Consider the following 70145-nt stretch of genomic DNA (forward strand, 5'->3'; position numbering starts at 1 on the left):
CAGATACGGGGGAGCGCTGCGGTGATGCAGCTTCCACATTCCCTTGTTTAAAGTCCTGGAACAACGAGGAGGGGAAGCGAGAGAGAGATCATAACCTGCAACAGGGGAACTGGCTTCCCAGCCGCGCTCTGAACCCACTGCAAGGACAGGAATCTCGCTCCCTTTCCAGTGCTACCCCTTTGGCGACCTGCACGGGCGCCGGAGGTTGAGATCTTTCAGTCGCCCCGGAGGAGCACGTGGCGCTGCCTGGAAATTTGAGACGTCCTGTTTTGCTCTCTTCCGCCCCCAGACTTCTTTCCTAGCCTCGGGCAGGAGCATCTATGCCTCTCTCCCCCCTTTACAGCTTTGTTTATTGAGTTCCTTTTTTTCAGCCAACACCAGATTCATGGGGTGCCGGAGTCTTTATTGCAGGGAGGGCGGGATTGTGGCCCGAAAAAGCGTTGCTAGACTACAATTCCCATCACCCCTGGTTATTGGCTTTGCTGGGTGGGGTTGCTGGGAGGAAGTTAGGGGCTCAGCAACAACGAGAGCGCAACAGGTTTCCCCAGCCCTGCTTTCCTGTTTTTAAAGCTGCCGCTAAATGCTGTACCTCGTTTATATTTAGTTATTTAGCAGACTCGTATCCCACACATTTGGGCTATATAACAGCAACCCGCATACACGGGCGTAGCCGGGGGGGGCAGAGAGGTACCTCCAATAATCAAGAAGAATACATAGCTAACTGAAGTTCTGCCCCCTCCAAACAAAAGGCCTGCCCCCTCCCACAAAATCCTGCCTGCGCCCATCACACGCACACACACTCTGCCAAGGCAGTTTGCAACATACTGTATATAGATGACACATAGATGCAAATAATTCCGGGGGCTATTTTGCCCACGAGATGGCGCCCTTTCCCATTCTGTGCTCAAAAGCCAACCCAGCTGACAATCGCAGTGGCAACAGGACAGCAGCCTCCACTGCTTCATTTTAACCCCATCTGCTCTTGATGGCGGCCTGGACCCTGCGATCAATCGCTGACCCTGTCACTCGCACACCCCTTGCTGTCGACCCCTTCCTCTCCCACCTGCTTGCTCCCCACTGCAACCTGCTCGCACGCCCCTCCCCCTTCCTACCTTGGTTGTCTTCCGTCTCCTGCTCCTTGGGAGATGCCGCACGGATTGCATGGACTGGAGCAGCCTGAGGGAGGTCACTGCGCGGTGTCGGATCAGGGCAGCCTACCAGAAGGTTGCCTGGGCCTGTGCTGTGTCAGCTAGCTGCCAAACTGTGGGCTGCCTCTGTCAAATACACCTGCAGCGAGATTTTGGGAAGTGAGCCACAGCAGAGACTGCAGTGTCTTTATGATATATGGTTTATTTACACATTTCTACAACCTGTAGAATTAACCTGTAGAGTTAAAGCTCTGGTTTTCCCAGTAGTGATGTATGGAAGTGAGAGCTGGACCATAAAGAAGGCTGATCACTGAAGAATTGATGCTTTTGAATTATGCTGCTGGAGAATCCCATGGACTGCAAGAAGATCAAACCTCTCCATTCTTAAGGAAATCAGCCCTGAGTGCTTACTGAAAGGACAGATCCTGAAGCTGAGGCTACAATAATTGGCCACCTCATGAGAAGAGAAGACTCCCTGGAAAAGACCCTGATGTTGGGAAAGATGGAGGGCACAAGGAGAAGGGGACGACAGAGGACGAGATGGTTGGACAGTGTTCTCAAAGCTACCAGCATGAGTCTAACCAAATTGCGGGAGGCAGTGGAAGACAGGAGTGCCTGGCATGCTCTGGTGCATGGGGTCACGAAGAGTCGGACACGACTAAACGACTAAACAACAACTTGAGCCGACGATGGCAGGGTTCACAGCATGAACAACTCAAGAGGTTCTGGCTTCTCCCATTGCCACAGCAGCCATGGTCTTAAGCAGACCTCGGCCGTTGCTCTCAACCATTGCTCTCTGCAACACACTGCTTATTAACTCTGTTGCAAACTCCTAACTGCAATCCTAAAACTCTAAACTAAAACACTTGCAATGTCTTTTAAGCCAACTCTCAGTTGAGGGAGCCCACTCCTTTGCAGATAAGATTTGCCCTTGATCCTTTGTGTTGTCCTAACGGCTCATCCCCAGGCAATCACATCAAAAGGGACGCGGGTGGTGCTGTGGGTTAAACCACAGAGCCTAGGACTTGCCAATAAGAAGGTCGGCGGTTTGAATCCCTGCGACGGGGTGAGCTCCCGTTGCTCAGTCCCTGCTCCTGCCAACCTAGCAGTTTGAAAGCACGTCAAAGTGCAAATAGATAAATAGGTACCGCTTCGGCAGAAAGATAAAGTGCGTTTCCGTGCACTGCTCTGGTTCGCCAGAAGCGGCTTAGTCATGCTGGCCACATGACCTGGAAGTTGTACACCGGCTCTCTTGGCCATAAAGCGAGATGAGCGCCGCAACCCCAGAGTCGGCCACGACTGGTCCTAATGGTCAGGGGTCCCTTTACCTTTACCTTTTTAATTAGCTATTAAAACGTGATGATTCCCTAGGATTAAAGAGGTGTCTGATGCGCAGCTTAATATACATGGGTCCATACCCTCCAACATTTCTCCAGTGAAAATAGGGATGTCCTATTTAATAATAATACGGATGTGGCTTAGGTATGCTGGGCACATGACCCAGAAGCTGCCTACAGATAAACACCAGCTCCCTCGGCCAGTAAAGCAAGATGAGCGCCGCAACCCCTGAATCGTCTGCGACTGGACGACGGTCAAGGGTTACTGTCAGGGGTTCAGGAGCAGAGGCACAGGAAAGGGAGGAAACAGAGAGCGAGGGGGAGGAATCCGAAGGAAATATGAGCGATGACAGCGGCCCGAGATCTCCGAGTCTTTCCAGTGAATCGGAAGATTCACAGAAAGGGGCGCCAGTGGTCAGAACAAGGGGGGCGCCTAGGGGGACACACCAGGAAGAAGGGACCAGAGGAGACTCAGAGAGCAGCAGTTGGAAATCGGGACCAGCTTCCCCACCAGAGCACAGTAGGGGGGAGGGGTCACAGGCATCGGGAGATGGCGGCTCGCCGCAAGCGGGAAGGCAGGAGTTAGGATTGGCCACACCTCCATCGGGGAGCGAGGAAACGGTCAAGAGGAAGGTCGAAGGCTGCGCGTGCGCGCCAAGTTCAAATGCACAGGAAGGCGGCACAGTAAGCAGTCCGGATAGGGAGCCAGGTCCTAAAGCCCGCCGCAAAGAGGGAGCAGAGTCCGGGGGGTCGGCGTCAGAAGAGTCCAGGAAGGAAGAGACCACAGGGGGTAGAGGGACCCAGAGGAGGAGGGAAAGACGGAAGAGGTGGAGTAAGGCTAGAGTATTAAGTTGGTGTACAGGAGGCGGAGACTCAGACGGAGCTTCGCCGGTCTAGCTTCTAAGACGTAGAGCTGCACGCTGCAGCTTGAAAATGGAACTTGTAACTCAATAAAGACTTTTGTACAGTAATACCGGCTAGCGTGGTCCTCTGTGAGCTGGGACCTGGAAGCAGCTCTGACAGTAAGCTCCGTCCCCAGTTGCACCAAAAGCCTCGCAGCGTGAGTGGACGCAGCGAGGGGTGAAGATTGGTGCTTTGCGAGCTCACGAAAGTCGGACGAGATGAATACTGAACAGCAGATAGCAGCCCTGCAAAATGCAGTGTCACATCTAAACACTGAGATACTCGCATCCAGGAAGAGGGAAGAAGAAGCGGCCGCCGCCTACAAGGATCTCCAAGTCAGGTTGGAAGTGCTTACAAAGCAGGGGCAACCGGGACCCAAATCGGAGGGAATTGGGCTGGGGAGAAGAGGAGGCAGCCTGGTATCTCATTTCGATGGGAATTTACAGCAGTACCCCAACTTCCGAGCAGATGTGCAGTTTGCGCTGCAACTGCTGGACAAAGACTTTAGAGATGAGCAAGAGAAGGTGGGGTTTATTCTATCCCATTTGCATGGAGACGCTAAAGCGTGGCTGCGCAATCTGTGGAGAGATAAGGATCCGGCACTCCGAAGTGCGGATGCCTTCATTAAAGCGATGGATTCGTGTTTTTTATCAAATATAGACGTTGATATCGCCAGAAAAGAGATACATGGGCTGAAACAAGGGAGGGCCAATGTAAGGCAGTATCATTCCCGCTTTTTTGCACTGGTCAGTGCACTGGAATGGGACAAAGATTCAGCTCCAGTCAGAGACCTTTTCTGGGAAGGTTTGAACAGTGCAGTAAAGGACGAAATTGCGAGGGGGGAGAGACCCCGGAGCACTCAGGAGATCGTTCAGAGGGTGCTGGCGATTGGGGTGCGGCTAGAAGACCGTCCATGGAGCAGGGACGAAGGGCGTGGAGGACGCGAGGCGGCAAGAGCACCTTCCTTCTTTCCCAGGGATGCAGCGCGTGCGCACTCCACGCCTCCGCCAGGAGGAGGAGGGGAACCTATGGAGGTTGGAGGTGCCAGGGCTCAATCAGCAACCAGAGCCCTAGCACCGGGAGCAGTCAAAGCGAAGCCTCCTAGAGGGAACAGGAAGTGCTACCTCTGTGACAGTCCTCAGCACATGGCGAAAGAGTGTCCCCAGAGGCTCCACAAGCACACTGCAGCCTCAGCGACGGTAACAGAAGCAACTCAGCAGAGAGAACCACAGCAGGGAAACGACGGAGTCTGGCTGGAAACAGAGGCACTGGGGCCCAGCCAGACGAGTCAGTGAAGCAGTCCCCAGAGATTTTGCAGCCCACAGACCCCCTCCCGCCCAAACCAGTAGTGCAGCTCACCGCATCGCTCCAGCTACCCAATGGACTTACAATGGAAGTGCCTATTACCATTGACTCTGGTAGCAACACGGACTTTATAGGACAGGATTTCATCGAGCAGCACAATATAACGTTACTGCCAGCCACGCTGCCCCTGAAGGTTGTCACGGTGGATGGCAGGGAATTGCTAGGGGGGCAGGTGGTGCAGCAAACGCCACCGATGGTGATGCAAATTGGCAATCACAGAGAAGTCATCAGCTTTAATGTCACCCAGCTGTCGGACACGCCTATAGTATTGGGCATGAGTTGGCTGGACAGGCACAGTCCAACGTTGGCTTGGTACCAGCGGCAACTAACCTTCGGCTCCTCTTACTGTGCAGAACACTGCATCCTGTCCAGACCGGAGGGGGAAGAAGAGGACGCACAGCTGCAATTGGGCACGCTGCAAGCAGTCCCCCACAAGTACGCAGAATTTTTGGAAGTTTTCTGCGAGAAGGAGGCGGACAAGCTGCCTCCCCACAGGCCCTATGACTGCAAGATTGACCTCCTGCCAGAGGCGACGCTGCCGACAGGGAAACTGTATTCCATGTCTGAAGATGAGATGCAGGAACTCAGGGAGTTCATAGATCATAATTTGGAGCGCGGATTCATCCGGGAGTCCAAGGCAGTGTTCTTTGTGAGGAAGAAGGACACACCCCAGAAAAGACTTGTGGTGGACTATCGGATTTTGAACTCAAAAACCAAGCCCACGGCTTTCCCCATGCCCAAAATCGATGACCTCCTCACGACGGTGCGCAAGGGACGCGTGTTCACCAAGTTGGATCTGCGAGGGGCGTACAACCTTATTCACATACGGGAGGGCGACGAGTGGAAGACGGCCATGTTCACACCCCTGGGCACCTACGAATACAGAGTTATGCCATTTGGATTACAAAATGGTTCCCACTGTTTTCAAGCTTTCATGCATCACGTGTTAGCGGGGCTCCTCTACAAGAAGTGTGTCTGCTTTCTGGACGACATCCTGATATTTTCAGAATCTCAGGAGGTTCACGACAGTGACGTCAAGGAAGTTCTGCAAAGGCTACGGGAGCATAGACTGTACGCCAAACTGGAGAAGTGCCAGTTCGACGTGACGGAGGTGGATTTCCTGGGCTACAAATTGTCGGACAAGGGGCTCGCCATGGACAGCGCCAAGGTTCGCGCAGTGTTGGACTGGAAGAGCCCGCGCAGCCGGAAGGAGGTCCAGCGGTTTATCGGTTTTGCCAACTTCTATCGCAAGTTCATCAAAGGGTTCGCGATGCAGACGGCGGCCATTACCGACACGCTCAGCTCCAAGAAGAAGAAATTCATCTGGACGGAGCAGGCAGAGCAGTCCTTTCGGAAACTCAAGCGTCTCTTCGCGTCCGAAGAGCAGCTACTGCATGTAAATCCCGGCAAACCGATGAGGGTTGAAACAGACGCCTCAGGCAGAGCCGTGGGAGCAGTCCTGTTGCAGCAAGACCCGCATGGGGATTGGAGGCCGTGCGCCTTCTACTCCAGGAAGCTCAGCAAGTCGGAGCAGAACTACGCCATCTGGGACAGGGAGTTGCTTGCCATTCATGCAGCATTCAAGGCGTGGAGGCACTTCCTGATCGGAGCCAAACACCCAGTGCAGGTCCGCACGGACCATAAGAATCTGGAGTACTGGCGCACGGCGAAGTTCCTGAACCAGAGGCACATACGTTGGGCGGAGTTCTTTGCGGATTTCGACTTCAGGATAGAGTACGTCCCTGGTGACAACAGCGTCATGGCGGATGCGCTGTCCAGGAAGCCGCAATACCTCGAGGAGGCGACGCCAGCGGCGGCCAAGCACATTTTCGCACCAGAAGCATGGGCGTGCGCTTCGGCAACCGTAGACCTGGATGCTGTACGTAGCGCGCTGCAGGAAGACTCCTTCGCACGAGCGAAGATGGAGGAGGTGCACAGAGGCACGGCGAAGGGCGACGAGTTCCAGATACGAGAGGGGTTACTCATCCGCAAAGGGGCCCTCTACGTGCGGGGAGACGACCTCCGCGCCAAGGTACTGCAGCAGTTGCACGACGCACCCACAGCCGGGCACTTTGGCACAGAAAAGACGATAGAATTAGTCGCCAGAGACTTCTGGTGGCCCAAGATGCGGGGGGAGGTAGTGGATTACGTCGCGAGGTGCGACACCTGCCAGAGGGCTAAGCCAGTGCATAAACCGCCGGCGGGACTGCTGGAACCGCTACAAACTCCGCTCGAACCGTGGGAGAGGGTGGCCCTGGATTTTGTCACGGATCTACCCAGCTCGAGGGGCAAGACAGCAGTGCTAGTGGTGGTGGACTTGTTAACCAAAATGGCACATTTCATTCCATGTGCGAAGGTGGCCACGGCGGAACAGACCGCCAAACTGTTCATTGATCACGTGTTCAAGGTTCACGGGTTGCCTCGGTCTATACTGTCCGACCGGGGGCGACAGTTCATCTCGAACTTCTGGCAGAAGCTGATGGGCATCCTGAACGTCAAGATCAACCTAGCGTCGGCGAGACACCCGCAGACCAACGGACAAGCGGAGCGGGTCAATGCCATCATGCAGCAGTACCTGAGATGTTACGCAAATCAACAGCCTGCAACGTGGGTGGACTACCTGCCACTCGCCGAGTTCGCTTACAACAACACGAAGCACGTGTCCACCGGGGTGACGCCGTTCTTCGCCAACAATGGGAGGCATCCCAGAACCTTCCCGGGACTAGAGAGAGTGGGGGAGGGGGAGCCACAGGCAGCGGACGCTTTCGCGTCAGAGTTGCAGGAGGTCCACGACCAGCTTCGAAGGCAGTTAGAACTAGCTAAGCACGCATACAAACTGCAGGCTGACAGACACAGGAGGGTTGGGGAAGAAATACAGGTGGGAGACTGGGTTTGGTTGGCAGCCCAGGCAGTGCCGGCCAGATCGTTAGCGAAAAAGAAGCTCCGACATAAGCAGCTGGGGCCCTACCAAGTCGAGGCACAGGTCAATCCGGTGGCTTTCCAGCTGACGCTTCCGGAGGGATCCAGGATGCATCCGGTATTCCATAGATCAGTGCTCACTCCCTACAAGGCACCTCACAGGTTTCAAGAGCCGGGGACGGCACCGAGCCCGCTCAGGGAAAGGACCACGCAGGGGGGGTCGCCAGAGGGGGAGCCCATCAACGAGGTCACAGAGATTTTAGACTCTAGATGGGGGGAAGAGGGAGTAGAATACCTTCTCGCCAGAGAGGGCGCCCCAGCCAGTGCCAACAGCTGGGTGCCGGGCTACGCTTTGGAAGAACCTCTGCTCAAAGACGAGTTTCATGCCCTTTTCCCACACAGACCCATGCCAGCCGAGTTTTTCGATGACTGGCTTTTCACACCCACGCTTTCCGCCAGCACGTTCCGGGGGTTTGACTCGGACGAGGAGCCGACACTGGGCACACGCTCCCCGGAGGGGTCACCCTCGGGATCTGCCTCAGAACCCTCGTATTGGTGGGATGATCGACCAGAGGAGCAGTGGCGCAGGAAGTGGCTGGAGGGTCCCGGGCGAGCAACGCCTCCAGGAGGGACCGATGACGAGACGGACATGGACGTATCGGGGAGGACCTTGGGTTCGAGCACAGAGGCACGGAGATGGAAGCAGAGGAGATCGACGTCGGCGAGTGCAGGGAAGAAGAGCCGGACTTGTCCAGTTGGATGGACGCCACGGGAAACGAACAGTATCCGGCACTTACCCCCGTAACAACGGAGCACCCAACACCCACGCCTGGAGGAGGGGAGGGGGGAAGGGGGGGCTTCGAGGGGGGGATGGATGTCAGGGGTTCAGGAGCAGAGGCATAGGAAAGGGAGGAAACAGAGAGTGAGGGGGAGGAATCCGAAGGAAATATGAGCGATGACAGCGGCCCGAGATCTCCGAGTCTTTCCAGTGAATCGGAAGATTCACAGAAAGGGGCGCCAGTGGTCAGAACAAGGGGGGCGCCTAGGGGGACACACCAGGAAGAAGGGACCAGAGGAGACTCAGAGAGCAGCAGTTGGAAATCGGGACCAGCTTCCCCACCAGAGCACAGTAGGGGGGAGGGGTCGCAGGCATCGGGAGATGGCGGCTCGCCGCAAGCGGGAAGGCAGGAGTTAGGATTGGCCACACCTCCATTGGGGAGCGAGGAAACGGTCAAGAGGAAGGTCGAAGGCTGCGCGCGCGCGCCAAGTTCAAATGCACAGAAAGGCGGCACAGTAAGCAGTCCGGATAGGGAGCCAGGTCCTAAAGCCCGCCGCAAAGAGGGAGCAGAGTCCGGGGGGTCGGCGTCAGAAGAGTCCAGGAAGGAAGAGACCACGGGGGGTAGAGGGACCCAGAGGAGGAGGGAAAGACGGAAGAGGTGGAGTAAGGCTAGAGTATTAAGTTGGTGTACAGGAGGCGGAGACTCAGACGGAGCTTCGCCGGTCTAGCTTCTAAGACGTAGAGCTGCACGCTGCGGCTTGAAAATGGAACTTGTAACTCAATAAAGACTTTTGTACAGTAATACCGGCTAGCGTGGTCCTCTGTGAGCTGGGACCTGGAAGCAGCTCTGACAGTTACTTTTATCTTTTATATAATGATGATGATGATGATGATGATGATGATAATAATAATAATAATAATAATAATAATAATAATAATAGCTCATCCATCTGACTGGGTTGCCCCAGCCAATATGGGCGGCTTCCAACATACTGTATTTTTCTGTGTATAAGACTATATTTTCCCCACATTTCTTAAGTTTAAAATTGGGGGTCGTATTATACACAGAATGTAGCAATTAATTATTTCTTAATTTTGGGCTCAAAAAATAGGGGTCATCTTATACATGGGGGCATCTTATACACAGAAAAATATAAAAAACATAATAAAACATTAAACATTTAAAATCTTCCCTATACAGATGTCTTCTAAATGTTGTACTGTATAGTAATTATCTCCTTGGTTCAGGGGTTGCATAACTGCTTACCCTCCAACATTTCTCCAATGAAAATAAGGGCCTCCTAAGTGGGGCATTCCAGGATAAAATCAGAAACCGGGACGGCTTCTGTAAGTCCAGGACTGTCCCTGGAAAACAGGGACACTTGGAGGGTCTGCGCATCTTGATTAGATTCTAACATGAGTCCGACACACAGTTTTAACAAACAGACCTTAGTTAAATTCTAACCCTAGCTTGATCAGGAATTCAGGGAGTCTTGCACCTACAAACTCATAGCAATACATAACTTGCTCGGTATTGCTTTCATTAACTGACAGAGCATTTCAGCCATGGGCCTCTCCTGTCCCAGCTCTGCCAGAGGTTGCCAGGGACCTAACCTGGGACTTTTGTTACCTTTTCTATACTTTTCCTGCCACAAGCGTCCAATGCCCATTTCAAAAAAGAGAACCTAAGAATTTCTCTGCCAGGCTAACTGTTCTCAGTGTTCTCAAGTTCCTTTTTGAAACGTTCTGCCCCTCCAAGTTGGCACAATATTCTGGGCAAATTATGTGAATTAATGTCCGTGAAGGAGCCATGGCCTTTGTCTCACCGCTCTCCTAGCCGTGCAGAACAAAAAAATAAAAATAAAAGTCTGGGTTGTGGTTTCTTTCGTTCCTCATTTGCTGCTCTGGGTTCGGTTACCATGTCGTCATTTTACAGAGGAGCCTGTTACTTCTAAGGGAGTGCGCCATCAAAGTTTGAAACACACACACACACACACACGGCAATGGACTCGACGTATATATACCCACACACTCAGAAATGTAGGAACACGTGCCCGTGACTCACACCGCTCCCCAGGGCCAGGAAGTGGCAAGAGGAGGAAATGACTATTGGGGCCTTTCGCTCGCTTGCAGATGCCCGGCAAACGGAACGCCTGGTGGACTGTAGCATCCGCCATGAAGGTGAGTGATTCCCCCCCTCCAACTCTCCAGCATAGACCACCCAGCTCTCCCTTTTTTTTTGTCATAAGAACCTTTTCTCCCCCTGCATCATGTCTCTGGAACAATTTGCCGGCCAGAAAAAAATTCCTACCAGGGATTAACCCTTTGGGGTGTTGGAGTTGCCAGAAGAACCAGACCCTCTGGCTCAGGGGAAATGAAAGCCACATGGCAAAAAAAAACAAAACCCCAGAGTCGGGAGGAAGGGAGATGGTCTCAGCGGTCAGCGAAAGTCTTGGGATTTATAGTCCAGAATCCGGACAGGCAAGCAGACACTTTTTCCTAGTTTTCACCAGCTTGCCTTTTTCACTCCATCCTTGTTTGGAAGGGTTTATTTTTTACAGAAAACTTCTTTGCTGTACGGACTTTGCCTTATATAGTTAGCAAGCTGCCTGCCTGTGTGGCCAGGGATGCCCGGCTTTCAAAGCCGTGGTTCTCAGAAGCAGAAGTCTGAGACCGACCGGAAAGCACCAGACTTTTGGAGTTTTGGCATGTGTGTGTGCGTGACTGTGGGAGAGAAACAAAAAAAGAACAAAAATAATTAGGCTTCCCCGAGACAAAGCCGAAAGCGTGGGGAAGGTTGTCCCTTTTGGTGATGTTGGGACTACAGTGGATTGGAAAGGATCCAGGAGGAGAGGCTTCAAAAATAAACACCCCAAGCCAGGCTTGGGAGGCAGATGGCGTGAGAGCCCCCCCCCCCGCTAGGTTTTTAGTAAACTCCCAATAGGCTCCTCTGTAGGACGTTGGCGGGCTGACAGCTCAGAGCTGCCTCCTCAGAAGGCTGCATCATGGCTCTCACATCCTTTGAAGCAGTGTGAGCACAAGCCACAAATTCTTCGGCAGTTGGAGTGAAAAAACTGCCTTCCACTGAGGGGAAATGCCTGTATATTTCCAGCTCCACAGACGGGATGTTGAGAGGCCTCAAAACCTCAGCAGAGCTTCTGAATCTAAAACAGTGGCGGACAACATGTAGGGTTCTTTCTCTCTCTGGGTATGGTGTTTATATTGTTGTTTTATTTCCTGAGGCCTTTTTATCAATTATTTTCAAAATAATGGACATGTGCCCGTGGGGCAGGACATTTCATTTGTATTTGGTGCTGCTGCAGTGAAATCTTAAAAACTGGGCAGGAGGGAGAGATAATTGAATTTCTTTATGCTGTTACAGGAGAATACATTTCCCCTATACTCTGTGGCTGTTTTACCGGGAGATCTAAATTGTTGTTATCATGGTCTCATATGTTAAAGTTTATATTGCTAAAGTTGCTAAAGTTTATATTGATGTATCTAATTGTTATCAGTGCTGGTCTAAAATATGTTTTATTTTTTTAAAAAATAAATGGACTTTTATATTTGTGGGCAGTTGTGAACTACTTAGCGATTACCTTTGAAATATGAAGTGCTGTATAAATTAGCAGAGGAAAGAAATAACAAAAAATCAGTTATAAACACGCACAAGATGGCATTTACAGTATTTGTTTAAAGAAACATATATTCTACTTTTCACTTCATCTGGGGCTCAAAGCAGGTTATACAGAATAAAAATGTAAGATCTACAAACTTCGAAACGTAGTTTAGAAACGTTGGAGGAGAAAGCATCAGAACAGCACTCATAGTGCAAAAACCTCCTGAAATGAAACAGTTCTAACTTGCTGCCTGAAAGTTAGTGGGGACAATCCAAAGTGAAATTATGAATGTGTATACACTCTCCCTTTAAAGCCTGTTTGAAGCACCTTCTTTCCCTCAAAGATTTCTGGCCACTGTAGTTTGCTAAGGGGTGCTGGGAGTTGCAACTCTGTGACTACAGTAAACTACAGTGCCCAGAACTCTGTAAGAAAAGTACGTCTTCCGAAGGCATTTTATAGGAATAGAGAGTACACAGCATAAGTTGCCTGTTAAGCCACTGCAACGCTCAGGGTTGTATCATTTCCCCCCCGGTTGGTGGCTATATTTATCTCTGTTGTATGAAAAATAACATGGGAGTTGATCAGAAGCTGGGGAAACGACACAGAACCCTGAGTCTGATTCTATGGCTTAAAGATGCTATGGCCAACAGTGAAAATAATGAAAATAAATGGCAATAGATCTAGAGAAGGCTGTGTGCTTTTTCTAGAATTAGATCCTGGTTAACTGGAATGCTAAATGCATAGTAGTAGTAGTAGTAGCATTGAATCTTCTACAGTCCATCAATCAAGCCTCACCACAAGAGCAACGAACGCACGTGCCCAGACACATGCCTCTCAAACACTGGTATGGTTTCCTTGGCTTCTGTAAGGGTAATTGATTCAGCGTTTTGTTGGCTGAGAGATCTGTGCATCAGTTCCAGCTGTGACTTTGTCCTGTTTTGGTTCACACAGTGGAGAAGTTGTTGCTACTCAGAGCATTCAGTGTTGGCGCTATGGGGCACAATCTGAACTAGGGTCATGATGGCTGAATTTGTGTCTTTTCCAGCTCTTTGTCTTTCTGCTGCTTGTCTGTGTGAGCCTCAGTGGTCCTGTAGATGCTCAAGGTAAGATTCTCCCTCTTCAGTGTGTTAGTCCAGGTGTGCATTCAAACTCCTGCCTCCATGACATTAACCAGTTGTGAGTTCACACCCCCAAAGTACTCTATGAGCTGCAGCCTTTCCACCTTAGCACCTAGTGTCCTCTAGGCATTTTGAACTACAGTTCCCACCATCCCCAACTAGTATGGCCAGAGAAGAAGGGAGCTGTAGTCCAACATTATATGGAGGGCATCAGATTGGGGAAGGCTGCCCTAGCAGAAGTGCACAAGTCATCTGGAGTTATGGTTTAGCAAATCCATCATTTCTGCCCATTGCCTACATTGGTTGGGGCTTATGGGAGCTGAGGTTCAACAGCACCTACAGAGCACCCCGTTGCCTAACCCTGGTCTGGAGACACAAGTGGCCTCCTAGAATATGGAAGCCATCCTTTCCCACTTTGCCCATCAGCCAGCAGATTTCAACATTAGTGCCACCCCTATCTTTTGGAGACAAATGACTGGGACATTTGGGCAAACGTGGCGAAGAAATACTGTTGTGAAATATTTTCCCCTGCCAATTAAAAATAATTATCCTCAAATAAGGCAAAACATATGCTGGCATTTACGAGAATCCAGAAATGCCATGGCGACTGTTTCTCAGCCCAGTCATCCCTTCCTGCATGTGCTGCGGAGGCAGAGCAACAGACCCTCCAGCTGCTTGGGCGCTTTCAGTCGCTGCAAATTGCAACAAGCTGCTTAAGGGAACTGCCAAGAGCGGTGACTTCCTCTAAGCTTAGCTTCCATTATCTGAATGTGTCAATAAAGGTGCTCCAAGCTAGGTTTTGGCCTTGAGGTAGGCACTGATCCTTCTGGAAGGACCTCCTCAGACGGTGCTCCTGGTGGTTTTTGAGTTCTGTAATCCAGGGTGAAGGAGAACAAAAGCTAATCTCCCCCCCCCTTTTTATGAAGATTACCCACTCTGGATCCCACAGCTAATTCTCCCCTGGTCTCCTCGCTGGCCCAAATAGGACTCATTTAGCCAGCTAGCCCTGGTGATCATCTAATGTTTATTGGATGGATTATTCCCCTAAATTGATTTTTGAATTCTGAATTTATTGTTATTCGCGTTTTATACTATATTTTATGCTGTTTTTTGTTGCATCAATTAAGTGTTTTAAATTTGTTGTTAGTCGCCCTGAGCCCGGTTTTCTGAACTGGGAAGGGCAGGGTATATATATAAAAAATATTTATTATTATTATTAAATAAATGACGTGGGAGAACAAATAATTAAAGTTCAGGGAATGCCAATTGTGGGGTGTAACATCACTGAAGCAGTCAAATACAACAGTTCCTGTTTGCCCAGAGTGGACATGCAGGAGAATGTTGCTCCAGACAGGAGGACTTCCTGTCATAACTTTGTGACCAGGTAGATGGGTGTGACCCTATAAAGGTAAAGGTAAAGGGACCCCTGACCATTAGGTGCAGTCGTGGCCAACTCTGGGGTTGCGGCGCTCATCTCGCTTTATTGGCCGAGGGAGCCGGCGTACAGCTTCCGGGTCATGTGGCCAGCATGACTAAGCCGCTTCTGGCAAACCAGAGCAGCACACGGAAATGCCATTTACCTTACCGCCGGAGCGGTAGCTATTTATCTACTTGCACTTTGACGTGCTTTCGAACTGCTAGGTTGGCAGGAGCTGGGACCAAGCAACGGGAGCTCACCCCATCACAGGGATTCGAACCACCGACCTTCTGATCGGAAAGTCCTAGGCTCTGTGGTTTAACCCACAGCGCCACCCGCGTCCCACAGGTGTGACCCTAGCAGACCCTATAAAAGGGCTAGTCATGCAGCCATTTCCTCTTTTGGCCATTTTGCTCTTTTGCTGCTTTTTTACCATCATCCGCTGGCTCTTAGCCAGAAGCAAGTGGCTCACCCTTTCAGAGGATGTAAGCCACAAGGTGGAAAGTCTGAGGCCAACTCAGACTTCTTTTCTCTACAACTGTAAATGTAACTACAAGATAAAACCTGCCTTCAGGACAATACTGTGAACTGAATGTAAGCAAACTTTACTGTTACTTTTAATGAAGACTGTTGTATTATTATTTTCAGAGGGAAGCATAAGGGGAAACTGACCAGGAACAATCCAGACTGGACAAGCCAGACTGGATTGCTTAACTCAAATGATTCTCACAAATTCATCAGCTAGCTTCCAGAAATGTGCAAGGGAATGTGCTCTGCTACTTACTCATAAGCGTGAACGAGGAGAGATAATATTTAAACAATATATCCTCTCCTAGCTTTCTTCAACATTCCCACACCAATATGGTGCCCGGCTGAAGTTTGGGATTACATCTCCCATCAGTGCCCACCACTGGCCATGTTGGCCGATGGGGATTGTAGTCCAAAAATGTTGGATACCCCTGTTTTAGTTCTTAAGTTTTATCTTGTAGCTGTTACTTTATGTTACTTTATGCTATTTTGAAACCAATCAAGTGCCTTTATTTACCGTATTATCGTTGCAAAGTGTTTGCGGTGAGGAAAGCAAAGAGATGTAGTAATGCCTTGCCATGTTCAGTTGCATGGGCTGACTTGAAAACATTGCTGAAAAACACCTGGAGGATGCAGACCGTGCCTGGCTTCTGCCCAAGGAGCAGGGAGAAGCTGGATTCAGTTTGCAATTAAAGGCAAACTTAACTGATTCATATTTTCTGAAACAATATGGGAACCTAAACACAGCCATCTTTCAAAATTCACATTTCTCTTGATTTTGCAATGCAGTTCTCCAGCCAAGTATAATGTACAAAAATCTCAGCATAGAAGCCTGTTGGATGATATTGGGCCAGTCAGGGGGGCCACTAGGGGGCGTATTGGAAGATGGCTGACAATAACATCTCTCTGACCCACACGAGGTAATTTGGAGGCTATGATGGGGGTAATTAGCCTCCTTACCCCCCCCCAGGATGGTGGGGGGGACTGCCCTTGCCTGCTGTGCCCTACACCACCCCCGAATTTGTGGGGGTGGGGGCACTAGGCACAAAGCCCTCCTGTGGGATTCCGGCACTCCTGGATGCCGTCCCTGATCCGCGCCACTAGCTGCAAGAACTTCAAAAGAAACAATTTGGATGAAGCTAATTGCACATATTTCAACGAAGAAGGGGGAGTAAAAGGCTGCTAACAGAAGAGATCTCTGACAAAACAAGACAAGAATAAATCATGAGAAGATACGCTAAGATACGGTATGGCAAATGACTGATGGGGGAGGGGGAAAAAAATCTCCTTTCTTTCCTTATGTGATTAAACAAGAATCCCCTCCCCTCACGAGTCATAAATGTCATTTTAAGGACTTAAGCTGTGGATTTAAGACTGTGTGGAGATAAACTTTCGAACCAAAGCATGTTTTAAGAAGAGCGTGGAATGTACAAGAGCTCTGGAATGACGCAGTTAAAATTGCCGTCGCCATATTGGGAAGTTCTGTCAGAGGTTTTGAGTCTGGGAGGAGAAATAGAGAAATAGAGCTGCTTTTATACTGTGGGTGAAACTCCTCAGAGGGACTCAAGAGCGACAGTTTTGTGAGATAATGATGGAAAGAGCGATGTTATCTATGAAGGTGATGATATATGAAAACCATCTCGATTTGAGGATTGGAAGAACGGAAAAATTCACACAGGATTAATATTGGTGTTTATCGGCTTAAGGAGACTATCAGAAGAGATCATAAAGAAAAAAGAGAAAATATATGAACAAGATGTGATGTGGAAACAGCAAGATAAGACTGGATAGAATTATGAACTCTGTTTGGACTGATTTGGTCTGATTTGGACATTAATGCAGTAGCAAGAAGATGATCAGAATCCCCCTTCGGATCTTGAAATATGGGTCCCCCCAACAAAATTTAAGATTCGGCTTTGTAATTTGGAACTTATGTGATGTGATTTAATTTGATTTGATTGGCCAGTTAATAAAAAATATTTATATATATATAAAAGATATTGGGCCAGTCACTTAGTCTACCTCACAGGGCTGTTGCAAGGATAAAATGGAGTGCGGGGGGGGGGACACTTCTGCAAGCTTCTTGCAGAAAGCCTGGAATAAACATGTACAAAAGAAAGATTTTGCTGTTCATTCACGGAAAGGACTTCAACCCACTGCATTCTTGCTTTCATTCCTGCAAATGAAATGGATCTTGGGTTTGGATTTTGCTGAGAAGCATGCACTTTAAAACAAAAATTGGTGCATTTCCCTTTTGATCAGTCACCAACAACTTTAAGTCTGAAAACCAGTCTCTGTTTTTTTTGAACGCAGCCCTTGGCCCTTAAGACTTTAGATTTTGCTTAAACTGATGTCAGCCAGTTGGTTGGACTCCAACTCCCATCATCCCTGACCTTTGGCCATGCTGACTGTGGATGATGGGAATTGGAATTGAACAACATCTGGAGGGGCCCCAGATTCCCTAGCTATGCTGACACATCATCAGGCTATCTCTGCATGCTCAGAAGGATATTTATGTGAGCTTGTGGCTTTGGTTTCAGGTACCTCATCCCCACTTGTGGGGCCAGAGGCAGATGGCGATAGAGCCACAACTGAGTCCTTTTTGCCGTCCACAGGTAAGTTTTGTTTGTTTAGTCATTTAGTCATGTCTGACTCTTCGTGACCCCATGGACCAGAGCACGCTGGGGACTCCTGTCTTCCACTGCCTCCTGTAGTTTGGTCAAACTCATGTTCATAGCTTCAAGAACACTGTCCAACCATCTCGTCCTCTGTCGTCCCCTTCTCTTTGTGCCCTCCATCTTTCCCAACATCAGGGTCTTTTCCAGGGAGTCTTCTCATGAGGTGGCCAAAGTACTGGAGCCTCACCTTCAGGATCTGTCCTTCCAGTGAGCACTCAGGGCTGATTTCCTTAAGAATGGAGAGGTTTGATAGGATAGGACAAGTAAGTTTTACAGTTCTGCAAATGACTAGCCATACCTGGACCTTCCCAAAAGGCGTGGTGATGCATTCATAATGCAGCCAAACAAACAAACAAACAAACAAACAAACAAACAAACAAACACCAAATCACTTTGCTGCCAACATCTGCCTGCCCCTTCAAAAGCACTCACGTTCTTTCTTAGTTAAAGGTCAGCAGTATCAGTTTTGAACCCCATGCCCCTGGGAGGGAAATAAAGCTAATGTAGTATGTGTGACTTTGAACAGAGAAAAATAGCAGGCAGGGCAAGGGTTAAAGGCTCCCTCCCGATGATCCTTCTCCATTCTAAATTCCCCTCTCCCAAAGCTGCTTTTCATTTTATTAAAAATAAAAATAAGTGCAACCAACAATGGTGCAGTGTTGTAATTTTAGACTCTTAACTAAATAGTCTTCTGAGGAGGACCGTGATCATCTTCTTCTTCTTCTTCTTCTTCTTCTTCTTCTTCTTCTTCTTCTTCTTCTTCTTCTTCTTCTTCTTCTTCTATTACATTTATTACCAGCCATTACAGTACCATCATATAAAAGAATAGATAAATAGATAAGGAGGAAGTGTAGGTGTTCGTTTCAAGGGTTAAGCTAATACTTTATTGAAATATACTTGGAGTTGAGTGTGGATTTCATGCTCTTTATTCAGTTCATAGTAGTGAGGAATGGGGTTGTTTCCCCGAACTGTCTGTGTTATATACCGTATTTTTTGCACCATAACACTCACTTTTTTCCTCCTAGAAAGTAAGGGGAAATGTCTGTGCGTGTTATGGAGGGAATGCCTACAGGTGGCATGCCTACGGATTTTCCTCCTCTAAAAACTATGTACGTGTTATGGTCGGGTGCGTGTTATAGAGTGAAAAATACGGTACATTATTTACATAAAGGGCCCCACGTGATTGGCTAATTCCGGGATTCTCCTGTAGGCCAATCAGGTTGCGGATTCACTTCCACCTGGAGTTGGATTGGGTGGCTCCTGCGGACCAATCAGACTGCTGCATTCTGGATCCTATTCTTCTAGGACCAATCAGACTGCTGCAATTTGGATCCTATTCAACTCAGTACATAACATTTATATTAGAGCCAAAGGCAGGAGGGGTGGGGAGATGGCAAGTATGGTAATAAGAAACTTGACCTCCTTTACTGAGCACAGTAAGAAAAACTTTCTGTTCCCAAATACATACCATGGCTTTACAAAGTATTGAAATGATTGAATATTTGGATTTTTCTGATTATCTATGGCTAGAGTTAATTTTATTACTTATACTTGCTTCTATCATTTCATTACCTTGCATATATACCAAATGCAATTTACAATGCTTCCCCATCCTCCTAAAGCTTTGTGGGTTTTGTTTACATGTAAAGAAAGTGAAATTTGGAATGTTACAAGTCTTGGTTGCACAACTGATTTGCACTTCAAGGGGAAAATACCTTGGTACATTTTTGTTTCAGTTGCTTGTCAACTTTGTTACGGCTGCTTGTTGATTCTTACTGTGGACTCGCAACTTGCAAAACATACCTAATTTATAACAACATATATATTGTTGCACGCAACCCCAACTGGTTTCCTTGAAATGAGGGACAGTCTTTAGAAGACATGGTTTATTTACACATATCGACAACCTGACCCTATGATGGAGGGGCTCATGGCATTAACACCCCAAGAAGATATTGCTTCTCCCATAGCCGAAGCCTGGGATTCATGCAGAAAACAAATTGCAAGGTATTGTGGAAATGTGGGAGAACTGAACTTAAGATTTGGAAAAGAAGACACCAGGAGAACCTGAAAAATGCCATATTCGCCCATACCATTGTCGCCGTGGGCCTGGTGGTTTTTGGAAGGTTCATGAAACACTATGAAAGTCTGCAGAACTTTTTTGGCTAGAGGCATAAATGGGATGTGTGTACAAACCACCAGCTTCAATCAGTTTTTATAACGACACAGGAGTTCTGCCCTCCATGTTGACATCTGGCCAGCTGCAATCGGTAGTAGCAGTGTAGCACTCGAGGAAGAGGACTTGCAGATCTTTCTAACCCAACATTTCTTCTCTATATCCTGGTCTTCTATAGCAGAGGAGCCAGAGGCTGAAAGTATGACGGCAAGCCCTCTGAATTTCCAGCAACGGGAGAATGCATCACTAAGGGGTATGTGGCTGAGAACATCCTTGGGATGGAATCCTTCCATAATTCCATGGATATTTGTGCAAGATATATAAGACAAGACCAGAACTTCTACCTGCAAATATTGTCAAATGTAAAAGGATGTTTAATTCCCCCCTATTGGCATGAAGGATGACTGCATACACACACACACACACACACACACACACACACACGGCTCCTTCAGACTGGAGCGGGTTTTTCCTTTTTGTGGTTGTGTTCTGCAGCATATCACTGTTGCAAAAAAATAGTGCAATAGTGGTAGATTTATACTGGACCATCCACACACCATTCCAATTTATTAGTTGTGCTGTGGTGCTCACAAAACCTCCCTGCAAACAAATCAGAATAAATGTTCACTAAATAGCCAACACCATCTAATCTCCCGGTAGCAAAATCAGGATGAATGCTCAATAAACCACTTGCCTGGAAGCATTCCAGGAAGGGAAAATCCTTAGACAACATTTATGCTTGTGTGTTGCAACCGGGGTGGAGGACTTGTGGCCCTCCTACAGATGTTGCAAGACTTCAACTCTCACCAGCTCCAGCCAGCATGGCCTGTGTTTGGGGATCATGGGAGTTGTAGTCCAACAACTGGTCAGGGTGGGTTCAGGCTCACCATTCCCACAGCCTGTGTGTGAGTTGTAAATCATGACGTGATAGTGAAAATGGCCTACCCAAATTCTCCACCCTTGTCCTGAGCAGAGGGGGGGATATTTCAGTCAGTAGAGCACCAGACTCTTTTAATCTCAGGGTCATGGGTTTGAGCATGTTGGGCAAAAAGATTCCTGCATTGCAAGGGGTTGAGCTAGATGGCCCTTTGGGTCCCTTCCAACTTGACATTTCTCCATGGATGGGGCAGAATTCTCCCAACAGTTCAAACAACATTCCCAACCTGCCCCTGGCAACCTCAGTTCCTCAAGCCCATCGAATAAGGCATAAGACATTCTTCCCAATAGCTTTTGGGGTAGGGTGACCATTTACCCCAAAAAGCTGCTGGGCAAAGGGTCTTATGTTTTGCCAATGTCTCACCATTATCAAACAAACCAGGCCATTATCAGCCTTTTGGTTCTTCATGACCCACCCCCAGCGAGCCATTGCCAGACTGGTCTCATGAGGAAGCTAGCAACATCAGAACTGGCAGGAAAGTTGTAGGGCCAGGAGACTGAAATTATCTACAAGGGGATTTCATCCTAGCTCCAGTGTAACACTCTTTTCTTAATATGCAGTAGAAGAGACATCTGTAGCTGAAGTGGAGACAACTAAAGGCATCACCCCTAGCAGTTTGAGCTTCACCAGTGCTGCAGGTGAGCATAAGAACCATGGACCACCCATGAGGGGAGGTGGGCAGAGAGAGGGAACAATCAGAAAGAGTTTGCTTTGCCACATCCAAAAGAATGGAACCAGCTCACCTGTCTCCTTCTGCGTTTTCTTTTCCAGAAGTTACCCAAGCTCAACAGCCATCTGTAGACCAGAGGAGGAGAGCAGGTATGTAGAAGACCCAGGCTGTAGAAGGCAAAAGACAAATCCATGTTCTGTGTACAGAAGTTAAGGGACTGAAAGATGAACCTTAATTCAACACCGGCAATCGGATAGTGTCCTTTAAGTGAGGGCAGCAGAATAATTATGAGGGCGCAGGACAGGCTATGTGGCACACACAGTTCTGTCTCCCAACCAAAGGCTATGGCCAGTGGTTCAGGAAGGTGCCCTTTGCCAGTATTTGCTGCCTGAGCAGTCACCTCATTCTACCCAATGGTAGGGCCAGCCTCTCTTGCTCTCCTGCCATTAATCCCCATATTAAAGGAATATAATTTTTAAGTACACAAACTTCTGCAAACATCATGGATTTTGGCAAGACAAACTGCAGGCCAATGGTGGGCAGGGCTGGAGTTAAAAGTGTGTGGGGCCAGAAGCAAAAGTGGGCAGTCACGGGTGTGACTCTCACTTCCGTACAGAAGGCTATAGTCCAGCCACACAAAAGCTAGAGATTTCCTCATGCACTGCAAACACTTTTCCTCCATCCTTCCATCAGGCAAGCAAGAGGCATTATCACATTTCAAGGACACATCTGAAGCAGACAAAAGTACTTATGCAGGGTGCAGAGCAGGGGCAGGGTGTGGCCTAGGAGAGGACCTTTCTCCTGGGCCGTGTCCAGAAAGTGGTGTTGGGGGATTAGTGTTCAGACCCCTGGGCTCTCACTTGTAGGGTGCCTCAGGGTTCTGTCCTCTCCCCCATGCTTTTTAATATCTACATGAAGATGATGGGAAAGATCATCAGGGGGTTTGTGCTAGGTTTTCATCAGTATGCAGATGACACCCAGCTCTACCTCTCCTTTAAACCAGTGTAGGCAGTGAAGGTCCTGTTTGAGTGCCTGGAGGTGGTTGGAGGATGGATGGCGGCTAACAGATTGAGGTTGAATCCTGACAAGACAGAAGTACTGTTTTTGGGGGACAGGGGGCGGGCGGGTGTAGGGAATTCCCTGGTCCTGAATGGGGTAACTAAAGGACCAGGTGTGCAGCCTGGGAGTCATTTGGACTCACAGCTGTCCATGGAGGCGCAGGTTAATTCTGTGTCTAGGGCAGCTGTCTACCAGCTCCATCTAGTACGCAGGCTGAGACCCTACTTGCCCGCGGACTGTCTCGCCAGAGTGGTGCATACTCTAGTTATCTCCCGCTTGCACTACTGCAACGCGCTCTACGTGGGGCTACCTTTGAAGGTGACCCAGAAACTGCAATTAATCCAGAATGTGGCAGCTAGACTGGTGACTGGGAGTGGCCCCCGGGACCACATAACACCGGTTCTGAGAGATCTGCATTGGCTCACAGTACATTTCTGAACATAATTCAAAGTGTTGGTGCTGACCTGAAAAGCCCTAAACGGCCTCGGTCCTGCATACCTGAAGGAGCGTCTCCACCCCCATCGTTCAGCTCAGACACTGAGATCCAGCTCGAGGGCCTTCTGGCAGTTCCCTCATTGTGAGAAGTGAGGTTACAGGGAACCAGACAGAAGGCCTTCTTGGTAGTGGCGCCCACCCTGTGGAATGCCCTCCCTTCAGATGTGAAGGAAATAAGCAGCTATCCTATCTTTAAAAGACATCTGAAGGTAGCCCTGTTCAGGGAAGTTTTTAATATTTAACGCTGTACTGTTTTTAACATTTGATTGGGAGCTGCCCAGAGTGGCTGGGGAAACTCAGCCAGATGGGCGGGGTATAAATAATAAATTATTATAATATTATTATTATTGAGGGGCTTGGAGGGGCACATTTAGCCTGTAGGTCTTAGTTTCCCCACCTCTGCTGTAGCAGAAGGATCAAACATGACCTCCCCTTCCCCATAATGGCAAGCTGGGCATATTTCTCAACTACCTCACATTCCTTCTTTTTTAACAGATGTTTGGAAGGTAGATTACCAAGAGAATGTTTTCCATTATGGTGAGTCTCAACAAGCTGGAAACAGACCATTGTGTTGCATGCCACCCCCATCTCCGAGCGGTGGGGATTCTAGGGGTTCCCGGTGCTAATCCAGGACTTGTGTTTCCTTTTGGGAATGATGCACAGCAGAAACTGTGGTGTCTTTATCATATATGGTTTGCTTACACATGTATACAACCTGAGCCTACACTGGAAGGCTTCACAGCATTAACAGCCCGGAAGGGTCTTGTTTCTCCTATGGCCACAGCCTTCGATTTAAACAGAAATGAAACATTTCCCTCTGATCCTCCCTCCAGTTTGTTGCTTTACAAACTGGAGGGAGGTTACATCACTGCAAACTCAACTCCAGACTCAGGCTTTGTCTTTCTAACTATCTAACTATCTAACTTTCTAACTAACTATCTCCGATATCACCCATTTGTCTTCTCGCAAAGAGCCCCCTTCTTTTGTTCTCTTAATGGCCCATCACCCAGGTGATCACCCCAACACAGGAAGCCAGCCTGGCTTATATATTAACACTTGCTGAATCCAGGGGTTAGAAGGATCTTGCAGACAGCCTACTTCCTCCCCCTCAAACTCATAACAATAGATACTTTTTCAGATACTTAAAAGGGGCTTTCAATGAAAGTTGGTTTCTCCTGAGATGTTTACTCATCCCACTATTGCCATCCATTAAGAGGTAATGCAGACTTTCGCACCTTTGGAAAACTTGCACAACTCATCTGAACAGAGGAGACAGTGGGACAAAAGAAATAGGGGTGTACACCATAGGAAGAAGTCCTCTCTCCTTTGAGATCTCTTAAAAGCCATTATCTGGTTGTGTACACAGTACACCTTTGCAACACATTCAAGTACATTTCCGCGCCTCAGATAATTCTGGGTACCAGTTTGTCAAGGGTTGCTGGGAGCTGCAACTCTGTGAGAGGTAAATTATGGTGCCCAGAATTCTTTGAGGGAAAGAATGTGCTTTGAAATTTCCTTATAAGAATAGTTTGCACACAGCTGTAGCCAACCTTCCATGGTCGCTGAGCATGCTCAGTTTTCATTGGCCTGTTTAGGGTTTACTCACCCCTACATTCTTTTTGTAAAGGGATGCGGGTGGCGCTGTGGGTTAAACCACAGAACCTAGGACTTGCCGATCAGAAGGTCGGCGGTTCGAATCTCTGCAACGGGGTGAACTCCCGTTGTTCGGTCCCAGCTCCTGCCAACCTAGCAGTTCGAAAGCACGTCAAAGTGCAAGTAGATAAATAGGTACTGCTCTGGTGGGAAGGTAAATGGTGTTTCTGTGCGCTGCTCTGGTTAGCCAGAAGTGGCTTAGTCATGCTGGCCACACGACCTGGAAGCTGTACGGAAGCTCCCTTGGCCAATAAAGTGAGATGAGCGCTGCAACCCCAGAGTCGGCCACGACTGGACCTAACAGTCAGGGGTCCCTTTACCTTTTACATTCTTTTTGTATTTATGGAAACCTTGGGGGTTCTCCCAAACCTCCTTGATCCTCTTGTTTGTGGCTAGTGCAGTTTTGGCTACTTAAAGGAACAACACTCATCTCTCAACTCTGGAAACAGAGTGAAGGAATGGCGATGTACCCATTCCTGTTTACACCCAGTGCACTCCCATTGCTACTTTGGCTTACATTGTTTGTACACCATTTCCCAAAAGAATTGGAAATGTGCTGGCTGCAGATTAAACAGGAGTGTGTACACTGTTGCACGTGGCTTTTTCAGGGGGAACTCACAGGAACTCAGGAGAACTAGGGAGGATTTCATGGTGAGTTCCAGCACTTCTTTTTCTAGGGCAAAAAAAGCACTGCTGTTGTACTATATTTTGGTTCCTCCCTGCCCCCACCAGCTTTGATCCTAATTGAGAAAAAGAACAACCTTGCTGTATTTTGAGCTGCTAATTTGTACACAGCTTTAGTGTGTACTTCAGGCTTGCATTAAATGGCTGCTTTTCTCCATACCCTTGCAGATTACTATTCCCTGCGCAAAGGGGGCTTGATAGCTGCTGCCATCCTCTTCATCCTTGGCATTCTCATTCTCACCTGTAAGTATGAGCAACTGGGATGAGTGGGGCTGCTTTGAGTTCTCTCCCTAAATATGGGTGGCAAAAGAGTGGAGAAGTAGAAGAATAATTGTGCCTGGATATTCACATAATCGCCCCTCTCCTCTCCTCATCTGAGACTTTATTAAGGGCTCATCCACACTTTGCTTGTCCCAAGCCTAGAAAGCACAGCCTAGAGAGCCAGTGTGGTGTAGTGGTTAAGAGCGGTAGTCACGTAATCGTGTCTCCGCTCCTCCACATGCAGCTGCTGGGTGACCTTGGGCCAGTCACACTTCTTTGAAGTCTCTTAGCCCCACTCACCTCACAGAGTGTTTGTTGTGGGGGGAGGAAGGGAAAGGAGATTGTTAGCCGCTTTGAGACTCCTGAAGGGGAGTGAAAGGCGGGATATCAAATCCAAACTCTTCTTCTTCTTCACAAGACCATGCAGTTTTCTGCATGTCCCATTCTTTCTAGACACAGGTCCAAGTGGTTTTCTGTTCGCCCTGCTGCCTTCCCAGGGAAAACCTGCTCTTTACCACTGAATCAGAGCAAATATCAATCCACGGAAAACCTGGCTGACATTTGCCTCGATTCAGCAGTAAAGAGCAGGTTTCCCAAGGAGAAAGTGGCAGGGGAAGTCGAAGTGTGGACAAGCCCTAGGTAGTAAGTGCACGACTGATAATTGGGATCTGCAAAACTCAAAGCAAATCCTGCACTCAACAGCTGCTTAGAGGCACTGTGCTTCCTCCAGCCCTGCCCGCCCCCATTCTAATAGTATGCCTTTTGTATCTGGCAACGGGATCTGGTAGATCTTAGGAGGGGGCTAGAGAGGGGAGGCTGAAGGGCTGGGTTCAGAAAATGGGCCTTTACTCTAGGAGGAAGAGTTCAGAAAACAATTTGTTCTCTTTCCACTTCCAGGTGGGAAACATGGAAAATCTCGATGCAGAGGGAAGAAGCGGACAAGGTGAGCAACGCCTTCCCACCCACCCATTCCTGTTTCCTTATCTCTAATTAATTCTATCTTGCGGAAGTCCAAATGCTGGAATATGAATGCAGACTACGTATATGTAATTAAGGTGTCACTATTTGTGGGAGGGATCAAAATGCATACTGGAACTTTGGGGCTGCCTACACACTCATCTTATATTTATCTAGATTGATTCTAGATCTACAAGGGTGGTTGTGGCTATTTGATATGCATTTGAAAACTCTCCCCTTCATTAGGTTACCCAAGCCTTTTCTCCCTGCCCATACCCCAGGTGAAAAAAGAAGAAACTGGTGATTGTCATCATGTTCACTCTGGTCCACCAACACTTTCATTGGTCGGGGGGGGGGGAGAGACACCCATCTCCCCATTGCTGGAACCATCTGCAACTGTTTTTTTAAATGATCAGGAAGTGAAAAATCAGTCTGCAACAAGCTTTTATTTTCAGAATGAAAGCAGTTTCTCAAGAGGCGAAAAGAAATCCGCAATCGATCTAGATTGTGCGTGGATTTTGCAGAAAAGGCAAGCCCTTGGTCTCCATGAATTCCAGAATGAGTTGGCGTGGCCTGTCATTAGCTGTGGGGCAACTGAAAGTTGGGCTCCCTGCTTTCTGCTCCCCCACTCCCAATGGACACCCATAACCACTGGGCGCAACATTATCTAACATTGCTGCACACAGATCAGAACAAAAGCTCGTTAAATAGCCAATGCCATCTCATCTCCCTGTAAACAAATCAGGAGGCATGTTCAATGAAATGGCTGCTTGAAAGTGCCTGAACCTCTGCGTATGCTTTGTGCAAGAGAATCAGGACGAATACTCAGTAAATAGATCACCCCAAGGAGCTTAACGTGTATTCTCATATTCCTTGCCCTGATCCCCGTTTCCTTCCTTTACAGGAACTATGACGTGACTCCAGCCTGAAGCCATCTCCTGTCCTCTGGAGGACTGCACTGATTGGGAGGAGCAGGGCGGGGTGGGTGGGGCTGCTTTGATTGACAGATCTGCTTTGACAGATCGTAATGTAACCTGTTATCCCCCAATAGGGGAGCACTTCCTTAGCTCCCCCACCCCAAACCCATCCATCCTCTGCCTGACACATCCTGGTTTGTCCTCCATTTGCCCCCACAACCTCCGTCCATTTTTCTTGGCCTACAAGAAGTGTTGCCTTTTCTCGTGTTACAACTGCAACAAAAGTTGTGTTTTCATTACATTAAACCAGCCTCGCTGTAGAACAAGAACATTTGTGAATTCTTTGTTCTTTCCCTTGTGCATCCTGAGGCTGGGGAGGGAGATGCTGCCTGGATCTGAGGGCCTGGCTGTCGACACTCCAGGCCAAGAAAAACCCTATGGTCCTCCATCTGCGCCAAGAAGGCTCAAATTCTGTACACGCAATAATTTTTTGGTGTGGCTTGTTTTTTCTACATTTGCTGGCTATATTTCATTTCATGCTTTTGCTGGTGTCTTATATGCAGACATGTTCTAAGAGAAGTCATCGTGCTAGAGGGATATTGCTGCTCCCAGTGCCATGAACTGTCAGCAAAATATTCATGGTGTTGCAACTGGCTCCATTTACTTGTGAGGACCCAATTTCCTGGCTTTGTAAAGACCAACATTACATTGCTGCTGCTTTTTTTTGTTTTTTTGTTCTTTGGGGAGAGAGAGAGAGAGAGAGAGAGATCGTTTATTTTAAATAGATTTTATTTGATTTTACAAAATGATTCACACAATAATATCATTACAAGTATTAAAATTTGCATATGATTCTTCTGAATCTCAAGACTTCCCTCCTTCGCTCCGTGGGTTCTTTAAATAACTTTTTTAAAAAACAACAACACCACCCCTGTATATTATAAGTCCATCTAATTTACCATCCTCAATTATATCCAAAATCTCTGTATCATTGTCAAGAGTTATTTAAAGCCTGCCAAAGAGTTCAAGTGTTTACAGTGGTCTTTCAAATGCAATATAAATTTGTTCCATTCCTTGCTGAAATTTTGATTCTCCTGATTTCTGATTTTCCCGGTTAATCTTGCCATCTCTGCATAGTCCAATAATTTCATCTGCCAGTCCGCCCTAGTAGGTAACTTGTCGTCTTTCCAACTATGGGCAAGAATCATCCTTGTGGTTGTTGTAGCGTACAAAAACAGTCTTTTTAGTTCCTTCGGTATCTCTGCACCTATAATTCCTAACAAAAAGGCTTCTGGCTTTTTAACATAAGTTATTTTAAACATTTGTTTTTCAGTTCATTATATATAATTTCCCAGAATTCCTTTATCACTTTACAGTTCCACCACATATGATAAAATATACTGCTGCTGATGCTTATGTTTGTTTTCTTAATCACTTTTATTATTTATTCGCTTCCATTATTACTGCATTTCTATCCTCCCCAGAGCTCAAGGTGGCATCTAAATCATAACAACTATGTAAATCTCTGAGTGGGTCCCCTCCTTCTTCATCCAGCGCTCTAAACATTCAAGGCTGTGAACAAAGGAGCTGTAGAAAGAAGGCAACTGACTGGGGGGGGGGGGGGTTGATGCAGCAAAATGCATCCATCATGACTGGAGCACTCCCTCTTGAGGCTGCTTGAGAAAGCACAACTTGAAAAATAGTGATACAGTAATTCCTTGCGAGAAGATGGGATATTTTGGTTACTTGACACCTTATTGTCTCCCCCTGGTGGGAGCAAGAAAAGGAGAAAGGATTGGGGAGTTCTCAAGAAATATCTTGAGAACATTTGTTGTGATTTAACTTCTGGAATGTCCTTTGAATAATCTCTGTAAACAATTCGTACAAAAAGAGAATGATATAATTATTTGTACTTTATTATTAAACAAATGGACAAATTTATGCAAAAGGTTTCAATAGAACAAAATATGGAAAAGACAGGAATGTCTGACACTATGGAAGAAAATTTATTGTTAAAATGTTAGGGTTTTTTGTATCAGTTTATTGGTGACAATGAACTCAACTTTATGTTGTACAGTTGTAAGTAAGTATAATAAAGCAAAATGAAATTGGAAAAGAAAAGAAAAGGAAAAAAGAAAAGAAAAGGAAAGGAAAAAAGAAAAGAAAAGAAAAGAGGAAAGGAAAGGAAAAAGGTAGGATTTTAGCATACCCTTCAAAGTTAGTAGCAAAGGTGGGACTTTGTGCAGAAAATTTGCTCGCCTTACTGCCTGTGAAAAGGGTATGGTTTATTTTATTTTATTTTAAGAATAATCTGACCAAGTAAATCCATTGTTGACTCCCAAACTGGGAGGGGTAGCTAATGCCACAGAAGACAGAATTGGGATTCAAGATGGCCTTAACAGATTGAAGAACTGGGCCAAACTAACTAAATGAATTTCAATTGGAACCAATGTTAAGTTTCTACAATTAGGCAGGAAAAACTAGCTACACAAATATAACATGGGGATACCTGGAATGCCAGTAATGAAAAGTACCGAGGGGTCTTAATAGACCACAAGCTTAACATGAATCAACACAGCAGCAAAAAAAGCTAATGCTATTCTAGGCTGCATCAACAAAAATATAGTGACCAGATTCCGTTGCTCGGTCCTAGCTCCTGCCAACCTAGCAGTTCGAAAGCACGTCAAAGTGCAAGTAGATAAATAGGTACCGCTCTGGCGGGAAGGTAAATGGCGTTTCCATGTGCTGCTCTGGTTTGCCAGAAGTGGCTTAGTCATGCTGGCCATATGACCCGGAAGCTGTACACCGGCTCCTTCGGCCAGTAAAGCGACATGAGCGCCACAACCCCAGAGTCGGTCATGACTGGACCTAATGGTCAGGGGTCCCTTTACCTTTAATCTGCCTTGGTCAGACCACACCTGGAATACTATGTCCAATTCTGGGCACCACAATTTAAGAAGGATGTTGACAAACTGGAACGTGTGCAGAGAAGGGTGACGAAGACGATCAAGGGTCTGGAAACCAAGCCTTATGAGGAACAGTTGAGGAAGTTGGGTATGTTTAGCCTGGAAAGAAGGAAAGTGAGAGGAGATATGACAGCTATCTTCAAATATCTCAAAGACTGTCACATGGAAGAGGGGAAAAGCTTGTTTTCTTCTGTTCCAGAGGGCAGGATCTGAACCAATGGCTTCAAGTTACCAGAAGGGAGATTCTGACTAAACATCAGGAGAAACTTCTGACAGCAAGAGTTGTTTGACAGTGGAACAGACTCCCTCGGGAAGTGGTGGACTCTCCTTCATCGAAGGTTTTTAAGCAGAGTTTGGATGGCCATATGTCATGGATGCTTTAGCTGAGATTCCGGCGTTGCAGGGGTTGGACTAGATGACCCTTGTGCCCTTTCCAACTCTACAATTCTATGCTTCTAATGATAATAATCACATTTATAAATTGCTACGCTGTGGTGTATTCGGTAAAAATGGAACATAATATAGAAACGCAGGCTCTAAATACAATAAAATCAAGTTAACAAACTTTTTTAAAAAAATCCCTACAAATGCCAGAAACAAGGAAAGATCAGATATAAAACTGATTTTGCACAAATCACTAGCTTGCATTTCCGGGAAAGCTTTCCTAAACCAAATATGTCTTCAGTAGGTGCCGAAGCACCATTATGCTCTGCCGCTGCCTGATTTTGGCTGGCAATTCATTCCAGACAGCTGGAGCAGTAACACTAAAAGCCTCGATTCTCACACAGGCTAAGCGCGCCCCTGGGGCCATCCCTGTATCATCTACAAAGCCATTAAAGGCAGACGCTTAAATTCCCCAACTGCATGCTTTCAAGGGAGGTGGGTAAGATGTTGATCCTGTCTTTCTGTCTCTGCTGTTGCAACGCTCAGCCAGCAGCAGCCTATTTGGCCGAGGCAGCTCTTCAGCTCGCTCCCTTCGTGCAACCTCTCCAAGATCCGCGTCTGCTGACACGACCCTGAGGTGGTAAGGGAAGGGAACCGGGTGCCCAACGCTCAGGGCATGCCGGGGTGCAATTTGTAGGGGTTTCGTCCCTGGCTTTTGCAAGATGCGGGAACTGTCTCCCGGATTCTTGCTTCTCAGCCCCATCTTCTGGCAAAAGGAGTAACGCACAGTTAAGGGAGGCGCTACAGAAGCCTTGGGGCTTATTAGGGGGAAAGTGGAAAGTGCCGGAGGCTGGGATGATTTGTGCCGGCTTTGAGGCGGGGGAGACGAAAGCCACGCCCTCCCTGTTTCTACGAAACGCTCAAACATCCTGGGTTGCCAAGCAGACGACTCACCCTTTGCGCAGCGTGTAGATTATTTGAGGCGCACTTTTTATAATGATGGAAATGATGGACTTCCGCTTGTCCTGTGACTAGAAAGAATGGTTTCCCCCTTGCACTGCTCCTTTCCCAGGGAAAACCGGCTCTTTAGCTCTAAATCGGAACAAATTCATTGCTGGGGTTGGACTAGATGACCCTCGGGGTCCCTTCCAACTCAACAAATCTATGATTCTTTGAAAATGCAAATCCGTGGAAAACAAGGCGGGTGGGTGGGGTATAGTAGTAGTAGTAGTAATTCATGTGGGCCAAGGAGGAAAGCTGGGACCTAGGTACAAATTGTTCTGGAAACATTTCCAGAAGCCCTTATGATGCACTTTGCATCTCCATCTGGAGAAAAGCTGAACCACTGCTTTTCTAGATCCAGGCTCTAAATACTCTGCCGCTTCCAAAATGTGACTCTTCACCATTTATTTCTGTGTGCCTTGCTCTCCTTTCCCACTCTATCCTCGTGTCTCTTTATCATCTCTGTTTCCCAGAGAGGCAGTTAAGACTAGAAATTGGCCTCCATGGATCCAGGGGGCTCCAGAACTATTATTTCAACTCAGATCGTGCCCCACAAGCTTTCTGAGACACCCATAGGTCCAGAGGGCTCTGGAGCAGGGCCTCCGATTCAGATTGTGACCCAACAACCTCAGATTTTCTCCAGCGTTGGGGCCAGTCCTTCTCTGCAGGGGCCACTGAAGAAATTTTATGCCGGGGAGCCGCTGGCACTGGGGGTGAGTGCAAACAAACAGGAGCAGCAGTGTTTGAGTCCACCATGTCCGCCCTGCACCAATAACTGTCTCTTTTGGGGGCTTTCTTCTCCAATCAGCTTGAGAGTGATGCTTCTCAGACAGTATCCAGGGCACCTTTGGGTTCCTCTGGAGTAAGATCAGAATGGTGAATTAGCTTGCAGCACTGCTGAGAATGTGTAAAACTGGATTGTGGACCATCCAGATTTTGCTGGACCGGAACTTCCATTATTCTGGCCATTGGTCATGCTGACGGGCTGATGGGTGTCAGAGTCCAGCAATGTCAGGAGGGCTGCAGGTTTCAAAGCCTTGACTTAATGGAAGGGAAGCATGTGCATCCCAACATGCAATGAGGTCTTCTAAGAGGTGGGCCTGCCCATTCATGAAAAGGAACATTTTGGCATCAGCAGGGGGAATAGACCTCTGGCTTAGGGAATGGAGCCAATTATTCCCACTCCTTATAAGTTTTAGGGTTCCGTAAAGGGGTGGGGTGAGAGTTGTGGGAACAGGGCTTGCAGAGTTATCTGTCTGTGGGGCAATATCCAGACTGTCAAATGCACAATCCTTGATTTGGTTTTCAATGTGTGCATTTTATTTATTTGGTTTTGTCCGTGGTGGCTGTGCCCAGAGTGGCTGGGGCAACCCAGTCTGATGGGCAGGGTACAAGTAATAAATCAGGCATAGGCAAACTCGGCCCTCCAGATGTTTTGGGACTACAACTCCCATCATCCCTCGCTAGCAGGACCAGTGGTCAGGGATGATGGGAATTGTAGTCTCAAAACGTCTGAAGGGCTGAGTTTGCCTATGCCTGTCATAAGTCATCATCATGAAACATCCCAAAGTGATGGATAATAAAATCATCAGGAAAACAGCAGCAGCAGCAGCAACAACATGTTTTAAAGCAATTCCAAATCCAATACAGATAAAGGGTGTGGTAAGAATCTCAACCTAAAAGGTTTGTTGGGAAATGAAATTAAAAATTAAAAAAGGGAAATGAAGGTCCTCAGAAGCTCCTGAAAAGGCACTAGGGATGGTGCCCGCCTGATATTTAATGGGAGGAAGTTCAAAAGGGAAGTGCTGACACACTAAAGCTTTGATCTGTACATGATTTGGAAGATCTCCAGGTGTGATGGTACTTGCAGGAGTAGAATGCAGAATGCAGTGATTGGTTTGGTATATAATGGGCAGGGCAATCCTTTAGGTCTCCTGGTATCAGTACCTTGACCGTAGCCAAGCAGCTAATATGCCACTGGGACAATTGGTGAGCAATTGTTGTGTGAGCAAAGGCTGAGAGGAACACCCACATATCCACTGTGATAGGTAACAAAACGCATGAAACAGACCTCATTTAAGGTGACCTGCTGCTAACATCCTGCTAAACCTGTGCAGGATCTGAATCTGTTTTCTTGCAGCAAATCAGATCATTTTCAGAGGGCAGTTGCATTAAAATTATTGCAGCAAAAACAAGTCTTGCGGCATTTGTAAGACACATTTATTACAGCACAAGACTTCCGTGGATTAAACCCTATGCCATAATAAAAAGTGTTGAGCCTTTAAGGTTCCATTAGTCAAAAATGTTTCCATATTTCAAAAGGGAAAATGTCACCCACCTTCTGAAGTTTATTATCATTTAGGGAACTTGTCATGGGCAAATTATACTTATATCGTCAAGGATGAACAAGATCAGGGTAACATCATGTTTAATTCTCTCTTTGCAGATCACTCAGATACTCATAGGCATCACGGGAATGGCTTTTGGGCTTGTGATGAATGTGGCATCTAATGACTTCTTGCTTTATGCAGTCATAATGACCCCGTATTGGACAGGAATCCCGGTAATTCTTCATATTTGAGCCTAAAAGAAGTTTGGCATGATTAAACCTTTGCTCTGTCAAATAATTCCTGTGCTAGTGCTGTGTTTTGAAACCTGCCCCCTGCTCCACGTTTGCTGAATGCCTGCCCAAAGCAGGCAGGTCTAAGGACATAGGAAGAGTGTGCTGGATCAGATCAAAAGCCTATCCAGTCCAGTGTCCTGTTTGCCACACTGGCCAATGAGATGCCCCTGGGAAGCTGCAAGGAGGTCATGGAAGCAATAGCTATTGGATACTTGAGTCCCAAACCATTAGGGTCCTAAGAACCAATGCTTTGAACTGTGCTTGGTCATTGAACTCAGCTACATTAGTAAAGAAACAATGATTTGAATGTGCTGTAAACATGCAACACCAGATGGTGCCAGAGAGCAGGAGATATTTAAATGCGATTTTCCATGGTTCTACCCCCCCTAGTTATACAGTGGTATCTTGGGTAACATACACTTCAGGTTACAGACTCCGCTAACCCAGAAATAGTACCTCGGGTTAAGAACTTTTCTTCAGGATGAGAACAAAAATCGTGCTCCGGTGGTGCGGCAGCAGCAGGAGGCCCCATTAGCTAAAGTGGTCTTCAGGTTAAGAGCAGTTTCAGGTTAAGAACGGACCTCCAGAACGAATTAAGTACTTAACCCGAGGTACCACTGTAATGATCTAATTTCTGACTTATTTATAGCATCCCCCTCCCCCCCCCCGTGTGTAGATCCACCACAATATCCACCAATAATGCAGCATCAGAACATTCTCTCAGAACAGCTGAAGTTTCTGCCAGGCTTTCATAAGCAGCCCAGTGTACATTGCATTGCAGTAGTTTCCAGAGAGCATGCAAGCAGTTGTTTTGCTGAACACAGACCCCTGATCTGAATGGGAAAATCTCCTGATTTACCGTATTTTTCGCTCTATAAGGCGCACCAGACCATAAGACGCACCTAGTTTTTGGAGGAGGAAAACAAGAAAAATATTTCTGAATCTGAGAAGCCAGAACAACAAGAGGGATCGTTGTGCAGCGACAGCAGCAATTCCTCTTGCTGTCCTGGCTTCTGTGATAGCTGTGCAGCCTGCATTTGCTCCATAAGACACACACACACACTTGTCCTTACTTTTTAGGAGGGAAAAAGTGAGTCTTATAGAGCAAAAAATACGGTAAGTGGATCTGTTCACCCAAATAGGTATCCTGGATTGAATGGCCTTTGTACGAGGGATGTCAGGTCGAGTATTAGTGGTTTTCATTTGAATAAAGTCAGATGATGCCCAATCTAACAGTTCTCTCTTTTTTTTATAAGATATTTATTAAGATTTTCAAAGTATTACAAAAGAAAAAAGAAAAAAAAGAAAAAAATACAAAATAAAAAAATGGTTAAAATCAACTCCATCTTTCCATTACTTATTTTTCATTAGCATATTTCCCGGACCTCCTCACACCTCCCTTTTTTCTATTCCAATTCGGTTTGTTGGTTCAGCAAATCCCTACCCTCTTTGTTTATCCTAGTCTTTAATTTTAAAATATTATGACATTACGTTTTTACCTAAATAATCCATTTTTCATATTCCCTTATAATATTACAGCTGAAAACCACTTAATTTCTATCCAACATCATTCTAACATTCATCAATTTTACAATATTTCTGTAGATAGTCTTTAAATTTCTTCCAATCTTCTTCCACCGACTCTTCTCCCTGGTCTCGGATTCTGCCAGTCATTTCCGCCACTTCCATATAGTCCATCACCTTCATCTGCCATTCTTCCAGAGTGGGTAGCTCTTGTGTCTTCCAGTACTTTGCAATAAGTATTCTTGCTGCTGTTGTGGCATACATAAAAAAAGTTCTGTCCTTCTTTGGCACCAATTGGCCGACTATGCCCAGGAGAAAGGCCTCTGGTTTCTTCTAGAAGGTATATTTAAATACCTTTTTCATTTCATTATATATCATCTCCCAGAAAGCCTTAATCCTTGGGCACGTCCACCAAAGGTGAAAGAATGTACCTTCAGTTTCTTTACATTTCCAAGGTATCTGAAGAAGTGTGCATGCACACGAAAGCTCATACCAGGAACTAACTTAGTTGGTCTTTAAGGTGCTACTGGAAGGAATTTTTTATTTTTACATTTCCAACATTTATTATCGGGCAAGTGATAGATTTTTGCAAGCTTGACTGGGGTCATGTACCACCTGTATACCATTTTCATAATATTCTCTCTTAAGGCATTGCATGCCGTAAACTTCATACCTGTGGTCCATAACTGTTCCCAGTCAGCCATCATTATGTTATGTCCAACATCCTGTGCCCATTTAATCATAGCAGATTTCACCGTTTCATCCTGAGTATTCCATTTCAACAGCAAGTTATACATTCTTGACAAATTCTTAGTTTTGGGTTCTAACAGTTCTGTTTCCAATTTTGATTTTTCCACCTGAAAGCCAATTTTCTTGTCCAAATTGTATGCCCAATCTAACAGTTCTCTGAACAGAGGCGGAGCTAGCAGCTCTGGTACCCGGGAGCAGGGCGAGCATCCCAGGGGGGTGGCATGGCGATGTAACCCCCCCAAGGATGACACCCAGGGCGGTCTGCACCCACCGCACCCCCTTCCTCCGCCAGTGCCTTTGATTATGATCTAGTGGACAGAACCAGACAGTTAGTCCATTTGAGATTCGTTCATTGCCCCTTATCTCTCTCTGTCTCTCCGTCTGTTTCTTGCAGTACCTCATTTCAGGATCCCTGTCTGTGGCAGCTGCTAGCAACCCCAAGAAGCCGCTGGTGACTAACCTCTTATGGGATTGTGTGATGTGAAGAGTCTGATGAAAAAGAAAGAGAGAATTTGTGACTTGTGTTGCTTGCTGTTTAAGGACACTTCCTAGACTTCTGAGTTCTGAGGCTGCCTTGTAAAATGTAGTTCATTGCTTAGAGGTTGCTATCTTAATGGGGCATGGCAACTGGGGTGGGCCAAAGAGACATGTTGGAGTGACACAGGTCAAGGATGGGGAATCTGTGCCTCCACCCCCAATGTTGCTGGACTTCAACTGCCATCAGCCCCAGCCACTCATCAGGAGTGATGAGTGTTGCGTTGAGTGCCAACATATTATCCTCCCCCACAGTGACATACATAACATCCAGGGAAAGGACAGGGGGCCTTGGCAGGCATCTTGAGGGCACGGTGGGGACCTCATCTTGAAGGCTGTTCTTAAAGGTGCTCACTCTCATCAGGGTCTTTGGCCAGAGACACAATGGCTTTTCTTCTCCATCTGTAGGTGAAGAGCATGCTGGGATTGAATGTGGTGAGTGCCATAGCTGCTGGCCTTGGGATTATCATCCTTTCTTCATCTTTGGCTATTTCAGGCCTGGGGTCACATGCCAGGTATTGGTGCAGGAACCTTGATACAAAACTGGCTCGTAGGTGTTATGAAACCAAAGTCATCCCTGAGGTGAGGACACGTTCTAGCAAGATGATGATGATGATGAAAATAAATAAAATAATAATAATAATAATAATAATAATAATAATAATAATAATAATAATAATAATATATTGATACCGTGCCCATCTGTCTGGGTTTCCCCAGTCACTCTGGGAGGCTCCCAACAGAATGTTAAAAATGAGATAAAAAGATAAAACATCAAATATTAAAAACTTCAGAACCACTTGCAGGCCATTTGCGCCCTGAAAGAAAGGTGCAAGGGGCCGAGGTGGAACAGCAAGCATTCAATATGGTGTTTCTAGTTCAAAAACTCACAGGAACATGGCTGAGGAGCAAGTGGGGGATCAATGGAAGCTGGTCCATTAAGTGAAACAAAGCCCTGGCCCACCAGCCTGACTTTGCCCTCAGCCAGCCTCCACCTGCCTGCCTCCTTATTTACATAGATATATGTGGTAAAGAAGAGCAATTCCTTACGATCAGGACATATCTTTCATTCACAGAATATACTGTCTGGAATGATGGCTGTTCACCTGGTATTCACTATCCTCGAATTCTGCATCTCCATCTCCACTGCTGCCTTTGGGTGCAAGACGGTGTGCTTGAAAACCCACACAGAAACGGTAACATTCGAAAGGGAGTGGAGTTTGGCAATCCAAGCAAACGAGTGGGGATTCTGGAGGTGGGATTGCTTGCTCTCCTGTCTCATAAGGGGTAGGGGTTCTTGTCCAAATAGTATTCCACATCAGGGTTGCAATTCTTCATCTGGGATGCTCATAGAATTTATCCTTAGCTTCGCACTGCCAGCTTGCCACTGTGGAGAAGCTAGCATTTAACCAGAAATTACTTTCTTCTCAGAACTGTGGAACTTAAATCCTCCCACCTGTACTCTGGGACGTGTGTCTATTTGCACACATTTTGGAAACAACAAGCACTCAGTTAAAATGAAGGCATTTCAGATTGCACTTCCCAGTTCCTCATTGTAGGGGAAATAATATTTGAGCCAAACCTCTGAGTGAATGACTCCTCTGCAGGCAGCTTTCTAGGCTGTTGCCATTCTGGGCAATCAGTTGATTGTCGGGCTTGAACAGCTCCACGTGCAGAGCTTTTCAAATCTTCATGATCAGCTGATCATCCAAGCAGGCAAAAATGGGTCACCTGACATTTTGACATCATGCCATTGACAGGTGGGTTACCTCGCTCACCAGTCAAACTTTGCCCAATGGGGTGGGAGAGATGAGGATGCAGTTTGTCACCCCTTTTTTTAGCTCATAAAGCTGCTTAGATCAGTGTTTCCCAACCACTGTTCCGCGGCACACTAGTGTGCCGCGAGATGTTGCCTGGTGTGCCGCGAGATGTTGCCTGGAGGGAGGCGGGCAAGTCGGGCGGCGAGAGGCGGGACGGCGGCGAGGAGAGGCCGCCCAGCGCGGGGCTCTCGCCGTCTGGCTGCCTGGCTGCCTGCGAGCTCGGCGGGCAGCGCCTCCGTCCGCAGCGCCCGCCTCGCGGCTCTCATTCCCTGCCAAAGCTCACCCAGCCAAGCTCTCCTTCCTGCCTCGCTTTGCTGCCTCCTCCCCCCCCCCACCCCCAAAGCTTGGAGGTTCCCCGGCAAGGGGGAGGGAAAAAAATTGAAACTTACACTTTCGTGCGTCGCTCCCGGCGTGACGCTGCGCACTGATGTCACGGGGCTGTAATGGTGGTGTGCCTCGAGATTTTTTTCATCAAACAAGTGTGCCTTTGCCCAAAAAAGGTTGGGAAACACTGGCTTAGATAAGACTGATGGTGTGTGAGTAATGCTCTAAAAAAATTTGAGGCCAGAAATGAGGTTAAACAACATTTCTGGTGTTCAGAGGTGGGATGCCCTCCCTAGTCCCTTGCCTCTCCCCATGAATAGCAAAAATTATGGAAAACTGCACAATACTATGCAAAACCTAAGAAATTGTGCAACATTGTCATTCAGAATTTAGACCTTTTAGGGGGCAAAATGGCAGAGTCCATAGTCTGGATACCAGTTTTGAGATTTTCACATGATGTCAAATGTGATATTCAGAGCTGGCAGGTGACGGTGAGGTATTGGAGGACATAGCTATTTGTCATGCTTCAAGGAATCAGCTTCCTCTCCACCTTGGCAGTAGATAAGGAGTCTTATTACCAGTTAGAAACTTTAATAATCACAGCAAGAGAACAAAAATCCCATCTCCTAGAAATGGCGGTGCTCCCAATTAAGAATTCCACCCCCTTTCATCCCACGTCACGTCTACTTCTTGTAATCTGATCTTGCACCCTCTGTGCTTTGTGTGCTTTCTGCTCTGCCACTCTCTTCTTGACCTTGGGCTGAGCAGAGGAATGCTTTCCAGAGACAGTGAATCTGTTAACTCTATCTCTCCCTCAGTGTTTCTTCTCCTAGCTCTTCCCCATCCAGTATTTCCCAGCTTCTGCCTTCTGAACTATGTCCCTCTGCAAACCACTGTTCCAAATCTATACTGTCCTCCTGCTCTTGGGAAAATTCAGGATCCGGATCAGGAGCAGGGGGATGCTTCCACCATTCCTCCCTCAGTGCAGCCCCCTCAGCACGGTCCCTGACACTATTTGGGCTACGTAGCCTGCCCCTGCCCCTATTAAGCAGCCCTGTTATCCTCATATAGTTTGCTAAACTCTGCCCCTTTATTCACAAGCTGAGCAGCAGACCAACACTCTCCCAGGCTGATTTTCTTCCTTTCTTCAGGTTGTGGTGGTTTACCAGAACACGATTCTGGACAGTGCTAATGCCAATCTCCCGGCTTCTAGCAAGGATGCAGAGAACACCTGAACTGTCGCTTCTTCCATGCAATGGTCCTGGAGTCCTGCCTCAAAATCAAGAGCAGAAAGATTCAGACTTTTTCATCCGTATGTACATATATTCCAAACAGGCTTCTTAACAGATCTCCAATGAAAAGGATAACCTGCCCAAGACAACATATACCATGAACTATAAAAAACAGGATAAATAGGCATGGAGAACCCTGATGACAATGAAGAATGGCCTTGAGCCATCAGAACTTTAAAATTTTGGATCAAAATCTAAACTTGGTGTGATATATGACATGCCTAAAGCCCAACTAGGGATGAATGGGAATCTTTAAAATCAATTCATATCTACCAAAGGGATCTAGGCAAAAGTGGTTTTCTGTTTTGCAAGCTGTCTGGAACCCTTAGCAATTGACTTTTGATAGATTCTCAGTAGTGCTAATTACTGACATTACTAATCTGAAAATGGTAATTAAGAAGAATATACATAGTGTTACCTTGGCACCACTGCTATATTTTATAAAGTCTCAATCACAATTTCAGTGGGACACTTGGGCATGTTTCTTCTTCCAAATTCCATTGCAGGGAGGTGTTTTTTGAGGGTCACTATTGTTGAGAAGCCTTGCTCACAAACTGTTAACAAACCTATGACCCCAGTAAATTTGCTAATATGTCATTGCTGTCATTTCTTCTTTCTCTATGTTTGATACTAAAAAAACCCCTGTAGATTTGACGGAGAGGATTTATTTCTGTATATGATTTTATTTATCCACTCAAATATTGCGAAGAAGTTGCATATCATATCTTACTATATAATAAAATTGGAAGGTGTCACCACTCTGTTTTCATTGGCTGTTTTTCAAGGTTCTAAAGGCAAGGGCAGCATGAGGTTGCTTTGAGAAAACATTGTGATGATGCAGGGTGGGGAGAGAATTGAGTCAAAGCAAATGAAAAAAGTACTATATCCCTTAATTCTCGGGGTGTATTTATTCATTTCATAAAATCTATATATACTGCTTGACGGGTTTTTTTGTTTTTTTTTAAAAAAGTGGTATATGAAAGTGTGTTCACATTACCACTTATTCCGCATCCAATGCTCTCCTGCTGTTGATTTTTGAAATCACATTCCCATCATGCTAGTTACAGTCATCATAGTGATCCTGTAGTTTCTTCACAAAGACTTCTGTCTGATCCTGTCTCTCTCTCTCTCCCCCCTCCCTCCGCCTCAAAACATCAGTCTGACTAGGAAACTGGATACGGAGTAAACTGTGATGTGAACACTTTCTAAGAATGACATTTGAGTCAGGGGCAGACAGCTTCATGAAAAGGAGTTTTTGGGGGGTGGGGTGGGCATTGCAGGGCCCAGAATCCAAAAAGGTCACACGGGTCGGGTGAAGCCATCCCCACTCCCCTTCTGTGATGTGAATAACACCGTGCAAATGCAGTTTTTTAAACAGAAGCAGGGGGTCCACGACCTTTTAAGCTGCTAATGTAAACGGTACCCTTAGAACCGGTTCGTTTGCAAAACTCCGTTCAGAGTTCTCCCACGCAGAAAGCCAGTTTCGTCCCACCACCCATCTCCTCTTTTGAGCTGCTTAGTTTTCAGTGGGGCGGTGGGGCCGTTGCTGCTGCTGCTGCTGTCGTTGGTCATGTGGGAGCCGGCAACTTTTGCTGCGACCTGCCTCAAATTGCGCAGGGGTCGTCCTAATCCTTGCATCGGGATTTCCCTCCCACCCTCCACCTCCTGACCAGCTCCTGATTTACGATGCCGCCTACGATTTCTTCCGGCAACGAATCGGTTAATAATAATGCCCACTTGCCAGGAGGAATGTGCTGGCAGAAGAGTAGCAGCTGCAGCTCTTGCGCTGTTGCGCTCTGGGACCTCCGCCCGCGTGACGTGTGCTTGACCATGGGCGTCGCGGGCGGGGAAACAGATCAGACCTCTCTTCTGTCAATCGCCCTCGTTCTCCGGTGGGGTCCGGCTCAGAAGAGAGCTGGGAGGTGCGTGCAAAGGGGGTGGGGGCTTGCGGAGCGGTGAGTCGGCTTTGCAGCTGGCGGCAGGGCTGAGGGTGGGTAAACCCATCCCCGATTTCCCTTCTCCCGTCTGAATCCTCCCACCAGCCGGAGGAAAAAATGAGGCCAGCATCTCTCCTCCTGCTCGTTTCTACACTTAGCCTTGCCAGGGGGAAATCTCTGGCCTCCCAGTTACCGGGACGACCAACACAGTTGCCAACTTTTTGTTCTGGCCCCTGTGACTTTGACCTTAACCCTAGTTTTGTTGGTTTGCGATTCGTCGGCTTCTCCCCGCCCCCCTCTTCATTTTTACCCCATCGCTGTGATAAATCATTAGACCAGGGGTAGGACTGGGAGTGGAGACATTCAGGTCATGTATCCACAGCAGAGGAACAACGGCTGGGAGGAGTGCAGAAGGCCATGGTGCACCTGTAGCAGCAGAATTGGACACCTTCATCTGCCTCGCCTGCAATGAAATAGGTCTCTCCTGTTTCGGTCTCTACAGCCACAGCAGGCGTTGTAACTCTCCAGCTTTATCCTCAAAGGTACACCCTTCCATTGTCTCCCGAGACAGATAGATGCCAAGAACAGGAATGGCCAGGGATGATGGGAATCACCCACTCCTTGCTAGTCCTGCAGATGCAGCTGTCTTTGATGGCATCTTTCCCCCCTTCCCAACAGAGATGATTGACCTGTGGCGCTCCAGGAGTTGACTGAACAAATAATCATAGAATTGTAGAGTTGGAAGGGGCCCAGAGGATCAATTAGTCCAATCCCCTGAAATACAGGAATATGCAGTTTGTCCCATATGGGGCTCGAACCTACAACCTTGGTGTCATCAGCACCATGCTCTACTAACTGAGCTCTCAAGGCTGAAGACCATCAAACAATCAATTTCTATGCCACTTAATTTAGTAAAAAATATACCTATAAGCGATGTACAGAAAACGGAAGCAGCAACAGACAACTTAAGATATTACAAAAATGCAGTTACGTGTGAAGGTAAAGGTAAAGGGACCCCTGACGATTAAGTCCAGTCGTGGCTGACTCTGGGGTTGCGGTGCTCATCTCGCTTTATTGGCCTAGGGAGCCGGCGTACAGCTCCAGGTCATGTGGCCAGCATGACTAAGCCGCTTCTGGCGAACCAGAGCAGCGCACAGAAATGCCGTTTACCTTCCCGCCGGAAGGGTACCTATTTATCTACCTGCACTTTGAGGTGCTTTTGAACTGCTGGGTTGGCAGGAGGAGGGACCGAGCAACGGGAGCTCATCCCGTCACAGGGATTCGAACGGCCGACCTTCTGATCGGCAAGTTGCTAACATATATTCATTTTCCTTCTGACACACATCCTCTCTCTCGGCCTCTGGGTTCTCACTCAGGCTCCAAACAAACTCTCAGCTCACCCACAAGTCTCACAATGAGAGTTGCTACTGGAAACAGTGGACATCACCTTTCGCTCTCACCCTTGACTTGCATTTTTATGGGCAGTCCGAAGGTGGATGGTACTTCCTCAGCTGGCCCACAGCTGTGCCCCATTCAGCTGCACCCTCAACACCCAGTTCTAGGTGCGGCAGGTTTGTTCAGTTTTTCAGGGATTTAGAAGGATGGGAAGAGCTCTTTCTTCCTCCAGTGTCCTCTCCTTCTCCTCCAGCTGCCTGCAGACTCTACCTGGCAAGTACCGTATTTTTTGCTCCATAACGCTCACTTTTTTCCTCCTAGAAAGTAAGGGAAAATGTCTGTGCGTGTTATGGAGCGAATGCCTGCGGGTGGCGGGGGGATCTGCTGCAGTCGTGAGCAGAGGATCCATGGTTCCCCTTCCTTCCCTCCTCCGTGGCTCGCTTTGAAACAGCAAAACGGGAGAAGAGTCGCTGAGTGGGGAGGAGAGAGGGACAGAGAGCCTGCTTGCTTTAAAGGAGCAAAGTGGGAGAGGAGAGGAGCCTTCTCCCCTTATACCCCTCTTCTGCATTATTAACAGCATCCTTCTCCACCCACCCCACGCGTGTTCCTTGTCCCTTGAGTGCTTTTCCTTCCCTCCCCACTTAAAATGTGGTTACAAAGCACGGAGCCACATGGATCCTCAGGATTTTTGCACTGGGTCACCCCAAATTCAACATCAGATCACATAGCACGTCCATGGCTACAGCTTGCACCAAAAAAAATCACGCACCCACTATTGCCTGGGGCCGCAGTGGTGCAAAAACGTGGTTACAAAGCATGGATCCACATGGATCCTCAGGATTTTTGCATTGGGCTACTCCAAACTCACTGTCAGATCACATGTCTTGTGGCATGAACCACAAAAATCATACATCCGCTGTTTCGTTTAGAACATTTTTTTTCTTGTTTTCCTCTTCTAAAAACTATGTGCGTGTTATGGTTGGGTGCGTGTTATAGAGCGAAAAATACAGTAATTTGCAGTGAGCACCAAGGCAGTTCTTACTAGCCCCATTTTTCAGGCTCACCTGTTGCTGGACTCCAGCTCTCCCCAGTCCCAGGCAACATGCTCATTGGTCAGGTGGGATGGAGGTTCTAGTCCAGCAGCACCTGGGGGGGGGCAGACAGGAGCAGTTGCCCCTTTCCTCAGCTACAAGGACCAGTGGGATGACTCCCAGGAACAGAGGGAAAATTCTTTCTTGTAAAAAAAGTTTTTATTTATACTCTTCAAATTTGTACATTTCATTAATTTTACAATCAATTTAAGATTTCAAAATTTGACTTCCCTCCCCCTCTTTCTGCGGTTCCTTAAATTTATTTCTTAATGTCTTCTGCATATCCAAATTCATTTAACTCGTTCATTTAATTATCTACTATAAATAGATAGTCTTATAAAACTACAGGATATTACAATAACCCTGCTAATGTTTTTATCTGTTTACAACTTATCTGTAAATATTCAATAAGCCATTTCCATTCTTTTATAAACAATTTGTTATCTTGATTTCTTATTCTTCCAGTAGGTTTTTGCCATTTCTGCATATTCCATAAGTTTTTGTATCCATTCTTCCTTTACTGGGACACCTGCTTCTTTCCACTTGTGGGCAAGTAACATTCTTGCAGGGGGGAAATTTGTGGAGGGAGAGCTCTATCAATGGCTACTAACCACAATGGCTATAGCTGGAGGTGGCAAAGTTTCTGAATACTTGTGGGTGGAAACCACAGGAGGGCGAAGTGCTCTTGTGTTGAATCCTGCTCCCACCTGGTTGGCCACTGCAAGAGCAGTATGCTGGACCGGATAGGCCATTGGCCCAATACAACAGCCTCTTCTTATAACTGCCTTATATTGAGTCATAGAATCATAGAATCATAGAGTTGGAAGAGACCACAAGGGCCATCGAGTCCAACCCCCTGCCAAGCAGGAAACACCATCAGAGCACTCCTGACATATGGTTGTCAAGCCTCTGCTTAAAGACCTCCAAAGAAGGAGACTCCACCACACTCCTTGGCAGCAAATTCCACTGTCGAACAGCTCTTACTGTCAGGAAGTTCTTCCGAATGTTTAGGTGGAATCTTCTTTCTTGTAGTTTGGATCCATTGCTCCGTGTCCGCTTCTCTGGAGCAGCAGAAAACAACCTTTCTCCCTCCTCAGATGAGTAGAGACCAGAAGAGACTGCCAGTGGTTCTCAAGGGTTTCTGACAGGGGTCTCTCAGCCTTACATGGAGCGGCCAAGGATTGAACCCGGGACATTCTGCGTATATTGCAGGGGGTTGGACTAGATGATCCTGGGTCCCTTCCAACTCTACAGATCTATGATTCTATGCAAAGCAGATGGCTCTGCCACAATCGGACCAATTTTGCTTTGCCTCCCAAACTTGCTTCTCTCCCCCGACCCCATGTCCCTGGTTTCAGTTCTGCATTTCTAATGGAAAGTTGGTTGCAACATGACACACAGCTGGCCACATTTTGGGATTGAAGCACGATGCTATGTAAACCCAAATTACACAAGAGTCCTGAATATAGTGTTGTGCACAAATTAACCTTCGCAATAATTTTACACATTGTTCTTTTCCGGGTAAAGAGGAAGAAGCTTCTAGTTCTGTTGGCTCTCTCTCTCTCTCTCTCTCTCTCTCTCTCTCTCTCTCTCTCTCTCTCTCTCTCTCTCACACACACACACACACACACACACACACACACACAGGCACGCGCGCACACACACAGAGAGAGAGAGAGAGAGAGAGAGAGAGAGAGAGAGAGAGAGACTGGGTGATGTGCTGCCAATAACAGCTGAAACCAGAAGGGTGGGTTCTCTCACATTTCCTGCAGCTGTGGAACAGGACCTAGGAGTCCCTAAGACTGTTTCTCCTTCCCACAACTGACAAAAACCAGAATGAATGATGCAAAATGCTGTGGGTGGGTGGCAAATCGTGCAAAATAAGGGAGACCCTTTTAGAAGTTACTGTTTCAATGAACTGGAGCAGCGAAAAGAGTGTTGCATCTTAATGTGATGCAGCTGGGATAGTTAAACAGGAGAAAAAGCCAGTGTCTACCCATGTCCCATGAGGATATGTTTGCTTCAATAAACAAGAGCCATTTTCAATCCAGTGCTAGGCCTGTGTAGAGCTTGTGTGAGGCCTGAGGTGGGTGGGTGGGTGGGGGAGTCTTGCTAGAATAAAGTTATAAACTCCCAGCTGGCCTGGCCCTCCAAAGCCCAGGGCAAGTGAACCCAGCTACCACCCTCCTTGCGCTTTTTGACATTAAGAGCTGTTCGACAGTGGAACAGACTCCCACAAGAGATGGTGGACTCTCCTTCCAACCAGCAGAAGTTGGAAAGCCATCTCTCCTGGATGCTTTAGCTGAGATTCCTTCATTGCAAAGGGTTGGACTAGAGAGTCTATGATTATATTCTGTGAAACCTGAACTCAGCAAAATCTGCACTATTGCTCAACATCTGTCCGGATCTGGTCTGTAAGCTCCAAGGGGCTCACTTGGGACTTACTTTTGAGTAGGCACCCATAGGACTGTGCCACCAGCTTCAGTCAATCTGTGGGGCTGGCAGGCAGAAGATAAGGGGCCAAAACTGGTTGCCCTCAATGGCCTTTTTCATTTCTAAGAATTGCTGCCTTTGATGGAGCTTTTCATTTCCAAGAATTGCAAATTTCTGGATGTGAGCTGCTGTATAGTTCTTTTGTCTCGTGCTAGGGGAAATGTTACTCTGGGCTCGCTTTCACTTCCCTTTCCCCCCTTCTTCTTCTTCAGGTTCAGTCCTGCTAGCTAACCAGCAGCCCACTTGGCCACTGACCACAGCATTCCTGGTGTCCTATGACACAACTGGTGCCCCTGGGTGCAATCCAGAAAGAGGTATGGGATCAGCTTGAGGTGTGTGTGTGTGTGTGTGTGTGTCAGCATTGTCAGGGTTGGCAAAACAGTGCCTTGGCTGCAGGGGAGGCAGGTGGGTGGTTTTGCCAAGAGGAGTCTCTGCCCGCCCTGTTTGCATCTTCATTTTGGATCCCAGAGAACTTAAACATCAGCTTGCTTTACTTCAGCTTCTGGTGTGTAGGACTGCATCCAAGTCAGAGCAATGCAGGTGCCTGGAAACAGAATGGGAGAATTCCAAATCTGCAATATCACAAAGCCTTTATCATTCAGCATCTCCTGCCCTCACCCCAAGCAGAATGAATATCCTGTTTTTGAGCATTAAGAGCAGGAGGAGGATGGGCAGTTTGGACTCCCAAGTTTGCTTGGGAGGAGAGTGCCGAGTTCAGTTGGTGCTCTTGTTATCACTGCTCTCCATTATAGGGAGAAAGAAAGCCACCCTGCAGGTTGTTGTTGTTGTTGTTGTTGTTGTTGTTGTTGTTGTTGTTGTTGTTATTATTATTATTATTATTATTATTATTATTATTATTATTCCAAAAGGGGGCAATAATTCACTCCCCGCTCTCCCTCTCTTATTTTCTCCTTCTCCCTTTTGATCTCCTCTTCCTGACACAGTTGCTGTTTTGAAAGTCTACAGAAGCCCACTCCTCAAACACCATCATGGATTCAATTCTGACTGCGCCACCATGGCCCTCCTCGAGGGATGAGTTTGATGCTTCTGTGCCAAAATCAGTGAAGAAGTTTTATCGGGGTGAGCCATTGGCACTGGGGGTGAGTACAGAATATAGCAGGTGGGGGGGGGGAAGAGATAATATTTGAATATACAGTGGCTAGCTCATGACTGCCTGCCTCCTTTGGCACTTCCTTCCGCATGCCATATCAGAAGTCCTGCTGTTGTTGTATGAGTTGCTGTCTACACAAACGTATGTTGAGTTCTTTTTTTTTTTTGCAATGTAACAAGCTTTATTAATAGTCTTACAATACATTACAGTGGACGTTCGCAACCCACAGCAGTCACAACCCGCGTCTGCGCACGCCTGGGTTGCGATTCGGTGCTTCTGTGTATTCGCAAAGCATGATTTAGCGCTTTTGCGCATGTGCGACCACCGAAACCCGGAAGTAACCCATTCCAGTACTTCCGGGTTTCGGTGGTCCGCAACCCCAAAAAACACAACCTGAAGCGTCTGCAACCCGAGGTATGACTGTACATATATATAGTATATCTCATAGATTTCAATCATATAGACACACACACGTGCACGCGCTCTCTCACACACAAAAAACATATACTTGTCTTTTCTTACATAGTTATAAAACTTAAGCTACAGCTGTGTTTATGCTACTTTTTATGCGGTTATTAACAAAGATTATTAACAAAAATTAACGTCTGCTGAGTTCCACATGACATGCTCACGGGTAAATGGGGATAGGACTACAACCTACATGAACATTAAAAAGAAAAAAGATATCGCTTTTTGACATAATCCTTCCTTAGGCACATTAATCCTGAGGCGACACAAAAGTTTATAGGGTTCCCCACTCCTGCTTTTTATAAATAAATAAATAAATAAAAAATATTGAACAAGCAGAGTCGTAAAATACATGGAATACCAGCAAACAAACGTAGAAATTATTGAGAGTATACATACAAAAGAACAAAAATAAAGCAAAAAAGAAAAAGGGAGAGAAAGAAAAAGAAAAGAAAGAAGAATAAAAGTATGAATAGAGTAAAAAAACATAGTAGTATTTCAGTCAGCAAAGAAAGGAAACTTCCGACTATACCCATTGTACTATTTTCAAATAAACTATTATTTACACAGTTATGCAACATTGTTTTTCATTAACTTAATTTAACTTTATCTAACATGTACTTTGTATTACAAGGCTCATTCAATATCTGCCAGAAAACTTTTACTATTGCAGTACCCTTTGAGATATTCCTTGATTATAAACCAACCCTTATTTACTTCTTGTATTGTGTTTCCTCTTACTGAGCCCGTTCTCCTTGCTAATTGTAAGTACTCTATCCATTTGGCTTGCCATTTGATCTTTGAGGGGATGATGTTGCTTTCCCATTCTCTTGCTATTAAAATCCTTGCTGCAGTTGAGGCATACATGAATAGCCCCACCCCTGCTTAAACGCAGAGATGTGGCACTATTTGGTCTATGTGATTAAATACGCATCGTGCATTTATGGAACAATGCATCACTGCACTCTTCCCAATCTGATGCATTACTGCATTTTGATTTTTTGTTGGAAGCTGCCCAGAGTGGCTGGGGAAGCTGCCCAGAGTGGCTGGGGTGGGGTATAAATAAGGAGCTAAATGGCACCTTAAACCTAGGTTATGGGCGCAACAATGAAATGCCTAGGTGCGCTTTTTTATAACAAGAATTCAAAGCCGAAGATGAACTGCAGCTAAAATGTTGTGCTCATTTTTCACATGGTCTAGTCCTTCCCCTTCTTCCCACTCCCCTGATATTCTTAAGAGGGTCTCTTCCCCAGTTTTCAGAGAGTAACTGGAAGTGGGGAAGCAGAAAAAGCTCCTTCTTTCCTTCCACTCTGCAGTTTTAATCTGATATCTTAGGCATGGTACTGTGCCCAGAGCTCAGAAACTGCTCATGCTAATGAAATTCCATGTCACGGAATGTGCCTAGAACAATGGGAGCTTTGAACACTGTCACAGAACTATAATTCCCTGCACTCTTCAACTTGGCTTCAAATGTATGGTGCTTCACATGGAACGAATAATCCTTCCATGTGACGAGTCAATCGAGAACCTGAGTCTGAGAAATGGGCTGGAAAGGTGCTCCACTGCAGTTGCTGTATATGTTGCTTTTAATAATAATAGTAATAGTAATAATAATAATTCTGCCCTGACCCTGGTACATTTCGTTAAAAGGTCATTCTATGACCACAGTTACAACTGACGACTGTCCACAAAGGACTTAATGAAGCTTAAAAATACTGAAGGACAGGCAGGGGTCAAACTTAGGTCAAACACTGGTGGGTTTGTAGTGGACCTGTGACCTCAGTAACTGCCCCAGCAATTCAGACAATGTCTGGGGCAGTCCTGTGCCTAACTTGGCAAGGCTTGTGAGAGCGCTCAGCCCTGCCACCCTGGCTATTAGACCAGTGCCTCTGTTTCCGTTTCTGAGCAGAAATTCCCTCCTCATCTCCCTGTCTTTTGCTTCACACAGCCACCAAACGCTTCCCTCCCTTTTTGGCTTGGGGGCAGCTGCTGCCAAGGGTGACCCTGCATGATTGGAAATTTGCATCTCCACCACTCCCCCCCATCTTCAAGGCTAACATCAGTACAGGGGGTAATTTGAAGCCTGGAGCCAGTGGCTGCCTAAATCATGGGTAGGCAAACTAAGGCCCGGGGGCTGGATCCAGCCCAATCACCTTCTAAATCCGGCCCATGACGGTCCAGGAATCAGCATGTTTTTACATGAGTAGAATGTGTCCTTTGATTTAAAATGCATCTCTGGGTTATTTGTGGGGCCTGTCTGGTGGTTTTACATGAGTAGAATGTGTGCTTTTATTTAAAATGCATCTCTGAGTTATTTGTGGGGCATAGGAATTCATTCATCTCCCCCCCAAATATATATATATATATATATATATATATATATATATATATATATATATATATATATATATATATATTTGCTTTCGTAGATTTTCACGGGTACAGGAATGCAGGTTTTGGTGTCTTCGGGTGTCTTCCCGTGTAAGAGTTGGGGTGTCTAGGCGACGTTTCGACGAGGTCTCACTCGTCATCTTCAGGCTGGTGCTTTCGGCTTCTTGTTACTGGAACAGAGCAGGATCTCAGTGTTTGAGTTCCTATAAATACTGTTTAGGGGGTGTGGTGTATAGCCTCCAACGTTCTGGGCAGCACATAAGATGGTGGCTCTTCGGATTTCTAGTTTCTCGTAGGTTCTTGTCAGCTGGAAGGTTTCCTCCCCGTAGAGGTGAGATATTTGCTTTCGTAGATTTTCACGGGTACAGGAATGCAGGTTTTGGTGTCTTCGGGTGTCTTCCCGTGTAAGAGTTGGGGTGTCTAGGCGACGTTTCGACGAGGTCTCACTCGTCATCTTCAGGCTGGTGCTTTCGGCTTCTTGTTACTGGAACAGAGCAGGATCTCAGTGTATATATATATATATATATATATATATATATATATATATATATATATAGTCCGGCCCTCCACAAGGTCTGATGGACAGTGGACTGGCAACCTGTGTGTCTTAGTAACCAACTTGTGACATTTTAAGGGTTTAGGATACCCCCTAAAAACCCAATCTAGAATGAGTTGGCTCTGCCTGCCATTGGCTCTGTGCAAGGTTGGAATAGATTACTTTCAGGCTCCCTTCCAACTCTATGATTCTGTGATCCTGCCCTCACCTGCTGTGGGCTTTCCACCTTCTGCCCTACCAACCACCTACCAACCACCACACCCCAGAGCTGTCCCCGTGAGCCTGTTTATTTGCCTTCCCCTGTCTGATGTTTGAACTGTAACCACCAGGAAGTCCAAAAAATCTACTGCATGTCTCCTCAGACTGAGTTCAGAGGGACTTCCTCCCAAGTAAGTGCATTGAGGATTGCAGACTTTGGTCCTGCTTTCCCTGGCCATGAGCTGTAGGTGGCTCCTTTGAGCATTTCTGTTTTGTTCCAAAGACTCAAGACTACCTTACACGTTATGTTAAGTTTATCCAGTGGCAAACTTTGGCCTTTAAAATTTCAGTGTCGCCCTGTGCAATGCTAAAATTCAGCTCCCTGCTGCCTCTCATCTTCCATGGCTTGTTATTGTTGCAGCTTCCTCTGTGGGCTGCCTCTGGTTTGGCCCTTGGAAGCTCTCAGTTGTAGATATGTGATGATTATAAGGATATTGCTGGAGTCCACTGATGTTTATAGGCACCCTGTAGGTTAATTATTGATCCCCATAGTGCTGATTAACTCCTATGGACAGACAAGCAGGTAGCATTCACAAAGAAGAAGAAGAAGATTCACGCCTCTTCTGCACCCCTTGGAGAAGGCATTCATGCCAGAAAAACATGGATCTGAAGTGATCTTTATTTGTTCTGTGGGTTGAAAGTGTGGTGATGCTAAAACCTGGTTTTATGTTTTCTTTGCAGATCACACAGATCCTCCTCGGAATCACGCACATTGTATTTGGAGTTGTGTTTAACCTAATGGGCGATCACAGAGGATCTTACAATCCTATAGAACATCCACTCTGGGCTGGAATCTTGGTAATTCTACATATAATATCTCTGTGTGTTAAACCTCCCCAGCAACCTAAAAAAACAAAACAGTTCCTTCAGGATTCACCCGAGAGTAAGGCAGAGATGAAAATATCAGTGACTACATTATTACATGAACACTGTTCCACAGCATTTGATATTTTCATTTACATATTCATTCGAAATAAGTTGGGTTTATGAAGCAATTCTATATCTTCCCACCATGCTGATGAAGAATTCTACGACAGTGTTTCCCAACCACTGTTCCGCGGCACACTAGTGTGCCGCGAGATGTTGCCTGGTGTGCCGCGAGATGTTGCCTGGAGGGAGGCGGGCGAGTCGGGCGGCGAGAGGCGGGGCGGCGGCGGCGAGGAGAGGCCGCCCAGCGCGGGGCTCTCGCCGTCTGCCTGCCTGGCTGCCTGCGAGCTCGGCGGGCAGCGCCTCCGTCCGCAGCGCCCGCCTCGCGGCTCTCATTCCCTGCCCCTGCCAAAGCTCACCCAGCCAAGCCGCGCTCTCCTTCCTGCCTCGCTTTGCTGCCTCCTCCCCCCCCCCACCCCCAAAGCTTGGAGGTTCCCCGGTAAGGGGGAGGGAAAAAATTGAAACTTACACTTTCGTGCGTCCCTCCCGGCGTGACGCTGCGCGCTGACGTCACGGGGCTGTAATGGTGGTGTGCCTCGAGATTTTTTTCATCAAACAAGTGTGCCTTTGCCCAAAAAAGGTTGGGAAACACTGTTCTACGAAACAGTAGTCAGTATCCGGAATCACTGTTCTTCACTTCATTTAAAGGTTTTCAGAGACTTTGAGACTAAAGATTTCATTTTGGACTTGTTATGGTTTGAAGGAATTCTATAAAAGATTGACTAATGCGTATGTACATGGTCATTGTGTTGCCTAGACATTGCTGATGTTCTCTTTGCAACACGGGGGTTTGTTTGGTTACTTACATCTTGCTTTCTAGGCAGGGACCCAGTGAAGAAGCAGGCAGTGGCATCTGGTGCTCCCCCCTCCCCCCCTCTCTGTTGTTTGGTCCAATGTGACAGGTAGCTGGATGCAGCAGTGGTGAGGAGGAGGAGGTCCAGGGGCCTTGTTCCGACATGACCCCTGCTAAGATAAGAGCTCTTGGAAGATGCCTGAACTTGCCAACCCTTGATACCAACTATTGATGCCTGCCGTGTAAGGAAGTGTGCTGAGTTAGAGGCAGAGAGAGATTGGAAAAGGCCCACAGTGGGGAACTGCAAACTACAAGAGCCTCCCTGCCACAGTGATTAGTGTGTTACACTAAGACTGGGAAACTGTGGTTTGCATTCAACTTTCTTTTACATATGAGAAAATGCCTTGAAATCTTGTTCATTGTTTCTGTCTTCCTCTCCCATGTCTTACAGTACATCATTTCGGGATCTCTGTCTGTGGCAGCTGCCAGGAACCCCAAAGTGCCAATGGTAACTAATTTGTTTTCGGGCACACACATCTGTGTGACATGACGGGAGGTGAAGCACACAATTGGTGACGTCTTCTGCTTGCCATTTAAGGCCCCCTCCTGGAATTCCTGGTCTGAAGCTATCAAGCCCAACCTCATGCGTTTTTCCCAAGGAAGTTCTGTGGATTACTTTATGAGGTTTAGGATCTTGGCTCAGGCCAAGCGTCAGATTGGATTGACACAACGTTAGAAGCAGAGGGGAAATTTGATTCAGTATGCACCAAAAGCTGAATGTATAAAATCGGCACTTTCTGAAATGATATGCATTTGAAAGCTACAGATATCCTTTTAAATCTGCATTTAGTAGAATTTTGCAATGCGCCCAGTGTTTACGAAAATGCATTTATTAGGAGAATGTGCATAAAGATGAAGATATTAGGACATTGTCAGCTTTTTGATCGCAAACAATGATTTCCCTCTACTCCATATTTTGGGTTCAACTACACACTTAAAAAAAGAAATCCTGCCCCAATCTCAGACAACTCATAGCTGGTCAGCTGCAGCTGGTTAGAATCTGATAGTTTTTAACATTTTTTAAAAAAATATTGTGGGATATTTCTAAAGCAAAGGATATTTACCCATATAAGTCCAAAGCTTAAATGGGTGCTATTGTCCCACAATGGAACCTGCCCTCCCCACCTCATGTGAAACTCAAGGGGTGGGGTTCTGCATCAGTGTATTGCAACACCATAGGATGTCCCCAGAAGCCCCATCTGTGTCCTGTTCTGGGCGCCACAATTTAAGAAGGATAATGACATGTTGGAGAGGGATTTCCAGCCGGTGGCAGAGGACAGAGTGACTCCAGGAGACATAGGTGTAAAAACCCAAACTAAAACAAAGACTTTATTACTAAACAATAAACACAAACTCTGGTGGGTGTTATTCCTGCAGGCAGGATACAAAACTCAGTTTTTTCCCTTTATAGCAATGGCCAGCTGCAGCCAATTAATCCCAGAAACTTCTTAAAGGTATACACACATGTTTCTGTGCCGAATGTCCTCTAACATGACAAGCTGGAACATGTGCAGAGGAGGGCAACCAAGATGATCAAGGGTCTGGAAAGCAAGTCTTTTGAGGGAGTTGGGTGTGTTTAGTCTGGAGAGGAGATATAATACCAGGCAGATTGTTGTTTAGTCATTTAGTCATGTCCAACTCTTCGTGACCCCATGGACCAGAGCACACCAGGCAATCCTGTCTTCCACTGCCTCCCGCAGTTTGGTCAAACTCATGCTGGTAGCTTCGAGAACACTATCCAACCATCTCGTCCTCTGTCGTCCCCTTCTCCATGTGCTCTCAATCTTTCCCAACATCAGGGTCTTTTCCAGGGAGTCTTCTCTTCTCATGAGGTGGCCAAAGTATTGGAGCCTCTCAGGGCTATTGTCACCATTGTAGAGGTCAGCAGAGCTAGAATTGCTTAATGCAGGAGTAGGCAACCTAAGGCCCGGGGGCCGGATCTGGCCCAATCGCCTTCTCAATCCAGCCCGCAGACGGTCCGGGAATCAGTGTGTTGTTACATGAGTAGAATGTGTGCTTTTATTTAAAATGCATCTCTGGGTTATTGTGGGGCATAGGAATTCGTTCTCCCCCCCCCCCAAAAAAAAAATATAGTCCGGCCCACCACATGGTCTGAGGGACTCTTGGCTTAATGAAATAATGTTATATCATTGCTTAATGAAATAATGTTATATGTCACCATTTTTAGGTGAAAGGCATGCTTGGAATGAACGTGGTGAGTTCTGTGGCAGCCGGCATTGGAATTGTGTCACTCTGTTTCCAATTGGAATTTTACACACCAGGACGGGAAGCAGAATACTTTTGCCATTATGAGTATTCAGGCAATACTACACTGTCAGAGTGCATTAAAACTCACATACTCCCTTGGGTAAGTGCAGGTCTCACCAATACTGAGGGTGCTAGCAAACCATTGTTATTTTGGGGCCATATTCCAGGAGCACCCCGGCCAATTGAGGTTGTTCCATTAAAGTGGATTTAGAGTTCACAGGCCACAAACCTACTTCCTCCAAAGATGATACTTTGCAAGAAGGAAAGCAATGGATAAACGTACTGGGAAGTGTGGGGAAACACTTGCTTGAGGCAAAGTTTGAGTGAATGCTGAATAAATGGCCAACATTGTCCAATCTCCCTGCAAAGGGAGGAGGAGGGACACAGAACAGGGTGAAACAGGGTGCCTTAGCTCCTGGAGGGTCCTGTCCGTGAAGAGAGGAAGTAATTTGTGTCACTAATATAATCTCTCGTAATCATTAGCAGAGGTGAAACTAGGCTTTCTTTCACCCGGGTCAAAGACCCAGTTTGGCACACACAGACCCCACATGCATTTGTTTACACACACACAGGCTGGGAGCCTCTGGTGGCTTCAAAAAACCTGGCTCACCACCCTATAGCTACAGCACTGGCTTTGAAATAACCAGAACAACAGATGGGGAATAGTGATTACTTTGATCTTGGAATTATGTACGTTTGGTGCATTTTGCATTGTCCCAGCGACACTTAAGCAATTGCAAGCCTTGTGGGTTCTTGAGGTAGGCAGCCAAGTTAGTCTGCTGCTCCCCGGTGTCCGGGGGCACTGGGTATCTGTGTGCATTATTATTTTTGCTCTTGTATCCCACCTGATCACTAATAAAATAAAATAATAATAATAATAATAATAATAATAATAATAATAATAATAATAATAATAATAATTTATTATTTATACCCCACCCATCTGGCTGGGTTTCCCCAGCCACTCTGGGCGGCTTCCAACAAAACACTAAAATACAACAACCTATTAAACATTAAAAACTTCCCTAAACAGGGCTGCCTTCAGATGTCTTCTAAAAGTTTGGCAGTTATTTTTCTCTTTGATGTCTGGTGGGAGGGCATTCCACAGGGCGGGTGCCACTACCGAGAAGGCCTTCTGCCTGGTTCCCTGTAACTTGGCTTCTCACAGGGAGGGAACCACCAGAAGGCCCTCGGCGCTGGGCCTCAGTGTTTGGGCAGAACGATGGAGGTGGAGACGCTGCTTCAGGTCTCCAAGGAGCTCGAGGTGGTCTATATGCTCTAAACAACCTTGTGGGGTTGAAGGGCTGGGCTGAAAGAGATAACTTGCCCAAAGGCACCTGGCAAGTGGGGATTTGAAGCCTGGACTGCCAGGTCCTAGTCTGAGACTCTTTGAAATACATCTATAGACAAGCATACACCTTGCTGGAGGGTAATTCCCTTTGCTGGGCTCTCTGCTTCATCGACAGAACATGTTGTATGGAATCCTGGCTGTCCTCCTGGTATTCAACATCCTTGAGTTTTGCATCGCTATCTCCACCGCTGCGTTTGGGTGCAAGACTGTTTGCCAGGACAACTACACCGAAACGGTAACATTGAAAAGAGAGCGGGGTTTGGTAACCAGAGCAGGCAGAGATTCAGGGACAGGGTCCTAAAATAAGGGGTATTGTAGAATAACGATATTCCATGTTGGGGCTGGAAGTCTGCCTCTAAAACTCTTAGCTCATTGTTCCTGAAATATACTCAGAGTCCTGTAGTGATTTCATGCTCTTTATTGCAGCTTGTAAAACAGTGATTGAATTGCCCCCCAAACCTCAGGCTTTTATATACATTATTTACACAATGAGTCCCATCTGATTGGCTGATTCTGCTTCCCTCCTGGAGCCTGATTGGTCTTTTCCTGTAGGCCAATCAGTTGTTGCATTCTACAATCCTACCAGCCTAATAGGCTGACTAACTTCTTCCTGGAGCCTGATTGGTCTTCTACTGCAAGCCAATCAGTTGTTGCATTCTAGGATCCTACTTGCCTATTGTTCTAGGATACAAGGTTAGCACATAACAGCTCCTAAGCTCCCATTGCAGTGTGAAACAGATGTATCTAGCTAGAAAGAATTGGTTTGCTGTCAGCACTATGGACTAGAAAACCACCTAGCAGCACCATCAAGATCCTGAAATACTCGGGGAACCTCCATGGATGCAAAAGGCTTCCTGCTGCAGATGGTTACCTTGAAGGCAGCTGAAACAGTGATGGAGCTGATGGCTGAGCTAGCAGACTCATCCTGACAGCCTCCCTAGGTGCTAATTGTGGATGGAAGGGCTGTGGCTCAGTGATACAGCATCTGCTTTGCATCTAGGAGGTCCCAAGTCCAACCCCCCACAGCCCTTCCCTTATTTATCAAGAGCCAAACTTTGTTGTTGTTATTCAGAAGCTGAGCATCACAGTAAATGCACAGCAAGGCTGATTTAACTCTTGGAGTGTTCTTTTCTGCAGGTTGTGGTGGTTTACCAGAATGCGACCCCAGGCGATGCTCTTGGTCTTCCAGCTGCTTGCACGGATCCCGATTCCCCCTGATTTGCTTCCTCTTCCACCCTCCTTGACGGCCATCTCCTTCTGCAAAGTCAAAAGCAAAAAAGGATGAATGTGTACTTATGCGCCAAGCTGCTTTACTGGCTGGACCAAGATTGTCTTCGTAACCAGAGGAATACAATGGAACTATTTTGATAATGCGGCGTGGACATTTCTTTTTTGATAGAAGGGCAGCTTTATAACTTTGAACTGACCATTGAAATTGCACTAGATATCTTGCAGCAAGATATGAATGGAAAAAGGAAATATTATATGACCGTATTATGCTTTGTTCACTGTTTCTGGTCTTCTGTTTTCAGATAGCTTTGTGTATTCCCAGCATCTAACACAGGGTTTCTGACATGCTAGAACAGAGGTGTGGAAGCTCTGGTCTGTAGGCTGAAGTGGCCCACTAGGGCTTTGAATCTGGCCCTCAGGACTTTCCCCAGCATACTGCTCCCCTCCCCCCTTCCTAATTACCCCCAACTTCAGCCCGGCCTTGCAGAGTGTTTTTGTCTGGCTGGAATGTGACAGCAGGGGTCCGCAAGGCTTACCGGGCATGGGCCAGATCACTCTCATGGAGATCCTCTGTGGGCCGGACTGGTGCAGCGCGACACCAGAAATCGCGTCTGTGCATGTCCGTGGCACCGGAAATCGCTTCTGCACATGCCCAGACACTGAAAACTGTGCCTGCACAGAAGCGATTTTCGGCATCTGGGCATAGGCAGAAGTGATTTCTGGTGCCATGGACATGTGCAGACATGATTTCCGGTGTCTGGGCATGCGCAGAAGCGATTTCCAGAGCCATGGAAGAGAGTCCTCACACCGAGCTGCACCAGTTTAGTGGGCGGCTTGGTTCGGGGTTGGCTCATGGGCCAGTTAAGCGACCCTCATGGGCTGCTTCCGGCCCATAGGCTTTAGGTTGCCAACCTCTGCCTTGGAGCTTTGTTAGTGCCTCTTTTGGTGTGTGATCCCATCTACACTATGTATTTAATGGAGTATAGTAGCACTTTGCGACCTGCTACCACCATGCAAATATATTATTCCCGAAGTTGGGTGCCCCTCTCTCTGCCTAGCGGTGGCAAAAGCCCATGGGGCCCAGGCACCCGCACAGGGTCTGTGTCCCTTTGGAGAATGGAAGATGCAGCAGAGACCGTTGTGGCTTTAAGAAATTTGCTTCATTCATCTATTTACACCTTCCGTGTGCATGGAGCCAGTCCAGATCTTATGGCACAGTCATTCCAAGAGGCAGCACTGTAAGCTGACTGCAGTCTGCCTCTCCTGTGATCAACCTCTGCCCTCCCTACCCCTTCTTCTTCCCCCAACCCCCTCCCCTCCCCTAGAGCAGTTACTCAGGCCACCTCCCAAATCCCCAATCTCTGTTCACACCTGGAGTAAGAGGGGAAGGAATTTCCTTGTATTGTTAATGTCCCTCAATTGCTCCCTATCATTCGTAGCTCAGCCACAGGAATTCCTTTGCAGCTTGCATCCTCCTTTCATATCACAAATAACTGAAATCACAGTGTAGTGGAAAACACACAGGAAAAATGGAAGATTTGGCCTTGCACAGTCAACCCTTCCTGTGAGTCCTCGCTGGAGCACCCCTGCCCTTGAGGGAGGCCCAGCTGGGGCTCGACTGTCCAGATTAGGAGCCCTAATCTGCACAGGTGGTGGCTAGGGAGACATCCAGCTCCATCTGATTGGGGCAGGTACAAAGCAGTCAGAGAGGATAAGGATGATGGCCCAAATGCTGCTGAGGCTCCCTATGGCTGGATCTGGTGCTGTATGTGGGTGATGTTCTAGTGGGGGAATTGTGTGTTTGGAATTGTTCCTTTGGGGTTATTTCGCAGCATAAGAGGGTTTTTTTAATTGCTGTTTAAGAAGGTTTACTGTTTGGGTTTTGTTGTTGCTGTTCAGATAAAAATACATTTCCCCTCATATATTTTCTGCCAAAGATCCTTCTGAAGAACCTGCAGTGTTAACTGGCAAAACACCTAGCATTTATTAATTTCTAGGGCTTGCCCTAAATCTATAACAATGTGGTAAACAAGATTCAGAAATTGGTTCCCAAATGCATGCTTGGGTCTGAGCTACAGTTCCCAGAGGGGTTTCAGCATCCATGCCTCATCCCAGAGAGCAGTGGTTAGGAGCTGTGTTGCCCACCCTCCTTGAGTGCCTTTGCCTGGCTCACAGCATATCTGATTGTAATAATTTCGGTAGCTTGACTGGATGGAGGACGGAGAAAGGGAGGTGTATGTGCACATGGAAAGCTCCAGCATTTGCAGGGCCACAAGGAAGTCTGCCCATTTTTGTGTCTGGCCCCGCCCACAGTGGGCAGGAGGCCCCTGGAAGATTCCCCACCATGAAATGCAGCCCTCAGGCTGAATAACATTGTGGGCTAAATCCTAAGAACCAATCTGAGGTGGCTGTGCGGGAGCTTAGCAAATATTTTCTAAACATGTCCTCGGTAGGTATGTTGACATGACAGTCGTGCCGTTTCTTCTCTCTCCATGATTCTAAAATAACGCGGCAGCTTTGGCTTAGGAAATCTATTTAACTTATCCATGCATTCAGGACAGATCCTGAAGCTGAGGCTCCAGTACTTTGGCCACCTCATGAGAAGAGAAGACTCCCTGGAAAAGACCCTGATGCTGGGAAAGATTGAGGGCACAAGGAGAAGGGGCCAACAGAGGACAAGATGGTTGGACAGTGTTCTTGAAGCTACCAACATGAGTCTGACCAAACTGCGGGAGGCAGTGGAAGACAGGAGTGCCTGGCGTGCTCTGGTCCATGGGGTCACAAAGAGTCGGACATGACTAAATGGCTAAACAACAACAACAACAACAACAACATGCACTTAAATAGGGTGAATAAGTTGCTATTACTAAGAAATGTTAATGTTGGGAATAGATACTATATCTACCTTCCTTCCTTTGTTCTGAATTATATTTGGAGTTATAATCCCATCATCCCGTATAAAATCTAATACCACTTTTTCCCATTGGTTACAACACAACAGCGTTCTGACCACATTTTTAGATTTAAGCAGGGTGCTATGTGCTCCCAAATAGCATAAGGGTATTGAATGTGGTCTTGTGCATGGAATACACCTTCCTAAGAATATTGCCTTCTTCCTTTTTGAAAATGAAAAGCAAGCTTATTGTTTTTGGCAGAGAGGGAGAGAGAGAAAGACTGGGTGGAGTGCAGCCAGTACAGGAGGAATCTTCAGAAACCAGAAGGGTGGCCCCTCTAACTTTTTCTGTAGTTGGGGAACAGGACCTCAGAGTTCCTCAGACCCCTTTCCTCCCCACAGCTAACAAAATCGGACTAAACGATGCAAAATGGGGCGGGTAGGTGGCAAAATCGAGCAAAATAGGGGAGACCCTTATAACCCCTAAATGGACAAATGCAAAGTGCTTTGAATCTTGACGTGTGATGCAACTGGGAGAGAGTGGGGCGGAGTCGGAGTATCCGGAGAGGAAACGTTGACGTGAACAAACAGAGCCAATTAAAAGCCCGCGTTCTCATCAAACTGGAATTCAGCAAAATCTAAACTGTTACCCAATATCTGTCCGCATCCATTTCTGCAAGCTCTAATGAGATCAGCTGGCACTTCTTTCGAGTAGGCACCCCTAGGATTGCACCGTCAGGAAAGGAGCGGCAGCTGAGAAGCAAGAATTGCAAGCGAGATCTCTTTCTGAGCAGGTCCGTGACAAGTTCGCACTTCCCTCCCCAATCTTCTCCCCAAAGTTCAGCCCCGCTAGTTAACCATCATCCCGTTTGGCCGGGATTCCTCGACCATCCTGCAGATCTCAGTGGCGCAGGGACGTCTTTTCGCGCTCTTGGGGCCAGAGGAGGCGAGGGATCCATGCACCACGGTCTGTATTCTGCGTGGCAGCCTTGACGGGTGGTTGCCTTTGCCTAGAGGGGAACCGGGTCCCAGCCAGAGGAACCAGCTCTTTCCCACTCCTTTTTCTCCGAGGCAGAAGGAAGAACCTGTTGCTGAGGAGGAGGACGGGCAGTTTGGAGTCCCGGGTTAGCTGTCATGGGCGTAGCCAGGATTTATGTTAGTTGTGCCAAGTGCGCCTGCTGCTCTCAGTCTCTCCGCTCTCCAGTAGGGGAAGGGAGGGAGAACGTTTCTTGTTTCCATCCCTCGCCATTGGGATGCCAATTTAGGACACTTCCAGCCTGCCACTATTTTCAACTGTCGTAAATTTAGGGAAATCGCCAGCGCAATCCGGAACCCTCTGGTTCCTAACCCTGCTCATCCCGAGGGGCGGCGGCGTGTCTTTCTGCAGGATTGCTCCCTCTTGAGGTCCTTTCCAGCTGTTGACTGAGAAATCATCCTGATTTAATGGCACAAAGTGTTCAGCCTGTCGTAAATTCAGCGCGAGCCGCTAAGGGTCACTTGTGAACGAGTCGCTTTATGGAGCACGAATCTTGATGCGTTTGCACAAAGCTCGCGCGCGAAGGTTAGGCAATGGCTGTGCGCGCACACGACACTCTGCCCCGGCTGGCTGGATCTGAAGCACGACTTCAACCCACCCTGCGTGAGATGTTAAAAGCAACATGAGCCATTGGTGCCCTCGCTGTACTGTTTTGGACACGCTCTGAAAAGTTTTTATTTTTATGTTTTTAATAATCTGCAAGCCTGTTCATTAGCTCCAATTGTTCCTGCCACCCCAACCTCATTCAGCCTGAGAAAGAATTCTGTGGAACTCAAAAGTTTGCTCACAAACTTTGGGACATTTTGCTTGGTACATAGTAACAAAGTTATCGCTATATTGTGGCGTTTGGATTCTCCCATTCAGTTTCAAGGCACCCCCATTTCTCTTACTTTGGGAGCATAGCCCAGGTGTGCTGGGAAGTTGGCAGGACAACCAGGGATCCTCTGGATCCTACATCCCTGTGCGTCTTCCTCTAGGTCAGCGCCCTAATTAGTTTATTCCCAGCTGACCTATTTCTTGAGATTTCATCCTGATTTGATTGCATCAAGTTTTCAAAGGAGTCAGATGCCTGCTGTTTAGCAATCATTCCCACTCTCTTGTATGAGCTCCCCACAAATAATTTTGCAGTTGTTACTCTGGACTTTCCAGTGCATTTTCCATCACTTTCCTTACTGTGAAATGTAAGATTCTTATGATCTGAAATCAGTTTTCTTGTGCAAGCTTGCCAAACCCAGTTTAATTCCATTACTGAAATTTGCAAGTATGTCCTGGAAGCCCACCCAGAAAATAAGGACAGTCTGCAAGTGGTCAACAGAGTCGGGATGTCCTTTCCTTCCAAAAGGGGGCAATAATTCAAACTCCCCCTTCTCCCTTCCCTCTTTGTGGGAAATCCAGAAAGAGGAGTCAGCTTCAACATTTTCTGTTTGCTGGAATGGGCACCCAGCGAAATGTGGATCTAGCAGGGAGGACTTCTGGGCATAACTTACCTGTAAACTGTGATGCTGATCACATCCGCATCTCTCACTTACTCCAGCTTGCTCACTTGCCATCGTCGTGCATCTTCTACCACTGCATCTGAAGTCCAAAGTCTCAGGACTCAGCTAGATTGGTAGAGAAAAAGTGATTAAATGTGTTGTATAGGCGATACAATGTGGGTGGCGCTGTGGGTTAAACCACAGAGCCTAGGACTTGCTGATCAGAAGGTCAGCGGTTCGAATCCCTGCGATGGTGAGTGTTGCTCGGTCCCTGCTCCTGCCAACCTAGCAGTTCGAAAGTAGATGAATAGGCACCGCTCCGGCGGGAAGGTAAACGGCATTTCCATGCACTTCTCTGGTTCTCCAGTAGCGGCTTAGTCAAGCTGGCCACATGACCCGGAAGCTGTACGCCGGCTCCCTCGGCCAATAAAGTGAGATGAGCGCCACAACCCCAGAGTCGGTTGCGACTGGACCTAATGGCCAGGGGTCCCTTTACCTTTTTATAGGTGATATAACATTGTGCCACCAGATGGTGCTGTGTACTCCCGTTTATTTCTCTACCTGTTTTCCCTGTTTAAATTTACCAGGCCTTTAACTGAAACGCTTCTTTGATGTGTCTAGATTCAGCCTCAGACTCCATGGTCCTTTTGTATATACAAATGCACCTGTAACTGCAGCCTAAGACTGCCTCCAGATTGCTACTGCATGTGAACTGTGAGTAAACTGTATTTTATTCAAAGAAGACTGTTTTTTGTGCTGCTGTTGTTTTAAGGGGGATAAAAGGGGGAAACACCAGGAAAACCCAGTCTACACATCAAGGCATCCTGGATTGCTTCATCAAAAAGGCTGCAACTAAGTGAAACAGCAGTTTCCTAATTTTGTCGCAAAAGGGGTGTGCTCTGCTAAACTCACAAACGAGTGTAAGGAAGGGTAATATATCCTTTCCTAATTTCTATACACATCCTCACACTATTTTCCCTTGCCCCACTTAGATCTCCTCTTCCCGATACAGTTGCTGTTTTACAAAACCACTCCCCAAACGCCATCATGGATTCCAATCCCATCGCACCACTGACCCCCCGATCCTTCTCGAGAGATGAGTCGGATGCTTACATGCCAAAAGCAATTAAGAAGTTTTATCGGGGTGAGCCATTGGCACTGGGGGTGAGTATGGAATATAGGGGAAACCTAGAGGGTCTGTGTTCTCCTGCCTGCTCTATTTGAGAGCCCTCCCACTTCCTTCCCCATAACATTTTAGACCTGCCTACCCTTAGACAACTGCAAAGCCCTCTTCTCAGCTTCCCAGCCTTGCTTCTGAAGTCAATTCTGTCTTCTCTTCTGCACCCTGTGTAGCCCCAGCTAATGTGGGAGTTGTAGTTCAGCAATGTCTGGAGTTTAGCATCCTACATTCTGATTGGTTTCAGCGAAATACATACTCATCTTTCTGAATGAAACCTTTGGATTTTTGAAGTGCTTAAATGTTGACTGCATCATGATCTATTCTATTCATAATTTTTTTAAGTTCTATACTGTAGGAAGAAAATTCAGTTTGTATACAAGGGAGTAAATGTCACTGAACTCAGTGGGAATGGCTTTTGAGTGGATGTGTGTAGAGTTGCACAAGACAGGTCCAAATCTCCTGCCCTCCCACATACAAGTATTTTAAATAACATAAATAAGTTACGTTTGTCAGGGTCCCCAGGGAAAGCAGAACCACTGCTATGAGGAGACGGCTAGCCACACTCTTCCTATGCCTATCCAAAGAGATTTTTAAAGAAGTTGGGATGATACCTTGCGTGGTATAATTGTTAAGAGCGGTGGGCTCGTAATCTGGTGAACTGGGTTCGCTTCTGTGCTCCTCCACATGCAGCTGCTGGGTGACCTTGGGCTAGTCACACTTCTCTGAAGTCTCTCAGCCTCACTCACCTCACAGAGTGTTTGTTGTGGGGGAGGAAGGGAAAGGAGATGGTTATCCGCTTTGAGAGGGAGTGAAAGGCAGGATATCAAATCCAAACTCCTCCTCCTCTTCTTCTTCATCTGAGGTTCAGACCGCAGACTATATTCTCTGCCTCTTATTCTCTCTCTGGTGATATTCTGAAAAATAAGCAAGTGTCAACAATTGCAGCAAGATGCATGTCTGCCATGTTCTGAGGACATGCAGCCCAGCAGTGCTGTTTTTCTAGAAAAAGAACTTCCAGAGCTCACCACGAACACCTCAGTTCCTATGAGTTTCCCTTGACAAAAAGCCCTGCAGCCGAGAAATAAACAACACTCCACATACTCACAGCTTGCATGTTGAATGGCTGTGCACAGCCATAACCCTGCCCGACATCTCTGCATACATTGGTTTCCTTTGCTTCTTTCCCGGAGGCAAGACCTTGAGCATATCCAGTGCCGATTTACGTATAAGGTAAATAAGCTATATCTTAGGGCCCCACTCTCTTGCCCCCCTCAATTATACTGAAAGAAAGAAATTCCGTCTTTTACACTCACTAGGTGTAACAGGGTACAAAGGTCTGCTGTCCCAATGAGCAGTGTGGATTACTATGGGGATATTGATATTATATTAAAAATGCATTGTATTAACTACCATTGCATTGTACAGGTTAAAACACCTAATTTCATATTAATAAAGCTATTATTATTAGCAGTTTGCACCATATAATTATAATTATTAGCAGTTTGCACCATATATTTACACCTATTATTACCGTATTTCATGTTATAGCAAGTTTCTAGAGACTAGATTATGAGTCTTTGCAAACTGTGTTTCTAAAGGAACTTTTGTTATTTCCAAATGCCAATGTGTTTGCATTATTAAGTTTGTTATGAATAAAAAAAACATTTTAAGCTAGAGCTTAATAATTATTTCACTATTAATATACTTCTTCTTAATTGTATTTCATTATTAATATACTTCTTATTGATTGTATTTCAGTTCAACAATTACTTTGATAAAATACATATTTTGTTATGTGCAAATGGCTTTAGATACCTATTAGGTCCATAAATTATCATATAGCATATATTCAACACACAAAAAAACAAACCAGTGACAAAGTGTTGTTGACAAAGGACAGCTGGACATAAAAAAGGCCCCATTACCTTCAGTAGCTTTGGGCCTCATCAAACCTAAATGTGGTCCTGAGCATAGCAATGGTTTACTATTGGATAGCATTGCATTGGCTCCACCCACTTAGGCCTTCAGCCCTGCTCACCTCAACATGTGCCCACCCCCACCATGTTTGAAGTAACTTTCAGTTGGTCTGCAGCTGGAATGTGTGGTGATAATAAGACCTGGTTTTATGCTGTCTTTGCAGATCACGCAGATACTTATCGGAATTATGCAAGTTGTTCTTGGAGCTGCCTTTCACGCTGTGCCTTATTATTATTATTACACTTACATTGTAATTGAAGTACCAATTTGGAGCGGAATCTTGGTAATCCAACACACACCTTTGTGTAAAAAAAGAAAAAGAAAAGTTCCTTTGGGATTCTGCTTAGACTAAGGGAGAGATGGTGAGGTTGGGAATGTCCCCAGGTGATTGGACTGCAACTCCAATCAGCTCCTGCCTGCCTGGCTAAAGTTCAGGGGTGATTGGAGTTGTAGTTCAGCAAAATCTCTAGGGCTGAAGATCCCACAGCTCTGCAACAGCTGAAGACCATCATTGGAAGACCAGAAGGCAACACTGACCAAGGCTGAGCATCACTCAAAGATCCCACAACTGCTACTGTGTAAAGGGGGGGGGACCTCAGAATTATGCCTCATGAATTAAGTGGAAAATAGAAGCCACTGGGGAGGGAGAAACCACACACCTGACCTGTGGGCAGAGAGTCAGTGCTGCTTAATTGAGCGTGTGTTCTGGGGTGTTAGTGGCATGTGGGTGCAACGCCAGGAGCACAGGATTGGCTCTGCACAGTGCCAATCTCCATACCACCTGACCTCACTCTCCCAGTAAGAGGCAGAGACTCCTTTGCCAGGAAATCGAGTGCAGTCCTGCCCCTTCCCACCAGGCACTACTATTGAGAAGTTCAGCTTTTTTTGGGGGGGGGGGTAGACAGTTTCTCATGCTCAAGAGACATGAAGATGGCATGTATGTGGGATAGCTGGTGAAAATGTCAGAAGCTGGAGAATGGCTGAAGGGGTGTTCCTGTAATTATGGGATGGGGCTTCATTGTTCTGCATAGGCCTTTGCCCTTCCATATTGCTTGTGGAAGCTAACTGTCTGTGCAACTTTGCACACCTTCGGATCCTATTTCAGAGTGTATATGCAGTGCTGACATGGGGCCTTGGAGGTTGTCATGATGGGGTGACCATTCTAGGGAGCAGGGAAGGCACAGCAACAGTGCCAGATCCAGCCTTGGAGGCTCCTTGTGCCCTGGACCTCCTCCCTCAAAGAGTCCACCAGAGAGTCTGTTGGGCAGAATTTGTATGGACAAATCCCATGATAGTTATGGAGCTGTCCAGCAGAAAGGGTATCTTTGCTTCAGTACTTTTGCATGAGAAACATCAAGTAATGCTCCATTAATATCGTTTTCTGGTTATGACCTAATGGACTGGAAGGCAAGATGTGAGAAAAATCCCTTGGAATCTTGTTCCTAGCTTCTGACTTCCTTTTCCTTCTCTTACAGTACATCATTTCAGGGTCCCTCTCTGTGGCAGCTGCCAGGAACCCCATAATACCACTGGTAACTAATTTGTTTGTTGGGAAATTGCGATGAAAGATGGAGCGCAGAATTCATGGTGCCTGCTGCTTGCCATTTAAGGGTCCCTCCTAGAATTCCTGGTCTGAAGTTACCTTGTCCAACTTCATGCATTTTCCAGAGGAAGTTCTGTGTATCTCTTATGGGGTTTATCATCTCAACTCAAGAACCATATTGGTCTGCAGCTACCATGTCCAAAATCATGCATCAATTCAGATATGGCTGGTTAGAATCCAATAGTTATTTAACTCTATATATAGCTTGAATTTGTGAAACTCTGAATTTGTGGTGCTCTGCCTCTGTGTATTATGACATTATTGGATGTCCCCAGAAGCCCATTCTGCACTATACATTTAAAGCTGCATCAAAGTACTTTAGACAATTATGACTTCTCTCCAAAGACACATGTGAACTGTCATTCAGGGTACTGAGAGATGTTAGGAGACCTCTATTCCCCTCACAGAATTACAGCTCCCGGGGAGGTTTATACCAGGCAGTTGCTTCAGGATTGCTCAATAAAGGCATGATATCTCATTGTTTGTCCCCACTGTTAGGTGAAAGGGATGCTGGGAATGAACGTCGTGAGTTCTGTAGCGGCCGGCATTGGAATCCTTTTCCTCTGTTTTTCACTGGGTAGCTACCATTTCCTTAGGCAGGTGAGAGAGCTGCAATGAGCATCATCCGAAAAAGTATAGCGGGTGTAATAAATCCCCAGTGTTCCCTTGGGTAAGTGCTGGTCTCATCATAGGGAGGGCTCTTCCAGACTGTTGCTATTTTGGGGCAGGATTCCAATTGCATCCTGGCAAATCCAGGTTGTGAGATTAAAGTGGATTCGATACGCCCTTGTGCAAGAAACACCACTCCCCTGC

General features: G+C 46.7%; 3 protein-coding genes across 11 annotated transcripts in view; all 3 read left to right on the forward strand.

Moving 5' to 3' along the window:
• Positions 1–10392: 10392 nt before the first annotated feature.
• LOC308592277 (uncharacterized protein) lies at positions 10393–27949 on the forward strand. Of its 4 annotated transcripts, none has more exons than XM_081203629.1 (10): positions 10393–10631; positions 13116–13173; positions 17674–17748; positions 20169–20240; positions 21488–21562; positions 21696–21743; positions 23644–23685; positions 25654–25728; positions 26644–26689; positions 27608–27949. In XM_081203629.1, exons 1-10 carry the CDS (start codon positions 10584–10586, stop codon positions 27630–27632), a joined length of 564 nt encoding a protein of 187 aa, XP_081059755.1. In that variant the 5' UTR covers positions 10393–10583; the 3' UTR covers positions 27633–27949. The 4 variants fall into 4 exon arrangements, with proteins under 4 accessions (XP_081059755.1, XP_081059754.1, XP_081059753.1 ...); XM_081203628.1 differs by having other exon boundaries at positions 10395–10631; positions 21485–21562; XM_081203627.1 differs by having other exon boundaries at positions 10401–10631; positions 20166–20240.
• Positions 27950–31462: 3513 nt separating this feature from the next.
• Positions 31463–59442, forward strand: LOC308591530 (uncharacterized protein). The gene is made up of 12 exons (XM_081202295.1): positions 31463–31610; positions 32446–32685; positions 34419–34535; positions 37264–37320; positions 37812–37985; positions 38480–38599; positions 48715–48855; positions 53221–53337; positions 54711–54767; positions 56508–56687; positions 58054–58173; positions 59076–59442. Exons 2-12 carry the CDS (start codon positions 32476–32478, stop codon positions 59154–59156), a joined length of 1374 nt encoding a protein of 457 aa, XP_081058421.1. The 5' UTR covers positions 31463–31610; positions 32446–32475; the 3' UTR covers positions 59157–59442.
• Positions 59443–62460: 3018 nt separating this feature from the next.
• LOC308592276 (membrane-spanning 4-domains subfamily A member 4A-like) overlaps positions 62461–70145 on the forward strand; it is a 9181-nt gene continuing 1496 nt past the window's right edge. Inside the window, exons 1-6 of one of the 6 annotated variants that reach the window (XM_081203621.1) lie at positions 62461–62855; positions 65194–65286; positions 65585–65736; positions 67893–68012; positions 69205–69261; positions 69831–69932. In XM_081203621.1, the coding sequence (XP_081059747.1) occupies positions 65620–65736; positions 67893–68012; positions 69205–69261; positions 69831–69932 (396 nt within the window). In that variant the 5' untranslated portion in view covers positions 62461–62855; positions 65194–65286; positions 65585–65619. The other 5 variants (XM_081203620.1, XM_081203622.1, XM_081203624.1 and 2 more) reach the window with 5 other exon arrangements.

Source organism: Podarcis bocagei, assembly GCF_964188305.1.
Source record: "Podarcis bocagei genome assembly, chromosome: 7".
Classification (NCBI taxonomy): Eukaryota; Metazoa; Chordata; class Lepidosauria; order Squamata; family Lacertidae; genus Podarcis; species Podarcis bocagei.

What these genes read in the sequence shown, in the direction of transcription:
- LOC308591530 (XM_081202295.1), top strand. Translation starts at nt 32,476, where the DNA reads ATGGATCCAGGGGGCTCCAGAACTATTATTTCAACTCAGATCGTGCCC. An exon ending in CGTATTGGACAGGAATCCCG is followed by an intron (nt 34,536 to 37,263) that starts GTAATTCTTCAT and finishes TGTTTCTTGCAG; the next exon opens with TACCTCATTTCAGGATCCCT. An exon ending in GTGAGCCATTGGCACTGGGG is followed by an intron (nt 48,856 to 53,220) that starts GTGAGTACAGAA and finishes TTTTCTTTGCAG; the next exon opens with ATCACACAGATCCTCCTCGG.
- LOC308592277 (XM_081203626.1), top strand. Translation starts at nt 10,584, where the DNA reads ATGCCCGGCAAACGGAACGCCTGGTGGACTGTAGCATCCGCCATGAAG. An exon ending in TGGTCCTGTAGATGCTCAAG is followed by an intron (nt 13,174 to 17,673) that starts GTAAGATTCTCC and finishes CTTTGGTTTCAG; the next exon opens with GTACCTCATCCCCACTTGTG. An exon ending in GGAGAATGCATCACTAAGGG is followed by an intron (nt 20,241 to 21,484) that starts GTATGTGGCTGA and finishes CTTAATATGCAG; the next exon opens with TAGAAGAGACATCTGTAGCT.